Source organism: Panthera tigris, chromosome A1 (genome assembly GCF_018350195.1).
Source record: "Panthera tigris isolate Pti1 chromosome A1, P.tigris_Pti1_mat1.1, whole genome shotgun sequence".
NCBI classification, from domain to species: Eukaryota; Metazoa; Chordata; class Mammalia; order Carnivora; family Felidae; genus Panthera; species Panthera tigris.
Window position 1 is genome coordinate 143044402 of NC_056660.1, and position 72089 is coordinate 143116490.

Sequence of the window (72089 nt, forward strand, 5' to 3'; positions counted from 1 at the left end):
ATGGTGACAGGATCTTTCCATCATTCCCTTTTTCTGGTCCAATGCAGTGAGAATAGTCCAACCACTTTATTAGGATGTCTTTATTTTTATGACTTTTCCACCAAATGCATTGCTTTCTTTAGTTGGCTGGGGTTTTGGGGACATAGACTTGGCTATTATGACCACAAATGCTCTTGACAACAGGCAACAGAGGATGTGGGAGCCAGAGGCTTTGGAAGTTCTATAACTTACAGTTCCTGCTGGGATTTTGATTTGATGAACCTGTTTCATCCTAATAAGTTGCTGAGGCTTCTCTTTCCTCTGAATCTTTACTTGTGTCTTTGTTCCAAAACAGGCCAAAGAATGTGCTCTAGAAACTGGCCATTTCCCTGTTTTGAAGGTGAAAGATTGCTCGGTGTCCCCCTGAAAAAGAGACCTCTTCTCTTAGATGTTTCTGTGGTTCCAAGCCCATGGAGAGCTGTGCCTTTGACTTGGCAAAGAAAGTCATCGTTTGAAAAGCTATTTCTAACCCAGCACAGCTGTTCACAGCTTAGGTTCAGCAAATGCCATCATTTTTGCATACTCAGTCCCAATACCTCCAGAGAAATTATGACAACCTATGTATGTGACTTTGATGAGTGAACAAAGAGTGACCATACGTCCAGGGTCTCACAGAAGTCACCCATTGGACGCTGGATTATGTTCCCTCTTCTCTTAGCTGGCCTAATGGAGGCTCTGAAATGCAAAAATCCAAAGAGTCTGCAACCTTCTAGTTTCCTGCCCTGGTTTTTCACTAGTGAAATGAAGGGATTAGGTGATAATAGTGATAATAATAATAATAATGGTAACAAAAACTGCCATAGTAGCAACTCCCATTGATTTGGTCCTTATTGTACAGCAGGTAATATGCTAGTACTTTCAAAAGCTGTTATGTCCAGGGGTGCCTGGCTGGCTCAGTTGGTTAAGCTTCTGACTCTGCCTCAGGTCAGGGTCTCACGATTCATGAGTTTGAACCCTGATTCTGCTGTCAGCACAGAGCCCACTTCCGATCCTCTATCCCCCTGTCTCTGCCCCTCCACCCCCTCAAAAATAAGTAAACATTAAAAAAAAAAAAAAACCTGTTATGTCCAATTGCAGATGAGGCGAAAGAGATCATGTAGTTTGCAAAGAACTCGATAGCTAAGAAATAACCTGAAATGTAAACCTAGGTCCACCTAGGTGGAAGGTTCATCTTATTCTGTGGTGCATGGATTAAAATTCTGACATAGAGAAAGGTGGACATCTGTAACTGCCTCGGCTCCTCCTAGCTTACGGGTTCTTGCTAAGGTTCTGTAACATCTCGTCCTTAATTCTGATAAAACAGCCACCTCCCCAGCCTGTTCCTGCCCGCGGAATGACAGAACTTTCTCCTTTAGCCCTTCCTCTGTGCCTCTGGGAATATCCAAGCTGTAGCCCACATACCGGCTGCTGCTTGCCCCTCCTGTCTTTCTCCTCTCTGCTGGGCGCTTGATCAGCCAAGTGATGCAGACAATAACATCCCGTGACCAGCCAAAGCTCCTGTGACCTCTGATAGACTTTGGGCCATCTACCCTCATTTCTCCAGTTGGTTCTGGGGCCCTTGGTGTCTCTGTGACACCCGCCTACCCACCCAGGCTTCTCTATAGCAGAGGGGGAAGGACTCCACCTTCTGTGCCCTGCTTTTTTGTGCATTTCATTTTGCCTATTTCTGGTGGGGTGGGGAGATGCAGACTACTAGCAGCCTTGCCTGGGCCACGCTGGGGCTCTGGTTCCCTTTCTCTATACTGTCCTCCCATCCAGGGCATAGAAGTACCTGGGCTGCATCAGAGTGGTTCCCTTGGGTGACTGTTATGCTCAGCTCATTGAGCCAGGGCTCCTTCACCAGTTACAGGAAAGTCCCAGTCCTTCCCCATAATTGGTGTGTGTGTCTGTATGTGAAGCCATAGGCTTGTGGGTCCCTGAAAATCAGTAAATGTAGTTAGAGGGTGGAAGGTGGTATTTCCTAACAAACACTGGGTGTTCAGGTCTCGGGACAGCAAGTCAGGGAGGTGTGTGTTCAGGCTAGATAAGATTTTGAGCTATCTGTCATGATTTCATCCATTTCTCTTCCTTTTCTTTCTTTGCATTCAAGCAGATAATAGCTGACTCTGCAATGCTACCTCACAGGAGGTTTGTGGCAGGACACAAGGCAAAGACCTGCCTTCCAGGGGTTGAAGACAAAGCCTAATCCCTTAGTAGATGAGGATTCAATTAAAAAGAACACACACACACACACACACACACACACACACACACAGAGACAGAGACAGAGACAGAGAGAGACTGTCCTAGAGAAACTGGGAAGGAAAGAAGTGATTTCTCCAAACTGGGAAGATACTCTGTTCAGCGAGGAGGAGGTGAAGGTGGAAGTGACAGGATTATGGTGCAAAGGCGACCAGGCAAAGATGCTTCAGAGTGAGGTGCAGGAGTGGGGAGGGAAAGTGGTTGAGCCTGAGGGTGCCCTGCAGGCTGGGCCAGGACAAGGCTAGGTTGGAGATCAGTTGTGTAGACAGGGAAGTGAGGACCAGGTGGGCCCCACCCCACAGGCCTTGGCTCTGCCTGAGCTCCAGAAATACTGGCATAAATAACCACAGGGAGGGGACCCCAGGGAGGATTGAGGTTATGCATTCTTTTTTTTTTTTTTTTTTCTGTTAGGAGAAATGAGACCTTGGCATTAGAAAATAAGTTATTCTAGAAAAATAAGGCAGTTATTCCTAAACTTTGAGCTTCTGGACTGGGATCCATGCCAACTCCCCCATCAGTGCCCCTTTGGGTTCCCTCTGGAGGGAAGAGGCTGGCTGGTGCTCTGGCCAGGCATTTGGCAAGACTCAGACCTTTTGTCCTGAACCCCAGAATGGGTAGCCTTGACCACGACTGCCTTCGTATTGTGCTTTCTTTTCCATTCCAGTAGTCATTCAGTGAAATGGTTTTAAATGGAAAGCATTCAGTAAACCATGCTGAGTGTTTCCAGGACCTGAAACTTCAGAGGGAGGTCACAAAATCATCTGCAGAGAAGTTGAGTACTTGTAAGGTCAAAAAACAAGAGTCCTTAAAGAAAAGTTCTAATCATGCAGAGCAGAGCACTGTATTTTCTGCCTTGTAATTGTGATGAATGGTATGCCTTTGTTTTTAAACAACACCTAATCTTTAAAATGACTCTGCTGAGAAGCCTAGCATTTTTTCCCCCAGAATATGTCCACTGTGTATATTAAATTGACTAAACATTCAGAAGAAAGAACACAAATCAGACCCTGGAGAGTCTATTGCTTAGTGAAAGCAGGAGGGAGAGGGAGATGTTACCAATACTGCAAATACACTAAAATTCTGATGAAAATACCAGATCCAGTCCCATGAAGTCTCTCAGGAACACTCAAACTGTTGAAAATAAAATGGAAAAAAGCGATTACCCGCTGGCATCAGCATCTAATTGTTTAATGAACATTACATGGCCTGGATCCTATTACTAATGTTTCTCTTCTTCGACATATGTCCACTGATGAGGGAAAGTTTTTTGGTTGCAAAGTGGCCTTCAGAATTTGGACACTCTAACAGATGACAAACAGGCAACATCTTTTTCTTCTTGCTCACAAGTAAATTTCTGGCACTTTTTGACAGGTCATAAACACACATGAAATGCTAAACTTAGTGAGTTGCTAGATGCTTTTCTTAAAGTTGAAAAACATTTTTAAAATAAATTTTCCTTATGTCTCCTTTTTTCCACTGCTCAACTCTGACATTCAAGTGTACTTCTCGAACCGATGCGTAATAACATTTGAAGACCAAATTCAGAAAACCCTCATGAATCCAGACTCCACTCTTAGAGAATTTCTAAGGTTTTAGGCTAGGGGACTACAAGGAAGCTTATCTTAGCATTCTTAAGGACAAACAGATGAATACTGTAAATAAGATAGTTAAGAATAACGTTTACTTCAGTGAGAGAAATGTTCATATGTGTTAGATAGCCCAGGCAATTCGTTACTTTGAAGTTCTCTGTGTTTTGGTCTTTTGGTTGAAGCACTGACAGTTGTTAGACCCTTCTGGAAAGGGTCTTATCCACTGGTTTCCCTGACATCACTCTTCCTTGGGATTCCAAATGGCTGTTAGGACACATCTTCTCAAATCCTTTTTGTTGACTCTTCTTCCTTACTACCTACTTAAATGGTGGAGTTACTTAGGATTCCATCCGTGGACCTCTTCTTTTCTCATGCTTCACAGCTCACTGGGTAATCTCAACCCCAAAAGCTTACCTTAATTCTAGGGAGAAAAGGCTTACATTTGGGTCTTCAGCCCTGACCTCTTCCTTAGGCTCCCTCATGTGCCTCCTGTCTCAGCAGGTGACCTCACAATCTACTGCTAGCTTCATCCTTAAACCTGCACTTGTCCTTCATTCGGTAATCCCTCACCCATCATGATCCTAAATATCACTTTCGTCATTCATTCTGTTCTTCCCGCATTTGCCAACTTATCCCTGCCCTTATCATTTCCTGTCTGGTTTTCTGGAACAATCTATTAACTGGTCCTTCTGTTTCCAGGATGTTCCCCTCACTGAGACCACTGGGACCTTTCTAGAGTACAAATCTGAACGCATCATCCCTCTGTTAAAACCCCGTGTGCAGGCCTCTCACTGCCTCAGGATGAAGTTCAAACTCTGAAGGCTGACAAGGGCCTTCATGATGGAGACTCGATTCACCTAGCGTAATTCACCTAGCGTAATATCCCCTACCCATGCACACAGATGGAATGTACTATACCGGCATTTCCTGTTCCCTGTGCGTAGAACACCCTTTCCCCTCACCCCTACTGTCTCCTCAATCTATTAAGCTTTTTTTGGGCCAAGACATCACTTCTGCTAGGAAGGTTTTCCTGCCTTCCTAAGACTGCATAAAGTACCTCTCCTGTGTGTTCCTTGGTGGTTCCCATATCATAGCGATTAATACACTGAATTGCAGTAGCAGATTTAGTCATCAGTTCTTTCCACTGAATTATAAATGCCTTCAGGAGAGATGTGTCTTGTTCATTATATCGCCAACCATCAGTTCATTCTAGACATTCAATAAATATTTGAAGGGTAAATGAACGTAGTTCTAACTTAAAGTTTTCTGGTTCTAAATTCTGAACAGGGAGAATCTTGAGTCAGTTTCTGGTCCAATGAGCTGAGTTAGGGGTATGAGGGTAGGAATAGAATGTCTTAGAAAAGAATGCAGGGGTGGAAGCAATGGGTAGCATGCTTACTAGAATTATACAATGTCCTTCATTGAAAGAGTAAAACTGCATTTTATTTTTTAAAAACCCAAACACTGTGTATTTTTCACTAATTCATATGGCCTCTTCCCGTTAACCTATTATTAAGAAGTGAAATTGTACTTTCGTTATAACACATAAAATAATAATATTATCACTTCTTAATATTAGTCACTCATCCATCCACCCATTCACAAATACTACTAACTGCCTACTAAGGGCCAGGCTCTGTGCTAAGTACAGGGTAGACAGTGGAAGATAAAACAAATCCTTGTTTTCATGGTACTTACTTTAAAAAACAGACACAAATGTGAATTTCAATTCTGAAATTTACGGTAATAGAAAAGAATAGGGTGATTTGAGAAGGAATTATCGGGGTGATGAGATTCAAGTATGGAGGTCAAAGAAGGCTTCTCAGGAAAAAAACAAACAAACAAACAAAAAAAACAAGACAAAACATTTAATCTAAGACCTGGCTTCTTGGGGAAGAAAGTTGGGGTGGCCAGCTGTGGCAGAGTAGACAAGAGTGGAATTGGATCTCCAAGGAATTATTTTGACAGTCTCAGCCAAAGGCTAGGGTGGTGGCAACTGTGATGGAAAGAGGTATATGGATTCAGGACATTTTTGGAGGTATAACTAATTGCACTTCTGATAAGTTGGATGTAGGGGTGAATCAGAGGAAGGTGCCAAGAGTAACAGTTGGTGTACAGGTTAAGCACATTGACTCTTAAGACAGATCGTCTAAGTTTAAATCCCAATTCCACCATTAGTAAACTGTGTGACCTTGGGCAAATTACTTCACCTTTCTGTGGCTTGGTTTCCTCATCTATAAAGTGGATGATAATAATAGTAGCTACCTAACACATTTGTTAAAAGGATTGAACAGGTTATCAAATATAAACATTTCAGACAATGCCTGGTATATTAGTAGGTTTTCTCAGTAACTAAAAAGAGGTAAATTTCCAGGTCTCTGACTTCAGCAATGGAAGGTGACATTTATTGAGGTGGGGAAAACTAGCACAGAGTTCAGCTTTAGGTAAAATTCTGAGATTGCTGCAGACCCTTTGGTCATCTCTGGATAGAAATCTGATCTCAGAAGAGGTGCCTGGGCTGGAGATGTCAATCTTTGAGACTTCAAAATATAGGCAGTATATAAAGACTGGGGAATGGAAAAGACAAACAAGGGAAAGCATGTAAAGTGGGTGTGTAGTGTAATGAGTGGAATGTAAAAACAGGGCCAAAGACTGAGCCAGGAGACTTCTCAAAGCCGAGTCGAAAAGAAACCAACAAATGATTTATGTTCAGCATTGGTATACACCTGTGTTACAGTAGCAGAAATAGAAACATCTAGCATAATTTGAACATAATGAATACTGAAACAAAGGATCTCCCTTCCTTTTTTATTTTAAGGGAGCGTGAAGATTTAATTCTCTGTTTAGTCTTGTTCAGTTGATTTTGTGCCTTCTTCTCTTACTCATTGGAGCCTCCTCATGCAAAGACTTAAAGTATGGGGATAAGATAATTTTGGAGATTTTGGTGGTTTTGGCCACTGGATCTTCAGTTGTGAGGACAGAAAGTGGGGCATAGTTGAACTTGAACCAGATGATTAAATGTCTTATAAGCTATGTTAAGAAGCTTAGGCTTGATAACAACAAGGAGCCACTAAAAGGTATTAAGCAAGAATGATGCATGATCATTTTGCATTTTAGAAAGAACACTCTTGAACAATATGGAGAATGGTTTGGAGCAAACCCAGAAGCTGAGAGACCAATGGTGTATCTGTGGCTGTGACCCAGGACAGAAAAGGCCAGGGGGGAGCAGAATCACTCAGACTGGAGTGATAACCGTAGTGAGGAACAGAGGGGAGTAGGAGACTGACTAGATAGAGCGGGTGAGAGAGAAAATGATGCCCAGGCTTCTGGGTTGTTTTCAGACAGGTCTGTGCCTTTAAAGCATTACATTTTTCCTAATACGTACTTGTGCTTCACACAGCATTCTCATTGCTTTCTACAGTGATAACCCTTTAATTTTCAAATATGTCCTCATCCTGCCCCCTGATGAATGCACACAGTCATTAAGCAGCTCAAATGGGAAATAAAGATGCAGATTTACTTCATTTGGGCTCAGTTTTCTGGGCCCCAGGCCTAGGTAGAGGAAACAAATTCTATTACCTAAACCACAGAAGCTGAAATCCTCCAAAGAAAATACCCCCATGACTGACTTGGTCTCCTTATCACCTGGCTTAACTAAGGGTAAAGTATTAATATGCTAGACCTTATTTACAAAGGAAAATAATTTAGCTCATCATTGTGAGAAAGAGCCCATGTTTCAAATAGCAATATTTTCAAAATAAATAAGGAGTCCCTTAACAAACTCTGTAGACCCCATTTGGATCTCTTTTAATGGGGAAGATTTCTTAATGACCTAGCTCAACACTGCCAGCTGCATGCTGACTTGATTTGCAACTATACATAAATATACATACATAAATAAGTGGCTGCCTCCTTGATGGGAGCTCAAGGACCCAGGGGAAGGCATTTTTACCTCTAGGTATCTTTCCCAGCCCTGTCGTGCTGCTTACAGTTATCCGATTTTTCATTTGTTTCTTTTCACCCCAGTTCCTTTCCTCCTGGTCTGTCTTGAACTTACCCCTAACAACCACTCCATCCAAACTGCTCCTCAAGATCACCAATGACCCCCATTTTACTAAATTCAGTGGTCAGGTCTCAGTCCCCATCTTACAGGACCCATCTGCAACATTCACTGCAGTCAATTACTCCCTCTTCATTGACACATTTGGCCTCAAGGATGCCACGTTCTTTTGATTTTCCTCTTTGCTGCTCCTTTGCTATTTCTCTTTATCCTCTTTATGGCTCTTTTTTTTTTTTTCCACAAAAAGCAAAAGAAAGAAACAGAATGGTAGTTTTTATTTTCTAGCATTTGTTGCTAGGTTAATTTATTACAAAGACAACAGTATTCTGTTGAAATTGGTTAGAATTAAACACACGGTGCCAATTCAAGATCATCATATTCATAGGTAGGGGTGGAATATGAACTTTATACCAAGCCCCACAACCAGCCATGCTTTCATTCAAGTGAGTTTTAAAATTAATTGGTCCCTTCCTTGAGGAGGGTCTGGATCAGAAGAATCAGGAACTGGTAGAGCTTCACTCTGTCTATAGTGACCCACCACTAAAACCATACCTGAAAGACCGTAAACTTCTGAATGCTGGTTCATTAAAGTTCCCATGTAAAACTGAACATCTCGTGTGGTGCTCCACTTGGTACTCCAAGCATCTCCACTTGGATGTTTAACAGACATCACAAACTCAACATGTCAAAAATGGAACTCCTAAACTCCCCTCAAAAGCTATTCTACCCAGAGCCTTCCCCACTCCATTGATGGCAACCCAGTCCATCCAGTGCTCATAGCCAAAATCTTAAAGTTGCCCTTGACTTTTCTCTTTCTCTTACAACCCACATCTAATCAGCCAATAAATCTTGTTGGTAGTACCCACAGATTACATCCAGAATCCAATCTCTTCTTACTACTTCCGCCGTTACCATCCTAATCCATCTGAGCCACCACCACTTCTTGGCTAGGTTACTATAACATACTCCCAACTTGTCTTCCTACCTATACACTTGTCCATCCTGAGTATCATAGCTGAGGCAATCCTTCTGAAAAATAATGAGTGACATCACTTCTTTACTCAGAACCATGAAATGGCTCAGAGTAGAAGCCAAATGCTTACAAATGTCTACAAGCTCCCATCCTTCAGCTCACTGACCTCATCTCTTACTTTTTGCCTTGCTCACTCTGCTCCAGAGACCCTGGCCTCTTTGCTGTTTCTCAGACATGCCAGACAAGCCCTACCTTAGGACTGCTGCTCCACCTGTACCCTAGGCCTAAAATTCTCTTTGTCAGATATGTGAAAGGCCAACCCAACACTTCTTTCAAGTCTTTATTTAGATGTCCTTTTCACAATGAAGTCTACCCTGACATATTTAATACTGTCATGTGCCCCCAACCCCAGAACTCCCAGCCCCTTGTTCTGCTTTACTTTTTCTTTTTCCATAGCAGTTATCATTTTGCAGTATATTATGTAACCTCCTTATTCATTAGGTTCATTATTTATTGTCTCCCCAGCTAGAATGTAACACAAGGGCAGTGTTTTGTTTGCTGATATATCATCAGTACCAAGAACAGTGGCTGAAACGTAGGAGGGATGAAGTAAATACTTGATGAATGAATGAATATATCTTTGACACCTTTCCTTTCCAGCTCACACCTTCAACATATACTTTGCACCAGTGTTCTGATCTTGTCCTCAGGTTGGGGAATGAATACACTGAACATTGCCTGCTTAGGGTTTGTCCTCGCTACCATATTTTGGTTCTCTTCCTCCTCATCTCCATGGGATCCTCACTCTGACCCTTGTAACTGAAAAAGAGAGAGAGAGAGAGAGAGAGAGAGAGAGAGAGAGAGAAGTAGTGACTCCATTAAAAAAAAAGTTGGAGGTTCCTAAATTAGGCCAATATCACAATAAATCTGATTTTGTTTATTGACATCTAGAGTAAATACAAATGATTGCTAGACCTTTACAGCAAGAGAAGGATAGGGCTAGTAGGAAATCCAAGCAAAGGGCTATGATGGGAGCTGTATGTAACTAGGGCTTAACATAAGGACACTAGAAGAGAGAAGGAGAGGGGAATGGCTGGTAGGAATAGACTACTTCATGGGTAGCCACTATGAGACACACATCTTATTTTTGCTTAAGCTGGACTCCTGTGCTAACTTGCCAAAGGTTCTGTGGTGCCTCCATCATGCTGATGGCAACTAGGATAGCCTAGGGAAAACTGTGCCAAGAATTCTCAGAAATATCCACTGAGTAAGAAATGCTCGTGTAGGAATGTGAAGGACCTTTCCTTCTAGAGCTTTTCTGGAGATTCTGGGACTTCCACAATGCTCTCCAGTACTTATAACACTCTAACAAACATTAGGATCAACAGAGGAAGGCTGAGCTTTTGTTTAAGTACTAAGCTTTTGTGCATAATTAATCCTCAAAAACTCTTTCTTACACAGTACTGAGTTGCTTAACCTTGGTCAAAAAGAAATCAACACATCAATGTTTTCATTCTTTGGGTAAATACCCAGTAGTGGAATTACTGGATCATACAGTAATTCTGGTTTTAATTTTTTGAGGAACCTACATAGCATTTTCCAGAGTGGCTGCATCAATTTGCATTTCCAAAGAAAACAAAAACACTAATTTGAAAAGATATATACCCCCCCTCCACTGTTTATTGCAGCATTATTTACAGTAGCTGAATTATGGCTATTGGAAGCAACCCAAGTGTCCATCCATAAATGGATGGATAAATAAGATTTATATATGTATATAACAAAATATTACTCAGCCATTAAAAAAAAATGAGATCTTGCCATTTACAACATGGATAGACCTAGAGGGTATAATGCTAAGTGAAATAAGTCAGCCAGAGTAAGACAAATACCATATGATTTCATTCATGTGGAATTTAAGAAACAAAACAAATGAACAAACGAAGAAAAAGAGAGACAAACCAAAAAACAGACTCATAAATCCAGAGAACAGCTGGTGATGGCCAGAGGGGAGGTGGGTGGGGGATGGGTGAAATAGATAAAGGGGATTAAGAATACACTTACACTTACCATGATGAGCATGAGTAACATGAACACTGAATCATGTATAGAATAGGGAGGAAAGGGAAGGGAAGGAAAGGGAAGAGAAGGGAAAGGAAGGGAAGAAGAAGGAAGAAGGGAGGGAGGAAGGAAGGGAGGGAGAAATCAACACAGAGAGTACCAAATCATAGTTTGGGGCACATAGTAGGCATTCAGCAACCAGTGGTTCCTGCTTCCTACCTTTCCTGGTCTCTAGTACCACCCCCCAAACTCCTTTGAGATGACTGTTTTCCATGTTTGTCTTCTTCATGGCATATCTGCATTTCTTCATATTTGGCCCCAAATGTCATATTGGCTTGCATTACTCCAGCCTGAATCACTTGATTTCCTGTCCATGTTCCTAACCTTTCCAGCTCCTCTTGTATCATTTCTCTGTCATTCCTGCTGTTTACAATACCTCTCGATTTAAAGCCATCTGCAAATCTCATTAACAAACCACTGATTCCCTCTCCCCCACAGTCACAGGACATGTTGAATAAAACAAGACCTATCACCAATCTTCTTCCTTCCATTTGAGGCACCACCACTCAGGGTCGTTCTAACTCATAAACATTTTGAAATATGATTACATTATTATTACACATTATTCCCAGTCTAGGAAAATTGAATGTGAAAATCAAGATTAATCGTATTTTAAATTTATTTACTATTCACTTTATAAAAAGTTAATTATGAATTCCTTTAGTCACCTTTCCTAGCATACTGAAAATACTCCTTTGCTTACAAAAAAAAAACAAAAAAAACAAACAAAAAAAAACTTTACAAGCCTACTTACATGAATATAGGAATTTAGTGTCCTTCAGCCATTTCAGTCTATAAGAAATTGTTTCTTGGTAGAGTTTTAAGAATAAAATTTAAATTCTTCCATTTTAATAGCAAGCTTCTGAGGAAGCCACCAGTTTTCTCACTGCTGATTCATTGGATCTTGGCTTCAGCTTTTCTCACTCCTTTTCCTGCTATGCTCAAAATGTTTTCAAATCCTATCTATTCTTCCTTCCTCAAAAACTTTTTGAGCTCTTTCTATGTTCCAAGCACTGTGCTAAGATACAATAAAGAAAAGAATCTCCATCCTCCAGGATCTCTTAATCCAGGAAAGAACATGAAGGGAAATAATAATGTTGAGCACCTGCCATATTCTGGATGTGCAATGTGTTATCCCATTCAGACCACATGGAAACCCCATCTTACAGCTAAGAAAACAGGGTTTCAGAGAAGTGAAATCATTTGCCTTTTATGTAGAGGATGACTAGACAACATAGAGAAGAAATACAAATGGACTATAGACATATAGGAAAATAGTCAACCTTACAAGTTATGAAAGAAATAAATATTAAATAAATAGGGGCACCTGGGTGGCTCAGTCATCCGACTATCTAACTCTTGATCTCAGTTCAGGTCTTGATCTCAGGGTCATGAGTTAGAGCCTGCGTTGGGCTCCACATTGGATGTGGATCCTACTTAGAAAAAAAAGAAAGAAAGGGGTGTCTGGATGGCTCAGTTGGTTCAGCCTCCGACTTTGGCTCAGATCATATCACGGTTTGTGAGTATGAGCCCCGCATTGGGCTCTGTGCTGGCAGCTCTGAGCCTGGAGCCTGCTTCGGATTCTGGGTCTCCCTCTCTCTGGCCCTCCCCCACTTCCACTCTCTCTGTCTCTGTCTCTGCCTCTCAAAACTAAATAAACATTAAAAAAAAATTAAATAAATAAATGTGCTATATTTTACCTATAAAGTGGTGAAGTGAGAGAGAATACTTGAAGCTGGTGAGGTTGTAGTAATAAAGGCTCTCCTACATAGGGCTACAGAGAAGATAAAGTAGTGCAATCTTCCTGAGAAAACAGTTTAAGAATATGTAACAAGAACAGTTAAAAAGAGGAATTTATCTTAATGTCCATCACAAGGAATGAAATAAACAATACTACATCCATACAGTGAAATTGTGCATAGCCTTGGGGCACCTGGGTGGCTCCGTCGGTTGAGCATCTAACTCTTGGTTTCTGCTCATGTCATGATCTCACGGTTCATGAGTTTGAGCCCCACATTGGGCTGCATTTTCAGTGCAGAGCTTACTTGGGATTCTCTGTCTCTCTGCCCTTCCCCCGCTGTCTGTCTCTCTCAAAAATAAAATTAAAACTAAAAAAAAAAGAAATCGTTCATAGCCTTTAAAAGTCATGTAGAACATGTAATGGCCTATAATATTTTGTAAATATTAAATGAGAAAGTGTATTAGAGAATAGTGTGTACTGTGGGATTACTGTATACACAGGATTGTGTATGTGTGTGTACAGAAAAAGACTAAAAAAACCAGATACCAATATGTTAACAGAGGTTACTCATAAGAGGGTTTTTTTGGTAGCTTTTAAATTTTAATAATTAAAAAAAAAAACAAACCCACACACATAAAACTGTTCCTACATTCAGATCCTGTTACTGCCCCGTTTGTAGTAAACAGCAAGGTAGACTAAGAATCAGGTAGCTTGCTCAAAATCACCAGTTGGTATATTGTGTTAAGCTGGGCTTTCTTACTCTAAAATCCACTTTCTCCATTCCATCCATCTTCCTCCCCAGAGCCCCAATGACATCATATCTAGAGTTCCTTTCTCTTGGGTTTTTTCCTCCTAATTTCTACATTTACTATATCCCTTCACGCCTTTCCTAAACCTGTTGACTAAACCTGTTGACCTATTTTAGCAGTAGTGACCCTGTGATTCGGATGTTATGTGTAACACAAACTAAATCACATTCACTAAGTGAAAAAGGCAATTTTCCCCCCTCCTGGAGAAAACTGGGACATATATCAGTATAGGCACAAGCTAAGAGTCTGCAGATAAGTCAGTTTGCTTCATGCATTTAACATAAAACTGAAATCTGTTTGGTCTTACCTGCGATATTCGGAGAGTGTCATACTTTCTTCTGTACCAAAAGATTTCCTGAATTCTTAAAAGGACCACCTCCCCCAAAGTAGGATCCGAGGAACCAATCCTTTATTGTATTTCGTATTGTTTTCACTTCCTCAAAAAGTAGGATAAATATAATAGCTTCTGCTCCCTTGGCAAAGAACAACTTTTGGAGCCTCAAGTTGGCTGCGTTAGAAATTAGAAATGTCTTTGATGATGCACAGCTGTCTTCATGTCTTCATCACAGATGTCCAACGCATTCCAGGAGGCTGAGTCATATACCTGAAGAAACGGGCCATGGTTTCTCATTCTTTCTCTTGAAGCTCTTGTCAGTTCAAGAAGGGACTAGTTTATCTTTGCTCTACAATAAGGAACTTAATTACAAGATGTTTTTGAGTAAGACAAACCCTCACATTCCTCCACAACCATTTCCTTCTCAGTGTCATACGGGCTCGTCTCAAACATATTTTGCCACCCTGAGTGATCATACTGGAACCCCGTTATCTCAATGTTTCTCCTATGGAGATTCACTTAGGACAAGCTCCCATTTTGGCGAAGCTTAAAAGTTTTCCTCCTGACAGCTGCTATTAGTGGCAAAGGAAAAACAGAGCTTGGTTTATGTCGTAGCTACATCCACTGAAGGACATGGTACTAAACAGTCATCCACAAGGTTTTGAACACCCAAAACAATCCCAGACCCAAGTCAAGCCTCTGAGCTGAGCAATTAAGAAATAAAATTTTTGAAGACCTTTGTTGTGTGGTTCTCAGCTTTGTAACTCCAAATAGTTCTCTTTCCTCAAAAGATTTCCATTATTCCACAGTAGCACCTCTTCTTTCCTGCTCTCTTGCAGAAAGCAGGTGATCATTAGTAATCACTTCAATTTACCCAGGAACCTTTCACCTAGAACGTACACTTCATAAGCAGTTAGGATTTGTGTTCTTTGGGGATAGAAGTACCAATAATGATGTAGCCAGATTCTCATGTGAGAGAAATACTTATATATCTGATATATCTGACAGCTTTACTTAGAGCATTGATGCATTTTACTGTATGTAAGTTATACTCAAATTAATTCTAGGAGTGCCTCAGTGGCTTAATCGGTTGAGTGTCTGACTCTTGATTTTGGCTCAGGTCATGATCCCAGGGTCTTGGGATTGAGCCTGTGTTGGGCTCTGTGCTGAGCATGGAGCTTGCTTGGGATTCGCTCTCTCTTAATACCTCTTTCTCTGCCCCTCTCCCCTGCTCAGGTCCCTTTCTAAAAAAAAAAATTAAAAAAAAAATTAATTCTACTAACAAAGGCATTCACCCCTTCAGGGAAACTGCCCTTACTTGACCAAAGCTGTAACAGGATTCTATATACCCATATATCCTATCCCATTTATAAAAGGTGGGAGGGGGCGCCTAGGTGGCTGTCGGTTCAGCGTCCGACTTCAGCTCAGGTCATGATCTCGCGGTTTGTGAGTTCGAGCCCCACATCAGGCTCTGGCTGACAGCTCAGAGCCTGGAGACTGCTTCGGATTCTGTGTCTCCTCCTCTCTCTGCCCCTCCCATGCTCATGCTCTGTCTTTCTCTCAATAATAAATAATAAACATTAAAAAAATTTTTCTTAAGGGGGGTGGCAGCCAAAAAAAATGACCCCGCCACACACTGACCCCAATCCCCCACTAAAATGCATTTTTCTCTGTGTATGTCATCCATTCAATTACATGCAACATCACTGGGCTGTGTAGGTGGGCAAAAGGGAAAATTTTGAAGAAACTTATAGGGCCACAGGGATGAGCTGTAGCCCTGCAAAACTGTTTGAGCCCTCTCAGTCATTTGCATACCAGTGGCTGAGGGAGCAGGCCTCCAAGCTGCCTGAGCTCAGGGTAAAAAGAGCACAAGTGACCTCAATGTATCATAGAAAGAATGAACATTTAAAATCCTACCTAGCTCATTTCCAGCACTGAATAACCATTTTTAAACACTCAAAAATTCTTCCCAATGGAAATAATTACCTCAAGGAATTGTTAACATTAAATCAGAAATTAATAGACATTCAGGCAATTTGAGATTTTATTGTGAAAATAGCTATTTTGACATTATATCCAGTTTCTCACTTATCAGAATAAATTCTTTACAACATTGATCATCATTACCACTTCTGGGTATTTATACACAGTCTCTGAGTAAAATATATTCACACTAGGCATGACTAGAATATTTAAATTATGACCAACATTGCTTATTTTAAGATGTTTACTTTACAATAAAACTATAGTAATTTGTATAGTATGACAGATATTTAAAATATTTACCAAAGAGAGGCTTGGTGAGACAAAACCAATATGTATACACATAGATTTCTTATTTATCTTCTTTGCTGTCAATCTTCTAGAAAGCTACAGTTACACTGCAAACACCTCAAATTTCCATTTCAAAATGATTAGAAAAATGGAAACGTGTTATCTCCTATTGTACAAACTAAAACATTGAATCAGAAGAGGAATAAAGCTCATCTTTATGCAATTAACATAAAAGCTTGAGTACAGCCTTCCTTCTCCAAGAAAAGAGACACGAGCAGTGCAAGAGAAGTAGCCAACAGTCTAAACAGAGAGGGGCCGGCACACCCTTCTCGACAGTGCGTGACTCACTGACGACTGACGCAAACCCTGGCAAGCCATTTTTCTTGATTTCCAACAACCTGAGCACGTAAACTAAATGATTAAAAGGCATTTCTCTGAATGTGCATGAGGAAAACTGAAGAATCAGAACAGAGATCGAACTGCTTTTCACATGGCTAGATGTTCACCGTTACACAACTCAAAACCAAAGTCCAGCTTTCTATCAAATACATAATCACAGTGTGGAGTTCCAAATATGCAACTGTACACACTGCGGAGAAGAAACAAAGAGCATCCTTACGCCCTATTCGAGATCTGGTTTTATACTTTGAAAGGAGATCAAACATACTTAGTCCTCTGATATTTAGAAGTCTAGTGATGTTTAAATTTTTTAGGCTATAGAAACTGCTGAGGGAACGCCTAGGTGGCTCAGTCGGTGAAGTGTCTGACTTCGGCTCAGGTCACGATCTCACGGTTTGTGAGTTTGAGCCCCACGTTGGGGTCTGTACTGACAGCTCAGAGCCTGAAGCCTGCTTAGGATTCTTTGTCTCCCTCTCTCCTCCTTCCCTGCTTGCGCTCTCTCTCTCAAAAATAAAAACATTAAAATTTTTTTTTTTAAAAAGGAAACTGCTGAGAATTTTATGAAAACTGAAAACCGTCATCCTAGAAAATGCACACAAATATGCAATCCTTGTTTAGAACATGTCTTCAGTACTAGACTAGAACTTGAAAATATTAAATTTCTTTTGCTTGGTCACTGACACAACTGTAAACTTTCTACAACACCGTGTATATGTGCATGTGTGTATGTGTGTGCATATGTATTTATAAAATCAGCAGCTTGAATGTGGCTTTACCACTATAAATCCCATCACCTTTTTGTCACTTTTAAAGCACAGCCAAACATGGTTTGGAAAATTGTTCTGGAATTCCAAGCTGGTTCCCTCTGTCTCACAGACACCTGGAATCACCAGGTCACACCCTTGTGCAGATGTTCCAAGCCAAACGGGACTCTAGGGAAAAGGGATGACTGACTGACCAGGGGCCTCACAGGTGCCTAAATAACCCAACTGTTTAAACACATGGCCACCCCTCTCTCAACTTCAGGGTCCAAGGGAGTCCTGACCTGTCTTTCCATTTTATCACCACTCACTAGAGCAGCACCTAACAACAGGAAACCTTTGCAATGAGCACAAACAAGCAAAAACACTCCAGGGCAGCATTTCCCTAAGTATACTTTTCAGCATATAAATCCCACAAGACCTACTTTAAACACACACACACCCCAAAAACCACATGCAATAAATCAGGAAAATAGTGTATAAAATGCAGACCTTTGTTGGAGATTGAAACTACACAATAGCATTTCAAAGGTTCAGAAAGGCTCTAGGAACTTAATGTTGTCTAACAAAGCATTTCCCAACCTTTTTTGACAACAGAACCCTCTACTGACATAATAATGATAGAATCTGCCAAAACCCACCTACTTCTCCAAGAAACTAAAAGATGTTTTTTAAAGATCTTACAGTATAATTTCAAATTAACAATAATCAGGATGCAAAAACACTTACTTTTCTGTGAATTTTTTAAAGAAACTACTTTGTTTTGCTAAGAATGCTCTTCTATCATAACAAGTCCCCTTCCTATACAAGTCCAGCTCAAAGTTACCCTTTCTTAGAATACCTCCTCACCTCAATCACAGTGGTTTTAAGTCTAGGGCTGGGAAGCTGCGCCCTGAGCAAACAGTACATCCTGAGTTTTGGACCAAAATATTTTGCAAACCCTTAAAAAAAACCAAAACTTCATCTTTACTTTCAGAGTAAAGCAGCATTCTGAACCTCCAATGACACTTCAATTAAACTTTTGAGGATAAAAGGATTACAAACCTTTAGTTCATGTAATTAACAATGAATTTCTTCATAATCTATTTAAGAAATGTGAAAACACTGAAAAGCACATGTATATTCCACAGGGCTGAACAAGAAAAAAAGGCAAAAGATAATTCTTAATGCCAACAATATACACAAAAGACCACAATCATAACCCAAATTATACTCAGTGGCTCTGCTCAGGATTTCAATTATATAAATAACCAAACCAAGACAAAGTCAATTACTAAATCCCTATGAGCTTAGGACAAAAAACACAGACTGCACTTTCTTCATTAAAGCCTGGTCCTAATGTCGTCTCATCACACTGTGTAATTAGAGATAACACAGCAAAGCAAAGGACTACCACATGAAGACACAGAAGGACTGTTTTCAACGTATTTATCCTTGAAAGTAAACCCAGGTACCATAGGAAGAAAATGATACTATTACAAATATAAAAACCAGAGCATATTTTATAGGGAAAAGGAGTTCTTAGTTTTAGGTTATTGTTTTTTCTTTTCTGGTAAGGCAAAACAGATCTTTAGATAACCATTCATTACAAACCTGAGTTGTTTTTTTCTTTAAAATTAAGAAGGAAGTAAATTATATTTAATTTATATTATGTATTTGTCAGAAACTGAATAGTAAATACTGTGTTTGGATCATTAAATTTAAATTGTAGTTTAGATGATACATTGACTTACTTTTAAAACTCTTTTATTTTGAAATTATAGACTCACAAGAAGTTGCAAAAATACTACAGACTCTGTGTATCCATCACTCAGCTTCTTACCTTTATTTATATTTTGGCTTTTAAAGGGTTAACACTTTTGACAACATGAAAAACTGTCAAAAAACCTAATAGGCCTGATGAACACATATTCTTGGAAGAGGCTCTATGAAAACATACTGCTGACTTCAAATACAACTTTTATCACATGAAGGTACCTTAAAAATTGGTTTTCTGAGATTCTGTCACTGTTACCAATCTCTGCCTCTTTTGATGTCCAATGGTTTCCCACTTTTGCAGCTTCTGAAAACTTTAACTTAGCTGTTATTGAAATAAGCTCCCTTATTCCTTCATGTTAATATATCTGGCAACATTAAATGAGTAGCAATTACGAATAGAAATCAACATGCTTGGATTTATTGTAAGAATCTTGAACTCTATAGTATCCCCAAAATAATGCAAAATACCTAAGCTGGAATTTGTCAATGCCAACCTTTGTAAGGGAAAAAACCACTGTGAAGGAATGACCATCCTCAATGCTCTCTACAGGGTATTTACTGTTAAAAGAAGTGGTGGGTCTTATGGATGACTGGTGACAATGTGTTGATGAGGGATCTTTATCTTATGGGAATTATCTGATCAATTTTCTAATCCTATACTAGCACCAAACATAAACACAAACATAGTCCCTTTTATCATATTCCACCATCACATCCAAAAGAAAATAGCTCACAGTATTTTGTTTAAGACTGTGGGCCATCTATCTCAGCAAACTCAAACTTTATCCAAAGCACATCCTGGCCAGGCTGATCGCAAGTTCTCTTCCCAATCTGGAAAGCTGTTCCTTTCTAAGAGCTTCCTATATGCGTGGCTGCTCCCTGGAGCAGGTCATACTCAGTTATAACTTCCGAGCATCTTGTTGGCCAATCCCCAAAATGCTCAACTAAGTAGCCCCATATATAAATTCTCACTTATCTAAATCACATTTTGCATCTTAGGAAAGGTAGTCTGGAAACATCAGAGCCTACCTACTGCAAGGCTAAAGGCAAGTCAAAGCAGGAATGACCAAAAAGAAATAAATCATATTTACAGTTGTCTTTTCTACTAAAATATGACAAATCCTTGTCATTCTAAAATGATGTCTTTTCATTAAACTTTCAACACATGAACTATTACAGTATGATTACTGGCTGAATTCTGTGTCAAAAGAACATGATCTCACATTCTTATAAAAATTTGAACACATTTCTTACCATGGGCATTAGTAGTTTTACTGACAGAAAACTGTTACATAACCCAGTATTACTTTGGACTGTGACCATGGAGAAATTTGGGAGCTAAATTTACCACTTGATTTTAGAATCTGTTAGGGTTGGTATAGCTCTCTCTCCCCCATTTTTTATTTTTCCAAAAACTAATTTTAATTGTCCTGTTTTATGTATTTGACAATTTTAAGCCACTTCAAATGCTTCTTAGAAGGTTTAATATAAATCATGATTGAAAATGATCAACTCTAACTACAGCATAAACAGATGTCTGGTTAATGTGTTAACCACCCTTCTCCAATATACATGGACCCCAGGGGACAATAAAGTCCTATGGTCATGATTTTCAACATAGAATATTCATACAGGTTTTGGATGCTGGAGTCTAATGGAAAATTAACTCAAAACACACAAACCTGTTGTATAAATAATGTGAAACTCATTAGTTACTTTCCCTAAATGCATCCAAACAGATGAACAAGATTTTGAAGACTACCTTGTTTCTCATTTAATTAAAACTTTCAAGAAAAAATATTTACAGCGACTTAAAGAGTCCTGTATAATACCTAATACATGAACAAACTGGGAGGATGCGGGTCAAATACAGCTGAGCTCCATTCAGCTCAAATTAGGGGAGTCTCTTGACTACAAAACTGTTTGCTTAACACGGGAGTTTCTGCAGGATGTGATAAGATTTGCTGAGCACCATAGTAATCTTTTAAGACACTAATCAAAAACATGATCCCATAATTAAAAAACCTCAGAAGTGGTTTTAGGACAACAGGAGCACCTCAGCCACTAAAGTATGCAAGATTCTATTCTAAGCAAAACCACCTGCACAACAAATCCTTCAACAGTTCAGTAACCAATAAGTAGAAAATGTTCTTTAAAAACTATTGTTATCTCCGCATATTCCACTGGATCATTCAACTGTCTGAACCAAGCCTGGTGAACTTGGACCAGGCACACAGTAGGTACTTCTATTACTCTGGCTGAGGAAGGTCTAACAACTGGGCAAATTCCAGTAAGACTTTACAGCCTGGCGTAATAACGATGACCAACATACTCAGTTCTCCTGAAATCAATCCAAGAAAGAGATTACTAAAGTTAAAAATGTACTACAAATACACAGGTCTAAAGCTGCCACATTTGCCCAATAAACTAAAAGCGTCCTTGCCAACCTTATATTGAACACATCAGCAAATACCAGAAGTGCATATAGTCAGATGAATATTATATGTAACCACCTTTGATATTTATATATATACATATATATGGTACTAATCCTCCCAAAAGACTACACTTCTGAGAGCATAATTAAAAAGCACATTCCTCTTTGTTTTTTAAATAGACTTTTCTATTGAAGTGAATAGAATATTAGAATATTACATTTTTCCTAATGTCTAAAGTCATCAAATTTCTAAACAGAAGAAAAAAGCCTCAAAGAGCCACATATTAGATATTCAAACTGTTCTAAGAAAATGAAATTAATAAAATAACTTGAATAAATAAGAGTGCACATTCAGAACAGAATTCTAGCTTTTGGTCAGCAACATATGAAATAAAGGCAAAAATCTGCCAAGATTAAGGCAGGTTTTTGGTTTTTTTTAATATACAGTACAATATGTTTTCTTTGTTCCCCAAGTTCATTTAGCATTCACTTTGATGTTATCTAAAGTGCACTGCCAGGTCAAAATACAAGCTTCCTAATTAAGAAAAAATAGATGTCATAGAAAGTTTCTTTTTAGAGTCTCCCTTATACCTACTAATGGCATTTTCTTTTTGCCTTCACACTTAGTGTAAGAGATTACTGCAATAATCATGACTGGACACAAAGCATGATGACTGTCAGGGTGATAGCCGTTGTAAGGAATTATTTTCGTCTTCTGCTGGAGTCAATTTGAGTGTTGGCAGTTTCCGAGGAGGAAGTTGAGGGCTTTGGCGAAGATTGTCATCCATCTGTGGGAAGTACAAAAAGTACATGTGACTGATGGCTGTGGCACCACTTTCGTGGACTGTGACCTCCTCATCGAAACTATAGCCTAGAAGAGCACAGAACCATATGGCTCCAGGACTGCTCAAAAAACCTTTTTCTTACAGATAATCTCGCAGGAACTCTATAAATGTCATACCTCAAATACCAGCTAACTCAGTATATGTGTACAAGCAATATTGCTCATCCTTGATGCCTTTGCAAAATTATAGCAATTCCACAAAATGAATATTCTACTGAACTCAACCACATCACAACTGGATTTAAGAGGTCTCCTAGTATAGTAAGTGGAAAAGCATTACTTCTGATACACTAAGCTCCACAGTTTACTAATTATGTTGATGTACAATACCTCATTTGATCTTCCCAACACAACTGTGAAGAAACCATGGAAGACGATCATTCCCTATTTTACGTAGCAGCAAAACGAAGCTAAGAAAGGTTAAGAAATTTGCCTTAGTTTGCAAAGCCAATATCAAAAGTTGAAATTAAAACCCAGGTCTTCTTTAAAATTTTTTCTTTAACCTTCATTTATTTTTGAGACAGAGAGAGACAGAGCATGAATGGGGGAGGGTCAGAGAGAGGGAGACACAGAATCTGAAACAGGCTCCAAGCTCCGAGCTGTCAGCACAGAGCCCGATGCAGGGCTCGAACTCACGGACTCCGAGATCACGACTTGAGCCGAAGTCAGACGCTTGACCAACTGAGCCAGCCACCCAGGCGTCCCAAAACCCAGGTCTTCTTATTCCAATACTATTATTCTTTCAACTGCACCCCACAGCCTCAGTGAAAGTGACCTGTACTCCCTTCAAAAAGACAAATTCTTTTAGGCTGCAAGTATTTAGACCATGGGAAGCTAGGAAAAGAGACAGATGGAAGGAGAAACTATTTAGACCTAATCCAGAGGTATTCCAAACACCAGATCAGTTCTAAGCCTGCTCTAGAAAAAAAAATTACTATGGAGCATATTGAGAAAATGTCCAAGAGTTTCAGACTTGCCCTCAGGAGGACATTAGCATCCCTGGAAACACTAGGAGAGGAATCATTTAGAACTGAGTCAGGCTGGTGGGAATGTAAACTGGTGTAGCCACTCCAGAAACAGTATGGAGGTTTCTCAAAAAATTAAAAATAGAACTACCCTATGACCCAGCAATTGCCCTACTAGGTATTTATCCAAAGGATACAGGTGTGCTGTTTCGAAGGGAAACATGCACCCCCATGTTTATAGCAGCACTGTCGACAAGCCAAATTATGGAAAGGTCCCATATATCCATCGACTGATGAATGGATAAAGATGTGGTATATATATAATGGAATACTACTTAGCAATCAAAAAGAATGAAATCTTGCCATTTGCCACAATGTGGATGGAACTACAGTGCATTATGCTAAGTGAAATAAGTCAGAGAAAGACAAATATGATTTCATTCATATGTGGAATTTAAGAGACAAAGCAGATGAACATAAGGGAAGAGAAGCAAAAATAATTATACGTTATGTATATATAAATAAGAAACACATATATATATATGTATATATATATGTATATACGTTTATGTGTGTATATATATATTCCATGTATATATATACATATATATATTCCATGTGTATATATATATTCCATATATATATATATATATATATATATATACACACACACACACACACACACATACATACGTATATGGAAAGAATGGAGTCATACCTTACAAAGCTACCTTTCAACCAGAACACCCCACAAACAGAGTGCAGGGTTCACAGCCTGGTGCTGAGCTCTCTATCAGCTCAACTTCAGAAAAGACTTGAAAGCAATTGCCGCCAAAGATCCCACACCAACAGCAAACAGCATCTGACTACCCACTTGATAAACAGGCTTTTCCAGAGTTTTGATTATGTGCAGACCAAAACTCTCCCTTATCTCCTCCAGATGCTCTTATAAAGCACAGAGGAAATGTCTCAGCAGAGATACAAGCAGCTTACAGGAAAGGAAAGAGTATAAAAGATTAACTTTTAACTTTCCAATGGAAAAAAACATTCCCAGTGGACTGCTTGAATCAATTGGGTTGTCTTTTTTTTTTTTTTTTTTTGTAAGAACTAAGTCCCCCAGACATTACTTTTTTTTTTTCTTAAGCTCTAGATTTTCTGCGCAAATGGCGAACAGTAGTAGCCAATAGGATTTGTTGCTCTTATGTCCTGCAGCCAACAGTGAACCACACTGAAGAGCAGATATGAAACAGGGGTGGGAAGGAGAGTGCCTGATTTAGAGTTAGGAAACGTTCACATGCTGATAATGACCCAACATGGAAGTGTACAAAGCGGTGACAGGGCCTCTTGGGTTCACCTCCTGCATATGTAGGTATTTCGTGGTTCCCTTTACATGTCTGTCATGAATTTGCCAAATACAGAAAATGAAAACTGTATTGGATAGCCTTCATCCAGCAGCTAAGTGTCGAAAACAATCTGAATAATCTTTCCATTATCCACACCTAACACTCAATATCTTTCCTCTCGTGGGATTTACTGGGCTGGGCTAAGAAGACAAACTTGGCATTCAACGAGCCCACCTAAACTTTAATACTGGTCTTTTACAGTTTTACTGCTCAGTCCTACTCACTTCTCAACTTCTAACAACACATGAAATACTCTACAAAGAAACAGAAAGGTCATTCCAGAGAGTGACAGAGGTTTCTTGCTACTAGTACTACTAGCACTGGATACATAGTTTCATTCATTTGCAGCTTACTAACTGCAAAGCCCATGATGGAATCCAATTTGTAGGGTTCGAATCCCCTTTGCCTCTCACCACCTGAATGATCTCGGGCAGGTAACATACACTGCTCTCCAGGCTTCACTATCCTTATCTGTAAGATACGACTGACGGAGTAGCTGCACACACAGCGGCTGTGAGGATTCAATGAGGTAACTCGAAAGCTCGTAGGACACAATGCCTGTTATTCAGACCTCAAAAACTGCTAGCCAGTGTTATTAGGCCACGTTGCTCATTAGTTAGTGAAAGAATGAAGTATCATTCACTGGCATAAGAAAAAAGGAAGTTGATCAGACACTTGGGGAAAAAATGAATCACCTCTCTTGTATTTTTCCAATTAGAATCGCCCTTGAAATTCCCACTACTGGCGTGCGTGCTCTCTCTCTCTCTCTCCTACCCGCTTCCTTAGTATCTCTCTCTCAGCAAATGAACGCGACCAAAGTGGCAAAATACCCACACTGATGAAAAACTGTGGGCAACAATTAGAAAAGAGAAGGATAGAAGAAGCAAAGCAAAACAGTTTATGTAGAAGAAAGAAAAAGACATCATAGTGTGATTAACAAGAAAGAACCAGCACTGGTGCTTACAATCTCAAGAAATGTTAACCTTGGGAGACAGAAACAGACAAGCAAGAAGTGTGTTTGTTTTGTCTTTTTTTTTTTTTTTTTTTTAAGCTAGGCTTTTGGTCTCCCAACTTGAAAAATACTAATTATGTGGTAAAAATAAGCCCAATACCACTATCAAAGTAATCGAACCACTACTGGCTTCAAAACACTATATTATATACAACTATAGTAAATGTATATTTGAGCAGATTTATGAAAAAATAAACTCTTTAAAAAATAAGAGGGTAAAATAATGCATATTAACTATACAATTAAAGTTACAATATTAATTTCAGAAAGAAAAATACTAAACTACTATAAAATAATGATTGAAGTAAACTTGACCTTTTCAATCAAGTTGGATTCCTTATTTACAAGTTGTGTGAGTTTCTGCAGATTTGCGTCTACTGTTTCTTGACCAGCAGGAGAGGTGCCTAAGAAGCCAGGACAGAAATCAGAAAGACAGAAAATTTTGAAAGTCTTTAAAGCTGTTCAGACTGAAAGAATTTTGAGTCTATCCACCCTCCCAAGTACACTGCCCTCCAAAAATAAATAAAATCAAGCAAAGAGAAAAACCATTATGGGTTCAAAGGCAAAGAGGGATAGTAATGCTCCAAAACCAAACCTAAACAAAAGGACTAAATTTGTCCATGAAGTAGACAGCCAAGTGTTATGCAACTAGCCAAAGTGATTAGTAAAAGAGCACAATGGTCCTCATTTCCTTCTCCAATTTGAGGTGTACCTTTTCCCCACCCATATCAAATAGGCCTTTAGTCACAGCTATCTGGATAGCTGTCTAAGGCAGGGACTCCCAAACAGCTATCAAACAGGCATCCAAAGTATTTGGAAGAACTTAAAAAATACAGATTTCTGGGCTCTACCCTGAAGGGATTCTAATGCGGTATCTCTGGCTTAGGACTCAAGACTGTATATGTCCTCCAGCCAGGTTTGCTAATCACTGCTCCAAAGTAACAAGGTTGAAAGTGATTTAGTTTCATGACTCACCCCTCTCTCTCTAAAAAACATATAAACCACCATGAAAAATAAACTGTCCCTAAGCCAGCTATCCTTGTAACTGCTGTTTCTCAAAAGGACAATTTCTGCCAACTCTCCCAATACAAATTTAGTATCCCAATCACTTACACACATGGCCCACACACCCAAGGAATCATATCCTAAGTCACAGGTGCCCTCTATTTACAATACCTCCAGTCTGATGCAATCAGTTTTCAAGTAGTGGTATCATGGGAGTGTACCTCACCCAAATCAATCTGCTGCTGATTTCTGTTCACGCAGGACAATGCTAGAAGCAACATTTAAAATAATTGCCCATTTGCATTAGGATAGATGCTATCTTTCAGCAGGGACTCAATAAATACCTGTAGTTAACTTTTAGAAGAAAATGATCCACTTCAAAGGGGCAATATTTAAAGAAGAACAAGAGGCAAGAAATGTATAAAATCTAGAAGAATAGGCAAAAGGAAAATATCTATTTCTCTATTTAAAATAGAACTAACACATGGGAATAAAGTTGGAAAAATAAAATTTTTTCAAATGCTGTAAGTCAGCACTTAAAGACGATACACAAACTTCTTTAATAAGTCATGAATTTTGCTTATCCATCCTTAGGAGAATATGCAGATAATCTACACAAACGCAAATTAGCTGAAGAGAAGCCAGCTTACCTCCAAGACTAAGCTTAAAATAACTATTTAGGATGTCATCACAAAAGCGGCACAGGTTGGAGAGCTGTTTCAAATGTTCTTGTAATTGAACTTTAGGAAAGCGTATTTTATAAAGAGGTGCAAGAAAACCAAACACATAGGCATCCAAGGTAGATGGCCTAAAAATAAATTCAGGATTTTTAAAAAACACATAGGAAAATATTAACTTGGGATCATGTTAAAAATATTTTTTCTCTAATACATTTACCAATTCTGAAGTATACAATATAGTCTTTTAGAAGGTTTACTACACATGTAAGCTTATTAAAATGATGTAATGAGGGTTTTTAAAAAAAAATTTAATACTCTAACCATTTATTTTATTTAGAAGAAAATTAACTCATAAATTAAAAATTCATCTTTACTTACAGGTGTTATATGAAGATATGAGACAGGGTGGGGATAGTCTTAGATATTTTAAATTCATATATATAGCATGTCTAGTCAATGTTTGATTACCATGGACAGAGAAATTACTATAGTAATTCATTAAATTTTTTTTTTTTTTTTTTGAGCAAAACCTCATGGGTGGGAGGGGTGGCAAGAGGACTTGCTTTAAATAACTACTCATGGACTATATGCATACAAAACACGAAAACGATTTTTAAGGGAATGCACTCACGTATCTCCAAAGAAAAACTGAGATGTTCCCAATCTGTTTGACAGAAGATTTAGGCACTCCTTGGCATCTCTGTATATCTAGTAAGGATGAAATTACAACTCAAAGGTAGAACAGATGCTCTAGAAGTCCTTCTAAGCAGGCATCCAGGATGTTCATCTCTGCTGCCTCTCTTGTCCCTCCCCTGGAGGGACCTTGCTCTGAAAGTAATCCCAACCATACCTGAGCTTCCACTTCTCGGAGGTGGTAAAGGGGAGGCTCTCCTTTAGTCAGGAGAATTCTATTCAGTGCTCCCTTAGACATCCTTCCAGGCAGGATCAAACTCAAGGGAAAAGGAATTCGTGAAGCAAACCATGGCTTTGTCACAGCAAAGTAATTGTCACTCTCAACCCAGAATGTGTGAAGCTACAAAACAAAACAAACGAAAAACACAAGCATGTTCTTTTATGAAAAGAAAGGTCATTTAAACAGTGTGAAAGTTTTGGGTAAATATCCTTGTACAAAGTGGCTTCATAAAACTTTCCCAATTAGAATGACTCAAGGATGAAACAAGATTTTAAACATGTGGATTTGTTGATTGCTATATCCCAGGCACCCAGAACAAGGCCTGGCACATATGTGCTCAATAAATATTTGTTGAAGGAGTGAATGATAGTTAGCTAAATTCTATACATGGAGGAACAAACTCTGTCTTCCACAAATAATTTTTATTTCCAAAATGACAGTATCTTTCATGTTGTTTCATGTCTTAGCTGAATGTCTAACAGAACCCAGTTTCACAGTAACATGAAAGAATCAAAATTAATTCATAAATGAAATTTCCTCCTTTAAGCCTTTTTCACTATGTTCCTTCTAAATAGATTAAAGCATACTTTTAGTAGGTCACTACAATGATGTAATATTCACCAATGCTCACCACTGCAGGAAGAAGCTTCTCTTCAAGGAGAGCAATGTAAGCCAGTGTATCTGCCCCCTGTTTTGCTGAGAGTTCATAATCAGCATTATATTTCTATTAAAAAATATAAAACCAAAAAACTTCAGAAGTCAAGGGTATCCCACAACAGTGAAGTTAAATAAATTAAGATTCCTATTCTTCCTTAAAAATGGCAAATATGATATTAAAAGGCATAATGATAAATACAAAGTCAATGACAAATGCCGTTTAATGCAAATACAGTTCTTAGCACAACATTCCGCACACAGTAAGGTCAATAAATATCAGCTACGGTTTTTTATTAATTGATATTCTGTGATTGTTTACAACCTAGTTTAGCCCATGGCATGTTGTACCAACAATAAATAGAAGTTATTACCTTTAACAATAAGGAAGAAGTTCTAATTGGTTGCATTTTTCCCCATGAAAAAAGAAAGAAAACCTTCCAAGTTAGAACAATTCTAAATTTTGTTGACATAGGATTTATTTTTTCAAGAAAAGTATTGGCAAAACCAATTACAACTTTTGTATTTATAAAAGTCTTTACATGTTTAAACATTTTGTATGCATTATATAAATCTTTAGATGCTCACACATTTTATACCTTACTTCATGGGACATTTAACTGCAACTCTCCAGTGAAGCGCTTTTTAAAAATAAATAGGGGGGCACCTGGGTGGCTCAGTTGGTTGAGCGTCCGACTTCGGCTCAGGTCATGATCTCACAGTTCGTGGGTTCGAGTCCCACATCGGGCTCTGTGCTGACAGCTCAGAGCCCGGAGCCTGCTTCCGATTCTGTGTCTCCCTCTCTCTCTGCCCCTCCCCCACTCACACTCTGTCTCTCTCTCCTTCAAAAATAAATAAACATTAAAAAAAAATAAAAATAAAATAGGTGCTAGTTGAGGGGAACTCAGATGCCATATGCAGCAGAAAGTGTGTGGCAGCTTTCACTCCAGTGATAATCATATCAATAAGTGTAATCATAAAGATGGCTTCATTTAACCTGCCTATTTCTAAACTTCAAGAAAATCCAAAAAAGTACATGAAAACATAAATTGAGTGTTCCTCACTACAGGACTTTCAAATCACAGTAAAACTCATGATTCAGAGCGGTAATTCTCAAGTCTCTTTTTATATCAAACTCCAATTGTCTACTGAGTTGGTAAAAAAGAATTAAAAAAAATTCCCCAAACCTTACAATGTATTTTTTTTAAGTAACATGTAGGGAACAATCTACTTCTTCAAAAGGAACCACCCACCTGTTTTCTTAAAAAGTTTAGTATTTTCGCAGGCTGAGAAACAATGTTGTCTTCAGTTGTCAAAATTGGTACATCTCCTACAATCAAAAACAGTTTACATACAAGGAAACATTTCTATTTGCTCTGAAGACATTGCAGTCCCCTAAAAACCATACCAATTGCACATTCGGAGGGGGCAAAATGAGTAAGCTCATCTTAGTTTTTTGCAATTTCACAAAGCAGTTGTAGAGAACAGTGCCGTATTTCCATTGATCTGACTTGTACTTTACAGTATTACTCACAATGCCCAAACCGTAAGCAACACACAGCCAAAGTTATGGTAAGAAGAAACTAAAACCCCAAGGTACTCCATGGCTATATGCTTCATAGCTTTAAATTCAGATATGGGGGTGCCTGGGTGGCTTGGTCGGTTAAGCATCGGACTTCGGCTCAGGTCATTATCTCATGGTCCATGAGTTCGAGCCCCGCATGGGGCTCTGTGCTGACAGCTCAGAGCCTGGAACCTGTTTCAGATTCTGTGTCTCCCTCTCTCTGACCCTCCCCCATTCATGCTCTGTCTCTCTCTGTCTCAAAAATAAACAAACGTTAAAAAAAAAAATTAAAAAAAAAATAAATTCAGATATGGAGGTTGGGGGGCGGGGGGGGGGAGAGTCTCTTAAGAGAGGAGAAAATTATGTTTACACTGTACCTCTTGAACCTCTCCAGGTGTTATCTATGACATTGACTTTCAAGGGTGCACCAGAAAATTTGGCGTAAGCCTGAAACAAAGTTGGTAAGAGAACATTTAGACTGAGTACCTAGTGCAAATCTGCAAGCAGCTTTAATTCACAGCCCGGTCGCCCTAAGGCAGAAACTCCTGACACTGGGGCTGAATCCCTCTCCGGAGGTCTAGCCGAGGATGCGCGCGCCAGCTACCCAGCTTTCGGGGACTTTGTTCCCCCAAAGGTCCGGGGGATGCAGAGCGGGGCGCGTGCGCGCCCTGCTTTGGTCTTAAGCTCCACCGCCCAGAAAGCTTTGCAAGGCTGAGTGGGCTCGCAGGCAAGCGGAGAAGCCTTGACTCTCCCGCCAAGGCCTCGGCGGGGTCACAAGCCAGGCTTTTGACTCCACGGGAGGGAACCCAATGTGGTGCAGCGAGAAGCGCCCCGGCCGGTCTCAGCCCTGCAGCGCCGCAAGGAACCGCGGCGAGCAGCGGAGACCAGGCCCAGCCAGCCTCGCGCTCTGGCCCCGCCCATCTTTCCTGCGCCCTGGTCCGCGAGGCGGCCTCACCATCACCACCAGGGACTCGCTGTGCACGGATGGGAGCCCCCAGCCACCTCCCCAGCAACTGAGCTCCAAGGGGGCCGCCATCTTGCCGGGGCCGACCTTTGTTACCCCGGAAGTACTTAGACGCTCAATTTCCGGCACGGTGAAACACGGGGCGGGGCGAGAGGAGGGAAGGGTACCTTTAGACTGAAGAAATGCGTCAAGAGGTGGAGGGGTTAAAAGCTCTCTTAGCCTCAGCTTGGCCTGATGGCTAGGAGTCTTGGCCCTTGAGTTAGACCCCCCCGCCCTCCCCGAGAGTCTTAAAATATTTATAGGTGCCTAAAGTGCTCCGAGCCCTTTGAGAATTACTACCTTGGGCTTCAATTAAGCCATCTGTAAAATAGACATGATTGTTGTGTTTAAAATTATGACACAGGGAGAAATAATTTGACATACAATAGGCACTCAATAGTTCAACTCTTTTCTCCGTATATTTGGCTTTTGTCTCTTTCCACTCTGAATTATGTCACCCTCAAGTTCACTTGGTCTGCTCTCCTTAAAAGTAATCCTATTCCTGAAATTTGTGAAGTGAATTCTGCCTTTTTTCAATCTGGAATATCTCCTTTTCCCTGCCATTGCTCCTTCAAAAGTGACCTTAGACGTCACCTTCTCCGGGATGATTTTACAAAGTTAGGAAATTCTGGATTCCTGCAAACCCTTGTACATACTTAAATTGTAGCTTCTATTCCATACAGATTTTTTGCCTTTCACTATCCTTGAAAACTCCTTGAAGATACAACAGGACTGGCTTCATAGATGTGAGACCTGTGCAGTCACCCAAGGCCCCATGCTTAGAAGGGCCCACAATTGCCTTACTGTTCTGCTACCATTGTCTTCAAATTCTTAACTTTTGAACAAGAGCCTTCCATTTTTATTTTCTATTGGGTCCTAGTGATTGTAAAGCCAATTGAGTCTGTGGGCATGAACTAAATGTTTGTTTATTGTTTTGTTTTTTTTTTTTTAACATCAAACTGACAGTTTCTCAGAGAAACTGTCAAAGAGGAAAAATGGGCCTTCAGAATGCCATGATCCTAACATGCTTACAGAGTGTGGGAGTTACGCCTTGGGTGCTGGATCTTCTAGAAGGCACAACAGTCTTTCTGGGGTACCCTCTCAGTCACTTCTCTGAATTCTTTGCCTTCCTCTGTTTCACTAAGTTAGTTGGGTCCCCTTAAGTAACTGAAAGCTCAAAAGAAACCTCTGCAAATTTTCATAAAATTATAATTCGACATATAATTGCTAGGTACTCCTTAGGGTTACATGGTTTATATAGCTTATATGGCTATCTAAATTTTTCCTCTTTCAAATGCAAGAGTTCTCAGAAATGAGAAGGGTAAAGTATGTCAATGGTGAGAATCCATTAAAAATACTTTATAAATGGGAAATGCTTAACATATGTACCATTGAAACGAAGTATCAAAACATTTATTGAGTAGTTACTGTATGCAAGACACAGTAACGCTCTAGGAGAATACAGAGATAAATAAGACATGAACTCTATCCTCAGGAATTTATAGTGCACAAAGGAAAGATACAACTAAGGGTAACAAGTCATATTATCATGAGTAAAGGCAGAGATATAAATGAAAATACTATAGAAGCACAAACCAGAAAGGATGCATTCTCTGTGTGATCAGTGGAGGCTGTCTCTTCAGCCTTCAGAGTAAAGAAAGTAATTCAACTTTCAGACTCAAGAAATAAGACCTCCCTGTTTTGAGGTTAAAATCTTAATCCATAAAGCTCGGAGTCCATATACTGCAACCGAGCATTTAAACTGTGAATGCCCTGAGTCTTGTTTGCAAGGTGGAGGGGGGTGGGCAGTGGATGCACATTTTTTTGTGGACACATAATATAATTACTCAGTTCAGCCTTCTCCCTTATTTCTGATGTTACATATGACAATTTCATTTGCATTAAAGAGAAATTAAATATCTCCTCTTAGCATTGCATTCAGACAGAATAGCATGCTAATGCATCTGATGAGAAAATCCTTACACACAGGTTTATCTGTGTCTATTTAATAGCAATCTTTTATTGTTGCAATTCCTCCTGAGAGTCTGTATTTGCTAGGTTGAATTTTAAAACCCTAGCGCAGCTGATTGCACAACCAGGCTGAATGTTGTTCCAGAGAACCACACAGAAAGCTGAAACCTTCAGGAATTATGCCTGGTATGGATAGTTGGCCCCTGTGCCTTTTTTGGCTGCTAAAGCGTGTTGTTCAGAGTTCATCAAAATCATAATTTCAGATTCCTACCAGGAAGCATATTATCTGCAAAGCATTCACATATGTGTGGGATAACTTGAATCACAGCTTTATAATGAGTATTCCAGACAATGTTTTCCCTTAAAAAGAAATATTATTTTTGAAAAGAAGGACATTAAAAAGGGCCTCATCTAGTGACAGTCATGTGAACTCAGGGGACCTGACCTTGGCATCCATTTGTATCCTTCATGTGTTTCCTAACTTGAAAGCCATGGTGTAAGTTCTATTAGGATCTTTTTGTTTGGGTGATTAAGAATCTGTGAAATGCCCCTGTCAACAAAGATGAAAGTTTTGTGATAAGTGATCAGAAAATATGGTCCTTTGTGGAAAAGGTAAACCAAACAGCCTTGACTATCTCTTTCCCCTCTGAACATCTATAATTTAGTTCCGTGTTCGGGTACAAAATCCTTGGGGAGGAAAAGCAAACACTGAGTAGAAGTCAGGAGTGTTGGTTTCTTACTTTGCCTCTAATTAACGATAAGACCTTAAGCCAATCATTTTACCTTTATTACTCAACTCATTCACTTATAAAGTAAGTGAGATACTGAAATACTATCATGCTATGTGTGATAAACATTTAATAATAGTTAACATTCTTGGAACACTTTCTACATGACAGAAACTGTTCTTTGTATCTGACATAACTCATTTGATCTTCATAATGACTCCATAAGGTAGGTAATGTTATGTTCTCCTGTTTCCAAGGAGAGAAATTAAGGCACAAAGATGTTCATGAACCTTCCCAAGTTCACCTAGCCAGTAAGTGACAGAAGTAGGATTTGAACCCAGGTAGTCTGGGCTCATACTCTTAACCACTGTGTCATACTGCTGGTAGCCTTCTAAGTAGTCCATTAAAAATCCTAGCTTCAGTCAAAATAAACCTATCAATGCCATGATAGTACTATCATTACCTGTTTTAATAATATTTTTTGGTATTAATCCATTAAATAATTTCCTTAAGCAATTTCTGTATGCCCAGCACATTGCTGGGCTATCAGGGAATAATAACTTATGTTCACGCTTTCATAGGGATAGTTGATAAAACAAGGCCTACATGTTTGAGGTAAGTAGAGGTGATTAGGAGTACCGTTTTGTCCAGCAGACCACAAGTCCAATGTGATTTTAGACAAGAGACTTTAACATACTGCACTGCATGGCAAAGGCCTAGTGGAAGAAGTGGGACTTCAGCTGACCTGGCAGGAAGGATGGCTACACTGGATTTAGATTGGCACAGGGAAGAGATTCCACATGAGCTATGCTACCTTAGTCAAGGCATAGTGCTGGGAATGATTGTGGCAAAGAATCTTAAGTAAATGGATGCTGAATTTGATAACAAGACTGATCGGGATGTTGACTGACTAACTTAAGAACCAGAATTGGTGATGTTGGAAGGCATGGATATATGTAGTTTTGAGAAAGTAAAAAAGAAGAGTAAAAGTCTGAATACAATATTAACAGACACATGTAGTCATGGAGAGAAGGTGGGATGCTATCATCTCATGGACACCGTAGGAGGAAGGGCTTTATGAACCTATCAATTGTACTAATTGAAGGAAAATGTTGTGGCAAATGAAGTGAGGAAATGAGGCTGAGTATTAATAGAAGAAAATCAACTGGCACCCTTGTGCTGAGCATTTTTCATTGAATAGGTTGTTAGAAATCAAATTGGAAGGGACTGTTGAAGAAAATGGTATTAGGAACAGGGGCAAGGAAAAGATCATAAGGCGTGTGACAGATGAAGGAAAGAATGGGACAGGAGCAGATGACTCAAGATAAATGTTTTGGAGGAGATGACAAGGTGAATCTACATACATATGAAGACAAAATTGGCTACTAGTGAGCAAAAGCCTAAAGATGCCAGATAGAAAGATGCCTTGTATCCTATTCTTAGAGTTCTCAGAATTACCCTAAGAGTTGAGAGCCTGAGATCAGGAGTATGAGCAGTGCAGCTGGCACTGAAAATGAGAGAGGCTTTCTTTCTGACACCAAAGGAAGTTTCAAGGACAGCATGGGATCCTGAGTCAGCCCAAGCCAGTTACCTTCAAATTTCTGTCTTACATTAGAAAAAAATCAAAAGAGCATGAAAGAGAGATTGGGGCTTCAGAAAGAAGGACAACAATTTAGAGAATGTACTGGTGAGTTAATAAAAAGTGAATGGAAGCGTTGCTGGCAGTGGCAAAGGTCAAATTTAAATTAGTATGAAGGAGATAAATCAAGTGAGAGTCATGGACAGGCTAATAATTAGGCATCCTTTCAGTTATTATTTAAATATTCACCATTTTTCAAAAACTGTAATGTTGGTAGCTAGAGAACATAGCAGGATCAATTTAAATTTTAATCTTTCCATCTGTTAAAAGTCCTACATGGAAACCTAGGCTTTAAGTACCACTTAGAGTTTGCTCCAGAGGATTGCACAGAGAAGAGGGAAAGGATCCTAGGAATTGTGTGAAGACGGAACTTATGGATTCAGTGGGGCTCAGCCATCTTTATGTCTTGCTAAGTTAGCACAGTTGTGTGGCTTCCTCCAGCGGTACTTTGTGGCCCAGAAGTTTAAATAGGGGGCCAGCTTCATTTATTCATTTAGTATCAAGGCTATCAGGCAGTGGTATGTATTGTAAGGGATTAATTTTGTTTCTCCAGCATAGTGAACCTGATGTCTGTGTTTTGTATGAAAAAGAATTAGATAAAACAAAAATAGTAGTGTTATCTGACATAGCAATCAAACAGGAAAATTATATTTTAAAAGTGAAGATGGTGAAGAGTCTTAAAAGGAAATAAGGTGTTTATGCCTCCTCAAAGTGGTAAAGAACTATATACCAGTAGACTGTGACAAGTTATATGTGTATATTGTAATGCCTAGAGCAACCACTAAGAAAAGTATACAAAGAGATATACTCAAAAACACTGAATAAATCTAAATAGAATTCTAAGAAATGTTAAGACAAAAAGCTACACACATGTTCGTTAGCAGCTTCACTCATGATTGCAAAAAACTAGAAACAGCTCAAATGTCCTTCAGTAGGTAAATAGTTAAACAAAGTAGCTCATCCTTACTCAACAGTAAAGAGGAAGGAACTACTGATACACACACAACAACTTAGATGAATCCAGAAACAATTATTCTGAGCGAAGAAAAAAAAAAAACTTCACAATGTTTCACAGTGTATGATTTCAACAGATTAGTGGCTATCAGAGGTTGGGGATGGGGGTGATGGGCTGGGTGAGTCCACAAAGGGATAGCTCAAGAGCCTTGTAGTAATGAAGTGATTTTGTATCTCAGTTGTGGTGGTTACTCAAATCTGCACATGATAAAACTACATAGAACTATATACACATAGGCACATGCAAATGAGTGTGTAAAACTAGTGAAATCTGAAAAGGCTCCACGGGTTGTACCAATGTTAATTTCCTGGTTTTCTGTTGTATTACATGCAAGATGTTGTCATTGGGGAAAACAGTATGAAGGGTGTACAGAAGCTCCCTTTACATCTGTTTTGCAACTTCCTATGAATCTATACTTATTTGAAAATAAAAAGATTTTTTTAAAAGAATTATGGGCCTCTGGGTGGCTCAGTGGGTTAAGCATCCGTCTTCGGCTCAGGTCATGATCTCACAGTTCGTGGGTTCAAGCCCCACATTGGGCTCTGTGCTGACAGCTCAGAGCCTGGAGCCTGCTTCAGATTCTGTGTCTCCCTGCCTCTGTCCATTCCCCACTTGCACTCTGTCTCTCTCTCTCTCTCTGTCTCTCTCTCTCTCTCTCTTTCAAAAATAAATAAACATTAAAAAATTTTTAAAAAGAATTATGATGTAATAGTGTGTGATGCAAAAAAAAAAAAAAAAAATTCGTATATAAAATGTCCAGAATCCTCAACCAGATGGCAACTAAAAATGTAGGCTATCTGCCTTCATGGACCTTTGTACTTAGGACATCCTTTCATCAACAGAGCCATGCCATTTATATGTTTTCCCAGAAGAGGTGTTGAGCTACGTTCAGCCAACCCCACAGCTCTCCATAATCAATAATGATGAATAAGGATGGACAACTGGGATTAAGGAACTCTGCAGGACACAATCTTAGCACCAGATAAACTTCCCTGTACCACTGGGGTTCAGTCAACCTTGGAACTTCTGTATGACCTACAAATAATCCAGCTACTTCTATTTTGGCTAAACATATAGTTTTGAGTTTTCTTTAAGAAAAGAAAAGTGATGCATAAAGTTGCATAGATTCAGTTCACTGATATAAAGGAATTATATATTAAATACAATATATAATATATGTATAAAGGAATTTATATACATACATACATAAACTTATATATGTGCATATAAATATACATACATTATATGTTATATATGATTATATCAATATAATTGTTATAACAATAAAATTATATTTAATATAGTGTATATTCACTATAATTATTGTATTGATAACTTAAATATTAATTATTATATCAGATATAATAATTATATTACTTAGAATCATATACATGTAATTTTATATGTACATAAATTCCTTTATGTTTCTTCCATTGAATTAGCTCATTTTACAAGGGGGAAAATCATTAAATTCACATGCCTCATTTTTTATGGTAGTTATTAAAAAGCTATAAAGTACCATCTTTGTCAATATTTAAAAATGAGTATATAAAATAATCCTAGTTATATCCAGAACTTAAGTCATTCATGATATTGTTAAGTTTTTAGAGAGCTGCATTAACTTTCCCAGATTAATAGGCTACCATTAACAGTGAAAGACAAAAAAAAAATCCTACCTTGTGAAATCTTGAGATGTGGATAAGTAGTCATTCATTTGAGGGATTCTTTGCTTTATACATTAAGTTGTTTTAAATAGCAAAACCCAGCAGCATTTTTAAATAGCTCATAAATACAAATTCTGTCTATACACAATCATATCAGTTGTGTAAAATGACACATATCTGGTCTGATACCCTACTTCATGGAACCTCCTCTTGAAATAACCATTACTTACATAAATGTTTTAAATGTTTTCTTAGCACACTAAAAGGAACTAGTGTATATTCTGAGTAACAGAAGTGATTTAGGATGAGGAAAGGACAGAATCCAACACATTTGAAATGATGTCACAGGACAGTTTTATGTGTGTTTACTGTTTACAGCTCTTGAAATCCTTTTGTTCTCCATATTCATCAAAGGTCTGAGGCAACAACATTAAAACCAAGCCAAAAAGTATACTGAGTAGGTATATAAGAGAATGGAATGTATGTTGACTATTTGACAATATGTCTCTGTGTAAATACTTGTGAATTATTATTAACTTGTATTATTGTATCTACTCACACCCTATGGTTGCCTGCACATCAGGCTGCACTGACTTGCGACTTCAAATGCAGGGGCTAAGTCTTATATCCTCCACAGCCAACAAGCATATCATAGATGTTCATAGTTGATGGCGTTCCCCTAAAGGGAAGGGAAGGACACCAAACATGTTCAACTATTTTTTTTAATGTTTATTTGTTTTTGAGAGAGAGACAGAGCATGAGCAGGGGAGGGGCAGAGAGAGAGGGAAACACAGAATCTGAAGCAGGCTCCAGGCTCTGAGCTGTCAGCACAGAGCTCAATGCGGGGCTCGAACCCTCAAGCCATGAGATCATGACCTGAGCTGAAGTCAGGCGCTTAACTGACTGAGCCACCCAGGTGCCACATGTTCAACTATTAAAAGAGTGAATCTTGGGGTGCCTGGGTGGCTCAGGCAGTAAAGGTCTGACTTAGACGCAGGTCATGATCTCGTGGTTCATGGGTTCAAGCCCCACATCCGGCTCTGCGCTGACAGCTCAGAACCTGAGGCCTGCTTTGGATTCTATCTCTCCTTCTCTCTGTCTCTCTCTCTGCCCCTTCCCCACTTGCTCGTTCTCTCTCTCTCTCTCTCTCTCTCTCTCTTGTTTTCTCTCTCTCTCAAAAATAAGTAAACTTTAAAAAGAAGAAAGAAAACTTAAGCCTAGTTAACAAATCAAACAAACAAAAAAGAGCAAATCTTTTAAAAGAGCAAAAATTGCTTCCTCAATTTCCAAAGTCTCAGACTCACCCATTCCATCCCATCACAGTGTCTGCCCCTTCTTACAGTGGTTTCCTCTGAGGGCTGTGTTCTATCTTTCCATTGCATCTTTTCTCCACTTCTGGAACCTTTTTCCTTTTGCTGTCTCCTGTCTCTACAAGGCATATCCATCCATTAGCTTCCCGATACTTTATGCTTTCTATTACTGCCACCACAGTCTTCCACTCTGCACATCTGAATTCATCATGTGAATGAGACAATAAGACTATTCTGTGAATAAATACAATTAATGTGCTTTTCCTCCTCTTTGTTGGAGTAGATAATTAAGTGACCTTGAACTCTCATGCAAATCATGTTAGTCATGCAAGACTAACTAAATGCTGGAAACCAACAGGATAAAGGAAAGTGAGCAAAGCAAGTCCAGAGGATATTCTCTTGGGTGTATTTTCCAGTGTGGAACAGTGACTCAGTATGAATATTCAGGGCAGTGCTTCCAAGAACATGTATGTGTGTGCAGTGGGGGAAGTGTTACAAGGCAGGAATTGTGGTAGAAGCTTCCTCAGGCAAAAGAAATATTCTCAAGCGGGTCTCTACTTTGAAGAAAAAAATCTCTCTGATCTTTTTATGTGTAGAGGTATTCATTATGTATGTGGGCCTGTTTTTAAAATACTGTATTTTTAAATTCATTCTTCTTTAAAATAATTTGTACTTGGAGATATGGCCAACAGTTTATAAAAATTAAAAGAGACCAGTTGACTCTCAATTAAACTGCTCATCCGATCCATAAGTATCCTCCCTCTATTTGGATTTCAAAAGCCAAATGGTGTCTTCAAATTGGCAAATATAGTTGCAATTCCGTTGAACATATTTTTCCATGAAAAATGTTATGAGTACAAAAACAACATGTTAGAGGTGACTGTCAATACATATTTTCCTTGCAAGTACTCTATATTTGTTTCTGTATTTTAGGAAAACCTTAAGAGAAGGTTGAGTAACAGAATTAGCAGTAGCATTCTTGAATCTTTCCTCACAATAACCCTAGGGATAGTATTATACTCATTTTATAGATATATCCCTTTCAATCCAACAAACATCTATTGAGTTTACTAAATGCCAGCACAGGTAATGCCAAGGTAAATAAGATGTAGTTCTTGTTACTGAGTGGCTTACATTGGAGAAGATAAGCATATAACATGCATTCTGTGCAGCTTGTGCTCATTGGGATAAATTCAAGGTATTATGGGACTATAGGGAAAGGATAATTCACCCATCTGCAGAGAGCTTGGAGATGAAGTGGGATCAGACAAGTACTCTTGGAGGCAGTTGGCCAGGAAGGAGTTCCCAGCAGAGACAGTAGCTCCAATGGAGTATAACCTACTGAATGAAAGAAGATATTTTCAAATGACACATCTGATACAGGGTTAGTAGCCAAAATATATAAATAACTTATACAAGTCAACACCCAAAAAACAAATAATCCAATTAAAAATGGGCAGAAGACATGAACAGACATTTCTCCAAAGAAGACAGCCAACAGACACATGAAAAGATGCTCAATATCACTCATCATCAGGGAAATGCAAATCAAAACTACAATGAGTTGTCACCTGTTATGACCTGTCAAAGCTAAAATAAAAAACACAAGAAAAAAGTATTGGTGAGAAATAGGAACCCTCATGTACTGTTGCTAGGAATGTAAACTGGTGCAGTCACTGTGGAAAACAGTATGGAGGTTCCTCACAAAACTAACAATCGAACTACCCTATGATCCAGTAATCACACTACTGAGTACTTACCCAAAGAATAAGAAAACACTAACCCAAAGAGATATATGCACCCCTAAGTGTATTGCAGCATTATTTACAATAACCAAATTGTTGAAACAATCTAAGTGTATATTGATAGATAAATGGATAAAGGAGATTATATATATCATATATATATGATATATACAGATATTATGTCTATAAAGCATTACAATGGAATATTCTTCAGCCATAAAAAAAAAGAATTAAATCTTGCCATTTGTAGCAACATGGGTGGAGCAGAGTATTATGCTAAGTGAAATAAGGCAGTCAGAGAAAGACAAATACCATATGAGCTCACTCATATGTGGAATTTAAGAAACAAGACAAATGAACAAAGGAAGAAAAAAAGAGACAAACCAAAAAACAGACTTTTAACCATAGAGAACAAACAAAGAAGATGTAAGGGGGGTGGGAGGGTGAAATAGGTAAAGCGGATTAAGAATATACTTCTCCTGGGGTGCCTGGGTGGCTCAGTTGGTTAAGCATCCACTCGGCTCGGGTCATGATCTTACAGGTGGTGGGTTTGAGCCCCATGTCAGGCTCTGTGCTGACAGCTCAGAGCCTGGAGCCTGCTTCGGATTCTGTGACTCCCTCTCTCTCTGCCCCTCCCCTGCTCATGCTCTGTCTCTATTTCTCTCAAAAATAAATAAACACAAAAAATTTTAAAAAAGAGAGTACACCTCTCTTGTTAAGCACTGAATTATATATGGAATTGTTGGATCACTATATTGTACATCTGAAATGAATATAACACTGTATATTAACTATACTGGAATTAAAATTTTTTAAAAAGACATGGAGTAGAGAAATACTGTGTTGTTGTCTGAGAACTATGTATAATTCAACTTTTCAGGAGGGTGAAGTGAGCAGTAGATAATGATGAGAAGTAAGACTACAGACATAATCAGAAGCCTATGTAGCCACACCAGCCACACTAAGGAATTTGGACTTGGAGGCACCTGGGGTAAATATCTTGTCCTGAAAAGTGATTCCATGAAGATTTTTACCCTGTTCTATTTGTCCCCCAAGCCTGTGCTTTTTACATTATTACATATTTACTCCACAAACAATCTTAAAGTTCAGTATTTGCCAAAGATATAAATAAATCGTCTTGTAAGTCGGAAAAAATAATATTAACTTGGAAAATACTTGAATAGCATTACTTGGAAAATGTGTGTTATAATCCTGCTTTCAATATTTTTTGAACTTTGAATCTATTCATTAGACATCTTACCCTCTGCTATTTTAATTTATTTTTTACACCCTGCTTTTTTATACCATACCATGCACTGTGTTGTCGTTAGTATTAAAATAGCAAACTGACCAGCATCTAATATTGGGCTTATACTTGGTGGGTGCTCCAAAACAGTCACTCTACTTTTTGAGAATCCAGCCACCGCCTTCAGTAGCTACCTGACATGGATCTGAGACCAGACCTTCACATCAAGGGCATTTCTACCAAGGCACATCTGCTGGGCCTGATGGGAGTAGAGGTCTCTCCCAGGCTTGACTTAGGGGACTGACATCCCCTTGCTGGAGGTCAAGGAAAACCCAGTTACTAAGAATGACTCTGTTGCCCCTAAACCATTAGCATTTCCCAAAGAGGAACAGAAACACAAAGACCATGCCCTCTGTCATATTTAACAGTCATACTGCCTCAGGAGGGCTGGGAAGAACCCTCTGGATGACCTCACGCTCCATCCTAACATGAATGGTCTTCATCCTTTCCCACCAAACCATTTAAATAGAGAGGGTGCAGACAAAGTCAACTGTAATCAATTGGTGCAGAGCAGAGAGCAGAGAGAGAACATTTTATATTCAAGAATAAATTGTCCAAGCAGGAAATGTCATTGGGGTGAGTCCTGTAATGAGACAGGAGAGAAACATCAAACAGTTGAGGAAACTCCAGGAAAGAAAAAGGAAAGCTCGAGAACTAGATGAAAGAGCATTAAGATTCTACGTCTTCAGAAAAAGACTTCTGAACAAAATTGCATCAATGGTGCTGGAAAGCCGACCTAGGACATACCCCCACCACAGGAGGTGGGTCAAGGAACTATTATTGCAATGAAAGCTCATGTGACAAACTTTGCTTCCTCTTTCTCTTCAAAATTTTTGATTAAATGCCCTGATTCTCATCATAAGAACAAAGAATGTAAGTGTTTTCCAGTAAGAACAAGGTCGTCGGTTTAAACTTCCATATGATAGTCTGTTACAGATGAAGGCACATTCAATATTGTGTTTAACTCAGGGGTTGGAGAGTGGAGGGTGGTTATTAGCAGGAGAGGGAGATGGATGGGGTGTCAGTAATTTGCAGTAACGAACTTAGCTGACGGTGGGAATGAATGTTTTATAACCCTGTATATACCTGAAGGATTTTATATACATTTAAAAAGTGGATTGGAGATTTAGGCAATAGTTAGAGAAAGGAGAGAGGGGGCAAGAAAGAGATCAGAAGGGCAGGCATGAGACAAAGAGCAGAAATAAGAGAGAGATAGAAAAAAGACGAGAAGGGATGGTTTTGAACCTACAAGAGTTTTTTGACTCAGTGCTGTTTGCTAGTGGTTTGCCTTATCAACCATTGCCCTGATTGAGTAAGCTCTCTGTCTCTCACCACACGAAGCTCAAGCAGAGGCTGAAGCCCGTGGCATTGTGATCTTTACAACCCAGACAAAAAAAGCAGTTCTTCCGAAGGAAAGAAGAGAAAAGAAAAAGAGGGGGAAAAGGACAGCAAATGCAGTTATTTCAAGAAGAAAAGAAAAAACAATCAACACATATATATATGAATGAACCTAAAGCCACTCTAAACTTCTCCCCTTTGGGGACAGAAGCAGATACCCCAGCCAAGTTCAAAATGAAATCCCATATCCCTCCAGACCCTTTTCTTGCCTTACTGTGTAATTTATATGCAAGTTGTCTGCATAGTTAATCTTTTGTAGCATCTGGTATTTATCATCAGAAACAGATTTGGGGGAGATTCTGGAGAAGCTCTTTGTATATTGTGGGTTTTTAACATTTCTCTACAAGTCTATTTCTTTAAAAGTTAGAAGTGCAGCTGAGTACAGGGAAATATGTAATACAAAGGAGGGGGGCACATTACCAGGGAGGTGAAGATAAAACAGAACTAAATTTTTTTAGTGTTTATTTATTTTTGAGTGGGGGAGGGACAGAGAGAATCTGAAGCGGGCTCTGCACTGACAGCACAGAGCCCGACGTGGGGCTCAAACTCACAAACTGCGAGATCATGACCTGAGTGGAAATTCAGATGCTTAACTGACTGAGCCACCCAGACGCCCAAAAGGGAACTAAATTTTACAGCTAAAGGGACTTTGAAAGTCTTCCAGTTTGGCTCCCTGATTTTTTACAAGCTACAATGGCTGAGCTAATACTAGAAGCTAGGTTTTCTGAAATGTCATTCGGGTTTGCCTCAAGGTTTTATTTTCTCCCCAAATGGAGAAAATGGAAAGGTTTTATTAGATTATTCATTTAGAGTGATGACTAAAATGTGTAAAATGATATTGTTCAACTTCTGTAAGTGGGATCAGCATTGCATTCGACCGGCCTGAGAGAGTCAGGACTCTATGCCTTCTGGGAAGGTGCTTTCCAGTATTGGTGACGGAGAATATCTCTCAGTGTTCGTTCTCAAGATGCAGGTCTGAGATCTTGCCCGACCCATCACACAGGCTAGATCTTTGCAGGACATCAGTTGGACCCATCTTCCTTCTCACGTACTACAGTCGTCCCTTCTCTGTGGCCTGTAGATTTTATTTAGAATTTCAGAAAAATCTAGAAATAAACAAATAGATGAAAGTTCAGAGAAGCGTTTGCCCATTGGAGCAAAGATTCAACTTTTAGCACTCTTCAACTGTGGTGAATGAAAAAATAAAAAATAAATACCAATTTAAAATTAGAATAATAATTAGAGAGCAGAAAAAGACAGTAATTAGACAGAGTTCATGTGGGAAAGTCACAGTCCATATATTTTGGAACAAGGTAGGCTTTCCATGTTCTGTTTCTTAGCTCCTTTTGTGTATATTTATTTTAGAAAATCCAGAAAGTATTGTAAATGTCTTCACTTTCACTGTAATATTCTCCAGCTTTCCCTTTATTGGCAAACATAAATGGATCATGGTTTTCTCAAAGTTTAGGGGCTTGTACTTCCATGTGTAAAAAAAAAATCAGTGTAGTTAAAGGTTAATTTAATGAGTAAATTTGCAGTTATCTGAATTAACTATCGTTTATAATTTAATTTACCAGGCATGACAATTTTGATTAAATTAAGTCACTCCTAATATATTTTAATAGACCTGAACCACGAAGTACCTTACACTCTGTATGGAGACAGCTTGGCCTAGAGAGACGAACAGTATATGTGAATTCTAGAGAGTTGGGGTTGACCACACGTTGACCTGAGTTCTTCACTTTACTTCTCTGAGTTCTAGAATCCTAATTTGTGTAGAAGGGCACCAATCGCCCTTCTGCCTGGCTGGTGGGCTGTTGTAAGAATCCAGAGAGATAGTGTAGTTAGAGATGTTTATAACCTAGAACATCGTGCATACCATATATGTTCTGTTTGTGGCATTGTTATTAAAATAAAAGGTTTTGTATGCATTATCATTTTCCTGAAAAGCAATAGTTTTCAGAAAAGGAATTGGGGAAACTTTTTTTCCTTGTAGCTATAAAATATCAAGAGGTTTCATTTCCCCACGTGAGTCAATTCTACTCTGCTCTAGTTCTTTCTGGAGTGACACCTCTTCCCTCCAGATTCTCTTGCCACTCACAGATTGGACACCACTCTCCTCACTGGACCTCAACATCGCCCTGCTGGCAGATGCCACAGGAGTGCATTTCTTCTCCCATGGCGCTTGCATTCCAGAATACGAGAGCCAAAGACATCGGGGTACCAGAAGGATCAGATAGGGGGGTGAGTAGTTGATGCCCAGTGAATAGGATAATGCCCATGAGGTGTTTATCCTCTTCCATAACTTCATAGCCCAATGCGACTAGATACTAACAGGGAGAAATTAAGCTTATTTTTTCTTAGGAATTTCACAGGCATATGAAAGAACATGGTTAAAAAGGACTAAGTTAATTTAACGCTAGTCATTTTTTTCAAACTTTCTGGTATTTAGTGTCAGTTCCTACTTGTCCCAGCTATGCCTGCCTGTAGGTGTGCGGGCCTTAAAAGGACAGTCTTCATGTTGCTCTGAGTGAACAAAAGCAAAGTTGAGTGCAGGGACATCCTGTGCCTCCTAAAATTAGTCTGTACCATCAAGCCAGGTGAGTAGTGTTCAAGGTCAGTCACCCCACCCCCGAGAATCAGGCATCCTTCTTCCATGCCCCATCTGCAGGACTCGCCTGTTACCCAGATCCTTGTTCTTGATCAGGTTCTACCTCAACACTGGAATCCTGCCAACTGACACAGCTCTTGGGCTCCATTTGCTTCAGGGACCCAACTTGTCTGTGCATCAAACAGAAGCCCAAGAGTAGATGGGAGACCCAGAGTGAGCTAGTAACAGGATCTCATCCAGAATGCAGGTCTTCCGGTACCAGCCCTGGGCGCATTCACATATCACATATTTTTATGAAAGACACATATCATTTTGGGTCTTACTGTCACTTTTCTTCTGGTGATGTGGATGGTATGTTGCGTTTCGTCTGAGATTATCAGTATCAGTTATTCTTCTCAAATGGTAAATACTTAGTTTTATTTTGAGAGTGAAGAAAGCCATAGATGTCCCTGCAAGAAAAGAAGGTATAAGACCCTGATCTGTGTATTTTGGGTATGATCTTATTACAAACTGAACCCATGTCCAGAATAAATGTGGACCATTCTCAGCAGAGCTTAGGAGCATTAAAACATTTATTATCACATCACAGCAACGCTAATAAAAATCAGATTGGTATGATTTTCAGAGAAGAAACTAAAGATACACTCAAGCTGTGTTCATAGTAATAGAGTCTTTGTGAAAGATAATTAGCTTGTTTATGTACTGTATTAACAACAAAAAATTTTTTACAGACCAGTGAGCATCTCCTAACTAAAATCAGTGATTTATATTAAGACATAAAAATGGTTCTACCAGTGAAAAAACTAAAGCACATGTCTCCGTCTGCGGTAGAGTTGCCAGGTAAAATACAAGATGCCCAGTTAAATGTGAATTTAATATGAATAACAAATAGTTTTTATACTAGTAAAAACTTTAAATTTAACTCAGCTTCCCATATTTTTGATAAATATGGACACTATAATTTAAGGGGCAAATTTTGTTTCCAGCTAGTGGTCCTGTATAAAACCAAAAGATATGATGGCACACTCATTTGGAAAATATTTAAATACAATTTCAAATCTTACTGAGGCAGGGTTTCTTGGCATTGTCACTACTGACCATTTAGGCTGGATAATTCTTTGTGAGGGGCTACTCTGCGCATTGTAGGGTGTTTAACAGCATCTGTGGCCTCTACCCACTAGGTGCCAATAGCATTCCCTAGTTGTGACAGCCAGAAATGTGTCCAGACATTGCTAAATATCCCCTGGGACACAACATAATCTCTGGCTGAGGACCACTGTTCTGAGGGAAGAAGCTTATTTATAAGTAAATATGGTGCATGTATTTTTTTGGTAGAAAACTAGTCTGTCCTTGTCTGGAAGGAAGAAGGGAAACCCCATATTTTATACAGTTTTCATTTTAAAGCATCTTGAGAGAGACACCAATGGAGAACTGATGGAAAGTGGTTGAGAAGCTGAAGAGCTGGTAGACAGGATTGTTTTGCAATCCGAGGCTCTGTGAGAGAAGCTTCTGCTTCCTCTTTGAGATAAAAAAGGCAGTAGAAAGGACTTAAGTGAAGGCTCGTGTTCCCAACATAGCCTCCATCCAGGCTCTGAAAGAACAGTTAGTACAGAGTCTGCTGATTTTTGGAAAAGGAGTGTTGTATTTGGATAGCAATAATTGAAATTCCAACCTAGACCACCTAGCTGAATAATCATGTGTGTGTCCAAAAGACCCAAATTGCCAGGAGATGTGTTGAGAACCAGAGTGGGGAAAACTGTTTACTGTTTGATCTCCAGAAAACAATTTGACAGGAAATTTTACTATGGTGTTGTTGCTTCTGTTTTCCCCAAGAAAACATATGAATTTAGTTTATTGTCTAAACCAAGAAAGTAATGTGGTTACACATATTATGGAGGCATTTTTTAAAGAATTAACCTTTCAATCCTTTGTGGCTCTAATTACTGTTCTTTGGTCGTACATAGAGAGTCACTAATCATTCATTCCTCCAAAGAATTTACAGCATAATCCTATTTTCCACTCAAGTTCTACATGATTGCCAGATTGGAGTGAAAAATCAAATCAACTTCCAATGAAGAGAGACTCAAAAGAACAGTGGTTCAAACGAAATTCCAAAGAGAATACATGAGCTTCTTATTCTGCCTTTATTAATTTGAAATCTACAATTTTGTATTTTGTGAGGGTAGTGCAAAAAATATTCTTTTAATTGAGTCATTCTAACAAAATTTAGGGGACAAATATCCCCACTAATATTCTTTTTTAAAGTTAGGTCAAGGCAATTCTGCTCTAAGGGTGAAGCACTTAAGTTCTGGTCTGAAGTTCTTTGTTTAGACACACAATATACACAATGCAGCAGAGACCCATCGCCCTTGAGATAAAGTCTTGAATCCGTACTGCACTCTGCAGGGTCCTGACGTATCTGGCTGGAGTTGATCACACTTTCTCTAGCTCCTAGCATATAGGCTAAGCTGCTCCAACATAGAGACCCCAAAGTGAATTTGCTCAAAAAAGATCAAAGTTGGTTATTCTCTCACAAAACAGTTTAGAATGATGCAGGTGTTCAAAGGCCCGGGATTCATGTGGAGCTCGACTCATGAGGTGATCTAGTGACCAGGTACTCTATCTTGTTGCTCCTCACCTATATGGTCAAAGCTCACTCACCAGACCCTCTTTGTGCTCCAGTCTGAAGAAATATGGGCAGAATGGCAGGCGAAAAAGCTTTCTTTTAAAGATGTGTTGCAGGTGGGTTTCCTAGGAAACAGATTCTGAGGCGGGGATCAGCATGCAGGAGGTTTGTTAGGGAGTGCTCCTGAGATCAACAGCTGTAGGGGGAGAGGAAGGAAGCAGAACTGTGCAGGGGAGAAGCTATGCTGCAGGACAGGCATGACAAGGCCTCAAGTGACCCTCTCGAGAGCCCTGAAGCTAACATGGCCCTTCAGAAGGGGGATGGAGAGTTGGGCCTTTATATCCCTTGACCAGTGATAAGCTGTGAGCGGCTCTAGGTCGGGGACGTTGCCTGGGATGAGATGGCTCTTTTTAGCTCAGGCGATTTTCAAAGAGGGCTGTTGGCCAACAGCTATCTGGATGGCTACATGGCAGCACAGCACAGCAGCCAGGACGTGATGTGACCTGGAAGTTGCACGAACCTCTTCTACTTACATCCATTATCTGGAATGTCTCGAATGACCTAGAATGACCACCACAGTTGCAAAAGAGACTGAGAAATATAGACTTTAGCTAAAAGGCATGTGCCTATCTATGAACTAAAAGGAAGAAGGGGAGAATGGGTATTGGGGAACGATCACAAGAGGGAAGATAATCATTGCTTGAGTTTGTTCCACTTATTGACTTTTTTAGATCAAAAGCTATTTCATTGAGGAAGCCACCTGCAAAGCACCGAGGCAGAAAGAAAGCTAAAATTGGGGCAAGAACAACAGAGGTTCCTTATATCCAGTGATGTCCCTTGACTAGTGATGACTACACCAAACTTAGCTAGATTTTGGAATGAGCCAGGGACTGATTCCCCAGAACTCTGCAGGAAGAGGTTCCTAGGGGCACAATTCCAATCTCCTTCCCCAAAGCACAAGCTACAAGGAGAACTAAATAAAGCAGTATCTCCATGAAGGGCCTTACTTTGGGCTCTATCTATATCCATCTATGGGATGAGGGGCTTTTCTAAGACCTGCTGCATGTCAGAACAAGTCACTTAGTATAGAGGGTAAAGTGTACTAAAATATGATTCTGATTCTGCAGAGAATACAGTAACTGTACTGACCCAAATCAAACACACATCAGATAGCACTGAAATACTTTATCACTTTCTGTTAAAGGTACTTGGATTTCAGCATAATAATTGTGTGTAGAAAGGAAGGAGACTGAGGGAAGCTTAAGTGCCTGCTGTCCCTCTTTCTGAGCAAAGCAGCCAGACTGGTTCCTGCTACTGACTAGACCAGGAATTAGAAGCTAAAATCAAAGCCACTACTATAGGCTGAGCGCATAAGGAGATCATTAGCCTCAAAGGAAGCCTGGTAATTAACCCTTACCAGTAACAGAACTGTATTGCATAGTACGGCAATAACCAACCAACCTCCTCTTGTGCATTTGGAATAAGAGAAAGGAGGAGCCAGTCAGTATGCAGGAACAGGAAAAATAATAGTGAAACTATAGAGACCAAAACAAAGAGAGTATGAAGGACCATAACAGTCTGACTTCCAGAATGCCTGACGGACTCCTAGAAGATTCCTCTCTCCTCTCCCCTCTGCCCTGGTCCCCATCCTCTCCCACACACCCAGAGGTGGATTACCGTGTGCTTCTTAGCTATACACAGGCACGTCCACAGGGATCCTCCTGATGGGCCAAGTTTCTGCTGTCCTGAAAAAGTGTTTCATTTCTTGACTCCTGAGGAGTCATGCCAGGATTCTGTATACTGATATTTTAAGAATAAAATGAAATTACCATGAAGAGAACTACTTTGAGGCCCATCTATGTCCACTTCTGGGATTTAGCCATAGTCAAGTATATGCAGGTGATAGTGATGGCCTGCCCTAAGCGTATTTGTACCAGGCAGGGAAGGAGAAGGATTAAGAAAGCTGTCTCTGGATTTCCACAGACCTGGGTTTAAACTTCAGCTTTGCCACCTATTAGCTATATGGCCTTAGAAAGTCCTGTATCCCCTTTAAGCCTTCAGCTTCTCATTTTTAAAATAAGCACATAAGGATAGTGTCTGCTTCCTCCTTGATTGTGAGAATTAAATGAGGTAAAATTAGCTCTTGGCACAGGGCCTAGAATGTAGTAAGCACCCCCAAAATGACAGCTGTAATAGCAGCTACCCCATAAGTAAGACCCCGTGGAAGACATTTACCTTAAGGTAAGAAGAAAGTCAACTTGACCCAGTAAAACAAACAAACAAACAAACAAACCTCAAAAGGAGAGAATCTGAGTACAGTTTGCTGGTTCCCAGCTCTCACCTCTGTGTCCCGGCCCAACTTCCCAGCAAATCATCATCAAATTCCACGTGGAGGTGGGATTATAAGGAAAGTGTGACAAGAGCTGTTTCATTAAAAGCTGGTTGAGGCTTTGAGGTACAAGGCAGTGTTGCTTTGGCACCACCACCACTTCCTGCAGTGTGTATGCCTCTGTTCCACCTGACTGGGGAAGCTGCAATCCCTCAAATTTCACTTCACAATGCTGCACAGCTTTGGAATCTCACAGGATCCAAAGCGTCAGCGGAGATACCTGGAAAATGTGACACGCGTTTGCAGCAGACGTGACTGTGGTCATGATGTGATGACAGTACCTAGCAGACATCAACATGGTTGGTATAACAATGACCTCCCGCAGACACGACTGCAGTACTCAGCAGACGTGACAATGGTTCCTAGCGGTCGTGGTGATATCTCCGGTGCTCTGTGGCTAAAGCAGGATCCTCAGAAGCCACTACAGCCTGAGGCTGGTTGAGACCAAGTGGTGCCGGGGCCCAAGGTTGTGGTATTTATTGGCCAGTGTTTGGAGGAAGAGAGGAAGAACATGGCTGACACCAGGGAGTGGCTGCTAGTATTTAGTTATGAACATGTGCAGCTCTAGTCCAAGGTATAGAAATTTGGGTATGAGGAAAGTGGTGAAGAGATTCTGAAGTGAGCTGGAGGGAAGAAAATAGGCAAGGAGGTATGGCATACACTTCTCTTATCTGGGATCCCTATAAGCATCAAATGAAGAACTTCCCCTATGGCACCATATTTCAGTGAGGGATTGGAGTGAGCACTGCACCAGGACCATAGAGACCTAGATTTTCATCCTACCCTGACACTGACTCTCTCTGGGGAAGTGCCTTGACCTCTTGGAAGCTCAGCTTCTCATCTGCAGAAAGGAGGGAAGAGAGTTGCACTTGATAACCAAGACCCTTTCTATAATGGTTTTACTTCATCACTACCCGGATTCAGATAAAGCCAAGGTCTCTTTAGCACTCTTTTCCAGTTGAAATGTGTAACTCCCAAGGACTTGGAACTGTTACCATTTTGGTAAGGAATCTTTTCATGGAAATATTACATCCTTTAAAGTAATTAACATTCAGTACTCAACCTTAGAACATTATCCAAATTTAGATGAGAAAAGATGAAGGAAGGGAAAAGGTGTTACCCTATCATACTTTTTCTTTTGGGCATGCAAATAAAGATTCATTTAGGGGATGGGGAAAGTTTTCGTTTCTTTAGTACTGAGTTGGTGGCAGCGAGAGCTAAGTAGGAGTTGACTATCTCAGGTATAGATTTTCCTGAAGTGATTCAGGTATCCAGGCTGCGTCCTTGCAGCCAAGGCAAATGATGCCCTTCTGGGGCTTGCATGCTTGATTACAAGTAAGAGACCTTCTGTAGAGGTCTACAAGTCCCTAGGGAGATAGGAGGGCACATTATAAAGGGCTAAAGCTGGTGCACCTGGGAGGCTCACTTGGCTAAGTGACCAGTTCTTGATTTTGGCTCAGGACATGACCTCGTGGTTCATGGGATTGAGCCCTGTGTCGACTCTGCGCTGACAGCACAGAGCCTGCTTGGGATTCTTTCTCCCTCTCTCTCTGCCTCTCTCTCTCTCTCTCTCAAATAAACAAATCAGCATTTAAAAAATAAATAAAGGGCTAAAGCTGGCCTACCCTGGGGGATAGGGGTAGACAACTGGTACCTCTATGAGATGTAATAGGAGGGGTGAATTCATATTCTGGAGCTCATCCCCATGCCTTCTGGTACATCTCCCCCTCTGATAAAGAACCTCTGATAATCATGTGTTTCACTGGAACAACACCATCCTCATCATTAGTAAAATGATTGCTCATTGTCGACATTCACGGAAAAGGTCCCTAGAGAGGCCAGGTGTCACAGGGAAGACTGGAAGACTGGCTCCCGAGGGGAACGTTCCTTTCCATGGTGAACGAACCAGAGACCAGGGTCTGGGACTCAGCCTTAGACAAACAGATACTCTTCTCTTGTCAGTGTGTGAAGGACGCGGAAGAATAATAAGCAGACTACCAGTATTGTCATTAAAAGGCAAGGTCTCTTTTATGAGGTTGATATTCGCCTCAGCCTGGTAAGAACATTCTTAGACAAACTGCAAGGAAGCCAATTTAACAGAAAGCTGTCTGGCAAGCAGCAAGGGTGCTGCCGGATGGGGTCAGCCTGTAATTACCTGATGCATCCATTTCCACCATGTGGCCTGCCTGCCTCTTGGACCTCTTGGTTGTGTTTGGAGCCAGGACAACCCTTCTGTGGACACTACTCACATGTCCACTGCCAATGTTTGCCTCACTGACTCTTCCTGTGCCACCCATTTCCAAACTTCGATGTCTGACCACTTCCCTTTCTGACTGAGTCTTTCCTTTAATGTGTTACAATCTTTCATCAGGACAGGTCACGCTCTAAGATATGGCTGCATACTGAGTTTACCCACTACATGTGCTCAGCTGACCAAAGGCGATTTCCTTTCATAGCCTAATTCTTGAGGTCACCTCCTTGTTGCCCTCCTCCCATACAACACCTACACTGCAGTCTTAAAATATCATTTTGTTTTATTTCATTTCACTTTTATTTTCTGTGTGCTTTTAAATGTCTCCACTGATTTTTTTGAGTGGGATTGCTCTGAGAAAGGAGGTTATTTTTAGCATAGATTGAATCAAGGAAGATGAAATCTCATAACAAATTCAACTGTCATAATCAACTTCATTATATCAAAGGAGGCCAGGTTCTTTCCCTCTTACAATTTCTTTTTTTAATTAATCAATCAATTAATTATTTATTTAGAGTACGTGCAAGTGGGGGAGAGGGGCAGAGGGAGAGAGAGAGAATCTTTTTTGTTTTTGTTTTTTAGTTTATTTATTTTGAGAGAGAAAGAGCACACGCACAGGGGAGTGCCAGAGAGAGTCCCAAACAGGCTCCACACTCAGTGCAGAGCCCAACGCAGGACTCGATCTCACAACCCTAGGATCATGACCTGAGCCAAAATCAAGAGTCAGACACTCAGGGTGCCTGGGTGGCTCAATCAGTTGGGTGTCCGGCTTCAGCTCAGTTCATGATCTCACCGTTCATGAGTTGGATCCCCACATCGGGCTCTGTGCTGACAACTCGGAGCCTGGAGCCTGCTTGTGATTCTGTGTCTCCTTCTCTCTCTGCCCCTCCCCCACTTGTGCTCTTTCTCTCTCTGTCTCTAAAAAATAAATAAATGTAAAAAAAATTTTTTTAATTAAAAAAAAAAGAGTCAGACACTCAACTGACTGAGCCAACCAGGTGCCCCTCTCTGGTACAATTTCTATTTGAGAGATAAAACTGTGTTCATAAATGGTAAGATGAATATACATATATTATCACATTTAGAATTACTACTAGCTCTAAAAGTTGGTCAGTAAAATATGGCAATGTGAGGTAATAAGTTTCATTTCTCTTTTTCTTAAGATTTTGGTTGTTTTGTTTGTGTTTTGTAACCACTAGCGGCTACTAAAAACCCCAAGCCTAGACAAACTGCTTGTGACTTCAACCTTAGATGAACAGATTCAAATAGGATAAGATTAATCCATACCTCACTCCCAGTAATGAATGCTAAAGAGCAGGCAAAATAGTTGCTCCTTTCCAGATTTCGATCTTCTATTTGCTTTAATCATTTATTTTTATTTATTGATCCCCTCTATTACATATTTATTTATTCCTACCTGTTTTGTTCCACAAAGCATTTAAGACAGATGAGAAGAACACAGGATGGAAGTTAGGATAGGGGAAAATAAAAATCAATGTTAGATAAAGTTAGAGGGAGGAGGTAAAGATACATAGGATAGTAGTAGTTCCTGCATAATTATTAAAGTAGAGGTCAGTATTTGGGCTGGGCTTCCTGGTGGCAAAAGGAAAAGTGAAAATTTAATAGATACAAAATTACCTGTTACTTATAAAGAAAATCTCCCCAAATAAATAAAGCCTTTTTTGGCATTTGAATGTGAAATTTCTTTTTTTGAATTTTTTTTTAATGTTTATTTATTTTTGAGAGACAGAGCACGAGTCGGGGAGGGGCAGAGGCAGGAGACACAGAATCCAAAGCAGGCTGCAGGCTGAGCTGTCAGCGCAGGGCCCATTGCGGGGCTCGAACTCATGAACCATGAGATCATGATGTGAGCCGAAGTCAGAAGCTCAAAGGAATGAGCCACCCAGGTGCCCCTTAAGGTGAAATTTCCTATTTACATCTTTATATAAAAAACCCAGGGATATGGATGACACCATCCCACAATATAGTTTGGCAACATGCAAACCAAAAATATTCTGTGTTTTTTGAAGTATTTTTTTCCCTTATTCATTTTCTTCCTTTTACTAGAGCAATGCTTCCTCTGTCTATTCTTCCAGAGCATAAATATTTTAATAATAAGCATCTAAGCTTATCCATTTTTTTTTACCTGCTCCTGAGAGGTATGATCATGGACATTGTAAGACTGTATCAAATTGCTTCCCTCCCAACTTTATAGTACTTTAGTTCTTTTTTTTATGTTTATTTTTTGAGACAGAGCAAGAGACAGAGTGCAAGCAGGGGAAGGGCAGACAGAGAGTGACACAGAATCCAAAGCAGGCTCTAGGCTCCGAGCCGCCAGCACAGAGCCTGACGCAGGGCTCAACTCACGAACCTGTGAGATCGTGACCTGAGCGGAAGTCGAATGCTTAACCGACTGAGCCACTCAGGCACCCCTACAGTACTTTAGTTCTATCTCGCTTTTTAATTCTACAAATTACCCATTATTGTTGTTGTTTTATATGACCAATGTTTAAACTTATTTATTTAAGAATGTTTTTGCTTACCATTTCTTCTTGCATTTCACACTTTCCATTTGTATTCATCTTCTCTGCATCTGAAGTATATCCTTGAGAATTTCATTTTGTAATGCCTTATACTCAGTTTTATTTGCCTTAAAATGTCTTTATTTTGCCCTTATTCTTTTTTTAAGAAGTTCACTTTTTTATTTTGAGAGACAGAATCCCAAGCAGGCTCTACATTTTCAGTGTGGAGTCCAGCATGGGGCTGGAACCCATGTACTGAGCCCCAATCGAGAGTTGGACGCTAACCTGACTGAGCCACCCAGGCATCTCTGCCCTCATTCTCAGAAGGAGTTTTCACTAATTGTAGTTTGGGGTTGATAGTTATCCCTTCTCAGCACATTAAAGATAATATTCCGTATCTTCTTGCTTTGGCAAAGGCTGTTGAAAACAGTGTTGTAATCTAATTTTTATTCACTTGAGATTTGTCTTTAATCTTTGGCTGCTTTAAAGATCCTCTCTTTGACCTTGGTGTTCTGAACTTTTGCTGCAATGTGCCTAGGAGTGATTTTCTGCTTATTTATCCTGTTTGGGATTTGTTGGGACTCTGTGGTTTGGTGTCTTTCAACAATTCTGAAAAATTCTCAGCCATTATCTCTTTAAATATTGTCACTTTTTCATTTTTTCTAATGTCTGCATCTAGAACTTTAATTAGACATATGTACTTTCTCACTCTATCCTCCTTTACTTTCAATTTCTCATATTTCTTTTTAATCTTGTTTCTCTGCACTACATTCTTTGTAATTTCTTTCGCTTTATCTTCCATTTTGCTAATTACCTCTTAATTTTGTCCAAGCTGATGTTTAATTCATACATTGTTTTTAATTTCAGTTATATTTTTCATTTCTAGAAGATTTCTTGCAAATATACAGTAAAACCTTGGTCTGTGAGCATAATTTGTTCCAGAAACATGCTCGTAATCCAAAGCACTTGTATATCAAAGCAAATTTCAAGAACCATTACCTTAGTCGTGCTCATGTGACATTTGGGGTCACGTCCTACTCGTATTGCAAGAAATTGCTCGTTTGTCAAGTTAAAATTTATTAGAAATGTTTGCTCATCTTGTGGATCAGTCACAGAACAAGTTCCTCGCAATCCAACGTCTTACTGTACTTGGATTTTTACTTAATAGTTTTTGTTTGTTCGTTTCTTGTCCTTACTTTCAGGCTTCTCTTTTATTTCTTGAAGCATATTAAATGTGTTAATTGTATGGTCCAAAAGTCTGTGAAAGTGTGATTCTGTTGTTTCTCACTTATGGTCCTTGTTTCCTTGAGTGTTCTGTAATTTTCTTTTTATTGCAGGCTTATATTCTTTGGAACATTATCTGTAGGAATTTTTTGAGAATGAGGTTAAAGTTCTTGTCCCCCAGACAGGATTTCCTGTGACTTTAGTTGTCTGGAGGCACTACCTGTTCTCTGTCTGACAGTTTTTCACACCGTATAGTAGCATGAATTTGGGACTACAGTACAACAAGGAGCAACATCAGCTATGAAGCATTTTTGACAAAAGTTTTTCACCTGAATCTAGTCATGAGAAAAAATTGGTCAAATCCAGAATATAGGACATTTTACATGACTGTTGGCCCGAATTCTTTAAAAAAGTCATTGTCACGCATACAAAAAAGAAAAGGCAGGATACTCTTCTTAATTAAAAAAAAAACACTAAAGAAACAGATCAAATGCAATGAATTCACTTTAATAAGCTTCTGTTTTTCTTTTTTTAAGTCATAAAACATATTTGGGAAGCAATTAAGAATATTAGAATACAGAGCACATGTTAAATGATTTTATGGAATTATCATTACTTTTCTGAGGTGAGATCATGATATGGTGATTATGTAAGAGGATGTCTTTATTCTAGGAGATGCCTACTGAAGTAGTTAGGGGTAACATGTCCTGTACTTGTAACTTAATTTCAATTGGTTCAAACAAACACCCGACACACACACACACACACACACACACACACACACACACACACACGCACACACATAGACGTCTTGGTATAGGTATAGGTAGGGAAATCGGTGACTGTAGGAGAATTATTCATTTGTACTTTTCTCTTGACTTTTTTGTAGGTTTTTTAAATATTCAAACTTTTAAATTTTGTGGGAAAAGGCAAAAACAAACAAAAAAACTACATTAGGGATAGCTGTAGCTACAAATATTAGGGGGGAGATTTTCTCCCCTACACAAGGGCCAAGATCAAGACAGGCAAGTCTCCATGTTTTCCCCTTCTGAACAGAGGGTTCATTTCTAATGTCTTACACAGAAGGCATAACTTCTTGAGGTCTCAACTTGATATGGAGGAGGGGGTCTTCTTTTAGATTTTTCACCCTGGTAGAGCCTTAGACTTTTTTAATCCCTTCAACCTTTGAAGCTGCTAAAACAGAGGTTCAATATCCCGGGGTTTATCAGATACTCTCAGGGTAAAAGCTGATTTTGGTGCTTATCTACTGCCCAGGTTTCATGCTTTAACTTTATAATTGCCCACTATGGATTTCTTGATTGCTTGCTCAGTAATTCATCTAATTTGTAAAATATTTTTCACCCCAAAATTTCATGTTTTTAGTAGGAGGATCATTTAGGGCATCTTGTCCTATTATACTAGTAGAAGCAGAAGTCTTCATGCAACAACATCTTAAATGAAATTTATTATTTTTATTCCAATTCCTATAGAGATTTAAAAAGCAGTTAAAGCCACAAGCACATTTCAAAAAAATATTCCTTATCATACCATTGTTATAAAGCCCCTGGCCTTAATACATAAATCGAGTATATTTACCTTTCATCTACCCAGTTGAAAATATAGTTGTCTCAACACAAAAAGGTACTCCATCAAGCCAGTCTTTTCCCCTAAGTTATAAGCTCATTTATTCAATGTATTGTAAAGTCATAATTCTGTACCATATATATATATATGTATATGTATATGTATGTATGTATGTATGTATATATATATATATGTATATGTATATGTACATATATGTATATATGTAGAGGCTAGATTATGAAAAAACACCTTCTCAGTAAGTCATAAACACCTTTCATAACAACAATGGAAATAGCCCTGTTGACAAGAGCAATATATCCCTTTTTCATTCTGTATTTATTTGCTTATATGAGGAGCAAACTACTAAAGCCAATATCTCTCACATTTTCTTTTTATTGTAATGGATTTGGTATGCTCCGGACACAAGCCTTAACACAAGCCTCCATTTAAGAACCAGGGTGAACCTTTCCCCTACAAAGCTGAGTAGACTGTCATCAGTCCCTCAGTTGCGTGAACACCAACCTCAATTGATGAATAAGAATATGTATTAAATAAAAATAAAGAACAGGAAAGAAATATTATTTATTTTGCAAGAAACAAATCTCAGAATCATAACATTCCATGACGTCCCACAGTCACTGATTGTAGTAGAATAGTTACCCTCCAATGTTAGTTACAGGTTTTAGATGGAGGATATTTTTATTCTGGGACTTTCCTTGGGTCTGGGACCTTCTGAACCAGCCCCCAGACTCTATTTTTCTGATCTGTGTGTTGGTCAACATATCTAGGTGTCCCTGCATACAAATAGTTACTCAGGAGGGAGATTATTGTGTTTTTATATATAGCCTTCCTCTTGATTTTGGTGTTCAATTTTTTCCCTAAATTACCAAAGCAGCCAAAAGCATTAATTATGATTGTAGTCAGAGTAATTTCCTCTAAATCCTGCTGTCCTTTTCTTCTTTTTACAAGAGGGTTGGGTGCCCTTTCCCTGAGAGAATATGTTCTGCTTGTTTAAAGATTGTCAAGGCAACCTACTGCTTCTCCATTTCCTCTCACTTAGGTTCTGGATAATAATAGATTAACCAACTCAATTACAAATCAAAATACTTGAGCCTCATCAAAAAAAAAAAAAAAGGAGAAGAAGAAGAAGAAGATAAAAATGAAACAACTACTTGCCAGGCACTAGGTTAAATGTTTATATTTATTCTTTCACTTAAAAAGTGCTACAGGCATCTCCATTCACCTTAAAACAGGCACCATTAGCATTTCCATTTTCAGATGACACTCCAGTCTAAGAAACGGAGCCATTAAATGGCTGCCCAGGGGCACACAGTGATGGAGTCAGGAACAAAACCAGGCAGTATGACCACAGAGCCTGCTGCAGTCCTAACCAAGACACTACCCCTGCTTGTTTTCACTGACTCCTCTCAGAAATGTTTCAAATTCACATATTCAGGTTGTCAGCTTCAGGTCTCCGGATTTAGAGCCCAGCCTAGGAATGAGCAACTACTACTAATTGAAAGCCACAATATGTGAGGCACCATCCTCGAGCTCCCTCTCATACAACTCGCAAGGTTGGTGTCATTCACGTTTTCCAGTGATGACAAGGAGACACGACCTGTCCCATAACAGGAGCTTAAGAGAATTCCCAAGGCCATAGACCTAATAAGTGGCTGAGCCCATGTGTTTCCTCCATGCCACTTCCCCAGATTAGACCTAGCATTCCTTCACAGGTCAGGGCAAGGTCATAATATACTGTGCTGGTGACCACACCATTTTGGCAATGGTCTTTAAAAAGTGCAAAGAAAGAAACGGTAAATACTGGAAAACTGAGTTTTTTTGTTTCATGTAATATTTCTATATAAATAAGCTAAATTAATAATAAGAAATGCATTCTTATGGCCTCATTTTACTTAATTTTCCCAGGAAGCAGGGTTTGGGGTTTTGTTTTTGTTTTTTGATAGAGAGAGAGAAAGAGAGAGAGAGAGCGCCCAAGCCAGTAGGGGAGGGGAAGAGGGAGAGAGAAAATCTTAAGCAGACTCCTCACTCAGTGCAGAGCCCTACTTGGGGGTCTATCCCATAACCCTGGGATCATGACCTGAGTCAAAATGAAGAGTCAGACGCTCAACTGATTGAGCTACCCAGGTGTCCCAGGAAGCAGGGTTTTATGCATTGATCAGATATCCATTCTCCCTAAGGCAGCACAGCAGAGTAGAAGGGTGCTGGGCCTGGGGTCAGAGACCTGAGTGTGAGTGCAAGCTCTTGCATTTCCTTGGGAAGGTTGTTCAACCTCCTTGACCTTTAGTTTTCTAGTCTGTACAGTGGGAATTATAACCATCCTACCTATCTCACTTGTTGTGAAGATTGAGGTCGCGTAAATGAGATATTTAATGAGATATTAATGAGATATTTAAAGTTGATTACTATTATTGTGTGGGATACTAAGACTCTTCCACAGAAAAAAGAAAAAGATGAGGGGTGTATGTGTGTGTTCTTATGCGTATGCATGAACAAATATGCATATATGAATATGCACATAAGTACTGTGTATAAGTAAGTTGTCTTATGCAAATGAAGATGAAAAACTAGTCATAATGTCACAGGATAAGCCCTGATAGAGTATGCTAAGGCAAGCCTACAAGGCCTCTGATTTCAGCAGCTTAAACTATCAGTTATACAGACAATGTTGAAAGATTGCTGCTGGGACCAAGGTAAGAGGAACAGTAGTCCTCAAAGGACTGACACAAAGCTGCGTCTCCACTGGTGACTTCAGGGGGTTGCCATGGAACACCCTAGCTCTCCCAGAGGGCACTGGAATCGAGTTCTCACGTGGGGGATGGGGGGAGAAATGGGGCTAATGAAAGAGGAAAATATTACAAGGGGCATGGGACTCTCTGACAGGTTCTTTAAAAGGAATCAGCATTTAACACCCCCAGACACTATAAGCTTGTCTTTGAGGGACCCTTTGCTGCCTTCTCACATTTTCTTCCCAGGCCTCACTTCTCTTTTCTTTAAGAAAAAAAAAATTAACATTTATTCGTTTTTGAGAGACAGAGAGAGACAGTGCAAGCAGGGGCGGGGCAGAGAGAGAGGGAGACACAGAATCCAGAGCAGGCTCCAGGCTCTGAGCTGTCAGCACAGAGCCCGATGCAGGGCTGGAACTCATGAACCATGAGATCATGACCTGAGTTGAAGTCGGATGCTTAACCGACTGAGCCACCCAAGTGCCCCTCTCTTTTCTTGTTCCCCAATTCCCATGCTACTTTTGCTCACTTCTGGGTTTTCTGGCACAACTATTACTTTCCTGAATTTGTCAGGTCTATTTTCCTTTTCTGCTGGTCAATTTTTAAATGTAGCAGCCAAAAGAATCAACATCACTAGCAATTATATCCATACTCAGAATTACTTCTATAAAGGGACATGCTAGAGACCCACAAGAAAATCTCTTTCTGAGAATTATGTAAGTTGGAATTTCATTTTTCACTGACATGAATGATGGAACACATACTATATACCAATGAAAGTCAGCGGTCAAATGGAATAATAAAATATGTTTGCAGTTCACATTTCCCATGAAAGGAATCACATTTTCATTAGACAGATTTTTCAGGTCAGTGACCAACTCCCTCCCATTTCTCTTGAAAGTGCTATAAACTGGTCCATTTTAATACTGCTGGAAAAATACTGTACCTCACAAGAGGAAGGAGAGGAACAGTAGATCTAATATTTATTCGTTTGTGGTACTAGGAAGCAAGATGAAACTCATGCCCTGTGCCCCTCAACTCCTAGGTCTGAGTAGAGTAAGGAATGGAATATTAGCAACAAGAGCCACTAATATTTGCTTTTTCTTCCTTCCCACCCCTTCGTTTTTTCTCTGCTTAATATTAAGCCTGATTTAATGGATAGGATTTTGGGGAAATATGTGGTCTAAAACAGGGCTTGGTAACTTTTTCCGTTGAGGGCCAGAGAGTAAATATTTGAGGACTCTACAAGCCATATGCACTCTGTTGCAAGTGCTCAACTTTGCCATTGTGCTACAAAAGCAGCTGCAGAAGAGTGAAAATGGCTGTGTTCCAATAAAACTTTATTTATAGCTTAAGTTTTACATAATTTTCACATGTCATAAATAATACTCTTCTTATTTTTTTCCTATCCATTTAAAAATATAAAAACTCTTCTTAGCTTGCTGAGCCTACAAAAACAGATAATGGGCCACTGTGGACCAGTTTGCCAATTCCTGGTCTTGAACTTTTTTATATGTTAGACCCATTGAAATTGAAGTTATTTTGTCCTTCCCTCCCCCCACTTCCACTTTTTCCTACATTGTTTTTTTTTTCTCACACCTTTCCTCCTACTCTGATTTACCAGTACATCACTTTTCCTTTAGCTTCACTTATTTGTGAACCTCACAAGAGAATAAAGACTATTTGCCAAAGACTTCCCTGTAAGCACCTATCACTGTGGTGGCACTAACAAAGTGGAAGACACAGAATCTGTGGCTGACCATGTTGACATGGTCATTTAACCATTGTCCTCTTTTTCTTCCTTCCTGGTACGGTCTACTCCTACAATAGAGGCTGGACACTAGTCATCACTTTCCCACCTTTCCTTAGAGACAAGACATGGATATGTCTGTGATCTACTCCTAGACAATAACACCTGAGAAGTCTGTTTGGGTGCTCCTGGGAAAGGTTCCTTTTTTCCCCACTGGAATAAGAAAGAAAGAGAGAGCAACACCAAGAGTGAGAGTCAACAGCAGAAGCCTTATTTCCTGCTTCCTACTTTTGGACAATGTCATGTAAAGATAAGATGTTTGGAGCTGCAGCAGTTAACTTGTAACCATGAGAGAAGTCCAAAAGCTGATCTAGAGGCATAACATTGTTAATTCACTGAACTACCCCTGCAACTCTGTCTCTGGACTCCGTGTTATCAGAGAGAAAATAAACCCCTGGGATGGGAATTCTGTTACTGTCTTACACAGACAGGCTTCACTCTTGTGAAACTGTTATTAGAGGAGTGATGGGACACATAAAATGAAAACGATGACAAGAAAACACAAAATATCAAGGGGAGGAGTTAAGATGGCAGAGTAGTAAGGAGACCCTGGGCTTGTCTCATCTCTTGAATGCAGTTAGATCAACATCAAACCATTTTGAACACCTAGGAAATTAATCTGAGGATTAATAGAACAATCTGCATAATTTGAGGGAGAGAATATTGCAGCTTCTCTTAAAAAGCAGACCAAAACATACCTACTATGTACCTTCCTTCATATGGTATTTTTAATTTTTTTTAATTTTTATTTCATTCTATTATTGTCGTTATTGTTTTTTCTTCCTCCAAAGTGACAAGATGGAGGAATTCACCTCAAAAGAAAGAATAGGAAGAAATGATGACCAGGTATTTAATCATGCAGATATAAGTAAGATGTCTGAGAAGAATTTAAAACAATGATTATAAGGAGACTAGCTGGGCTTCGAAAAATCATGGAAGACACCAGAGAGTCCCTTCCTGCAGAGATAAAAGAACTAAAATCTAGTTTGGCCAAAATTAAAAATCCTATAACCGAGGGGCACCTGAGGAGCTCAGTCGGTTTGACATCCAACTCTTGATTTCAGCTCAGGTCATGATCTCAGGGTCGTGGGATTGAGCCCTGAGTTGGGCTATGCACTGATAGCCTGAAGCCTGCTTGGGATTCTCTCTCTCTCTCCCTCTCTCTCCCTCTCTCTCCTTCTCTCTCTGTCCCTCTCCCCCTTGCACTCACTTTCTCTCTCTCAAAATAAATACATAACGTTTTTTTAAAGTTTTTTAAAAAATGCTATAACTGAGGTGCAAACCCAAATGGAGGCCATAAAAACGAGGATGGATGAGACAGAGTAGTGAATTAGCAATACAGATGATAAAATTATGGGAAAAAATGAAACTGAAAAGAAGAGGGAAAGAGGTCAGGGATCATGAAGGCAGACATAGGAAACTCAGCAATTTATTAAAATGTAATAACATTTGTATCATAGGAGTCCTAGAAGATGAAAGAGATAAAAAGGGGCAGAAGGTGTATGTGAGCAAATTATAGGTGAAAACTTCCTTAATCTGGAGAAGGACACAGATATCAAAATCCAAGAAGCACAGAGAACTCCCATTAAATTCAACAAAAGCCACCATCACCAAGACATATCATAGTCAAAATCACAAAATACACAGACAAGGAAAGAATCCCAAAAGTAGCAAGGGGGAAAAAAGTCCTTGATCTACAAGGGAAGACAGATCAGGTTCACAGCAGGTCCACAAAAACTTGGCAGGACGAAAAAAGGAGTGGCAAGATATATTCAATGTGTTGAATGGTAAAAATATGCAGCCAAGAGTACTCTATCCAGCAAGGTGGTCATTCAGAATAGAAGGACAGATAAAGAGTTTCCCAGACAAACAAAAATGAAAGAAGTTTGTGACCACTAAAATAGCCCTACAAGAAATTTTAAGGGGGACTCTTTGAGTGGAGGAAAAAAAAGATCAAAAGCATCAAAGACTAGAAAGGACCAGAGAGCATCACTAGAAACACCAACTCTACAGGCAACACAATAGCACTAAATTCATATCTTTAAGTAATCACTCTGAATGTAAATGGACTAAATGCTCCAGTCAAAAGACATAAATTGAATGGATAAAAAACAAAACAAAACAAGATTCATCTGTATGCTGCCTACAAGAGACTCATTTTAATCTTTTTCAAAAATGTTTATTTATTTATTTTGAGAGAGAGCACACCAGGGACAGTGAGAGAGAGAGAGGGAGAGGGAAAGAGAGAATCCCAAGGAGGCTCCATGCTGTCATTGCAGAGCCTGACATGGGGCTCAATCTCACAAACCATGAGACCATGACCTGAGTTGAAATTCCGAGTTGGATGCTTAACCAATGGAGCCACCCACGTGCTCCAAGAGACTCATTTCAGACCCAGAGACAACTGAGATTGAAAGAGGATGGAGAACTATCTATCATGCTAATGGGCGTCAAAAGAAAGCTCGAGTAGCCAGCTTGTCATATGTCAAACAAACTAGATTTTAAATGAAAGACTGTAACAAGAAATGAAGAGGGCACTATATCATAATTAAGAGGTCTATCCATCAAAAAGATCTAACAACTGTAAATATTTATGCCTCCAACTTGGAAGTGTCCAAGTATATAAATTGATTAATCATAAACATAAACTCACTGATAATAATACAAAAATAGTAGGTGACTTTAACATCCCACTTACAACAATAACAAATCACCTAAGCAGAAGATCAACAAGGAAACAATGGCTTTGAATGACACACTGGACCAGATGGACTTAATATATCCGGAACCTTTCATCCTAAAGCAGCAGAATACACATTCTTTTTGAGTGCACATGGAACATTCTCCAGAATAGATCACATACTGGGTCACAAATCAGCCCTCAACAAGCACAAAAAGATCAAGATCATAGCATGCATATTTTTAGATCATAATGCTATGAAACTTGAACTCAACCCCAAGAAAAATTTTGTAAAGCTCTCAAATACATGGAGGTTGAAGAACATTGAACTAGAGAATGAATGGGCTAACCAGGAAATTAAAGAAGAAATTTTTTAAAATACATGGGAGCAAATACAAATGAAAACATGACAGTCAAAAACCTTTGGGATGCAGCAAAGGTAGTCCTAAGAGGGATGTGCATTGCAATTCAGGCCTATCTCAAGAAGCAAGAAAGGTCCCAAATACACAACCTAACGTTACACCTAAAGGAGCTAGAAAAGGAATAGCAAATAAAGCCTAAAGCCAGCAGAAGAAGGGAAATAATAAAGATTAGAGCAGAAATAGGGGCACCTGGGTGGCTCAGTCGGTTAAGCATCTGATTTCGGCTCAGGTCATGATCTCCCAGTTCGTGGGTTTGAGCCCCGCGGCGGGCTCTGTGCTGACAGCTCACACCCTGGAGCCTGCTTCCGATTCTGTGTCTCCTTCTCTCTCTGTTCCTCCCTTGCTCACGCTCTGTCTCTCTCTCTCAAAAATAAAGATTAAAAAATTTTTTTTTTAATTAGAACAGAAATAATGATATAGAAACCAAAAATAAAAAACAGTAGAACAGATCAGTGAAACTAAGAACTGGTTCTTTGTGAATAAACAAAATTGATAACCCCCTAGCTAGACTTACCAAAAAGAAAAGAGAAAGGATCCCAATAGATAAAATCAACAAATGAAAGAGGAGAGATCACCACCAACACCACAGAAATACAAATACTTACGAGAGAATACTGTGAAAAATTATATGCCAACAAACTGGACAATCTGGAAGAAATAGACAAATTCCTAGAAATTCACAAACTACCAAAACTGCAACAGGAAGAAATAGAAAATTTGAACAGACCAATAACCAGCAAAGAAACTGAATCAGTAATCAAAACTCTCCCAACAAACAAGAGTCCTGGGACAGATGGCTTCCCAGGGGAATTCTATCAGACATTTAAAGAAGAACTAATAACTATTCTTCTCAAACTGTTTCAAAAATAGAAATAATCATTCTATGAAGCTAGCATTACCTTGGTTCCAAAACCAGACAAAGATCCCACTAAAAAAGGAGAATTACAGGCCAATATCCCTGATGAATATGGGTGGAAAAATTCTCAACAAGATATTAGCAAATTAAATTCAACAGTACATTAAAAGAATTATTCACCACGATCAAGTGGGATTTATTCCTGGGCTGCAGGGCCGGTTTAATATTTGCAAATCAATCAGTGTGATACACCACATTAATAAAAGAAAGGGTAAGAACCATATGATCCTGTCAATAGATGCAGAAAAAGCATTTGACAAAATACAGCATCCATTCTTGATAAAAAAACCCTCAACAAATTAGGAGTAGATAGGACATACCTCAACGTTATAAAGACCACATGCAAAGGACCCACAGCTAGTATCCTCAATGGGGAAAAACTGAGACCCTTTCCCCTATGGTCAGGAACAAGACAAAGATGTCCACTCTTGCCATTACTATTTAACATGGAACTGGGAGTCTTACCTTCAGCAATCAGACAACAAAAAGAAATAAAAGGCATCCATACTGGCAAGGAAGAAGTTAAACTGTCACTATTTGCAGATGACATCTAGAAAATGTGGAAAACCCAAAAGACTCCATCAAAAATTGCTAGAACAATACATGAATTCAAGAAAGTCATGGGATATAAAATCGATGTACAGAAATCTGTTGCATTCCTATATACCAATAACGAAGTAGCAGAAAAAGAAATCAAAGAATCAATCCCATTTGCAATTGCACCAAAACAATAAGATAACCTAGGAATAAACCTAACTAAAGAGGTAAAAGATCTATACTCTAAAAACTATAGAACACTTGTGAAATAAATTGAAGAAGACCTAAAGAAATGGAAAAGAATTCCGTACTCATGGATTGGAAGAACAAGCATTGTTAAGATGTCTATACTATCTAAAGCAATCTACACATTTAATGCATCCCTATCAAAGTACCCCCAGAATTTCTCCCAGAGCTAGAACAAACAATCTTAAAATTTGTATGTAACAAATTTGTATGGACTCCAAATAGCCAAAGCAATCCTAAAAATGAAAAACAAAATTGGAGGCATCACAATTCTGGATTTTAAGCTATGTTACAAAGCTTAACATACAAAGCTTGAGGTCAAAGAAGTTACTGCCTGTGTTCTCCTCTAAAATTTTGATGTTTTCCTGTCTCACATTTAGGTCTTTCATGCACATTGAATTCATTTTTGTGTATGGTGTAAAAAAGTGGGCCAGGTTCATTCTTCTTCATGTCGCCGCCCAGTTTTCCCAGCACCATTTATTGAAGAGACTGTCTTTTTCCCATTAGATATTTTTTCCTGCTTTGTCGAAGATGAGTTGACCATATAGTTGTGGGTCCATTTCTGGATTCTCTATTCTGTTCCATTGATCTTTATGTCTGTTTTTGTGCCACCAGTACCATGCTGTCTTGATGACCTCGGCTGCAGCAACTTCTTACTAGACGTGTCACTGAAGGCAAGGGAAAGAAAAGCAAACATCAATTATTGGGACTTCATCAATATAAAAACTTCTGCACAGCAAAGGAAACAATCAACAAAATTAAAAGGTAGCCTATGGAATAGGAGAAGATAGTTGCAAATGACATATCAGATAAAGGGTTAGTATCCAAAATCTATAAAGAACTTAACAAACTTAACACCCAAAAAACAAATAACCCAGTTAAGAAATGGGCAGAAAATAGGAATAGACACTTTTCCAAAGAAGACATCCAGATGGCTAACAGACACATGAAAAAGATGCTCAATGTCACTTATCATCAGGGAAATAGAAATCACAACCATGATGGCTGGGTGGCCCAGTCGCTTAAGCATCCGACTTTGGCTCAGGTGAAGATCTCATGGTTAATAGTTCGAGCCCTGTAATGGCTCTGCAGTGTTGGTGTGGAGCCTGCTTCGAATTCTCTCTCTACCTCTCTCAGCCCCTTCCCCACTTGTGTGCACTCTTTCTCAAAATAAATAAATAAACTTAAAAAAATAAAATGCTAACATCCTTTAAAAAAAATAAACCACGATGAGATACAACCTCACACCTGTCCAAATGGCTAAAATTAACAACACAAATAGCAGGCGTTGGCCAGGATGCAGAGAGAGGGGAACCCTCTTGCACTGCTGGTGGGAATGCAAACTGATGCAGCCACTCTGGAGAACAGTATGGAGGTTTCTCAAAAAAAAAAAAAAAAAAATAGAACTACCATACAATCCAGCAATTGCATGATTAGGTATTTACCCAAAGGATACAAAAATAAATATTTGAAGGGGTACATGCACCCCAATGTTTATAGTAACATTATCAGTAATAGCCAAAATATGGACATAGCCCAAATGTCCATCGACTGATAAATGGATAAAGAAGACATAGTATATACATATACAATGGAATATTACTCAGCCATCAAAAAGAATGAAGTCTTGCCATTTGCAATGACATGGATGGAGCTAGACTATATTATGCTAAGCAAAATAAGTCAATCATAGAAAGACAAACACCATATAATTTCACTCATATGTTGAATTTAAGAAACAAAACAGATGAACATATGGAAAGAGGTGGGTAGAAAAGAGAGGGGAAACAAACCACAAGAGGCTGTTAATAATAGAGAACAAACTATGGGTTTATGGAGGGAGATGGATGGGAGACAGGTTAGGTGGGTGATGGGTACTAAAGACAGCCCTTATTGTGATGAGCACTGGGTGTTGTATGTAAGTGATGAATCACTGAATTCTACTCTTGAAACCGACATTGCGCTGTATGTTAACTAAAATTTAAATTAAAAGAAAATATCAAATATCAAATATCCTAGACCAATACATGATGCTAGTTATACTTTTCGTGCCCCTTGATTACGAAAAATGATGTATCAATGACTCCCTCCCTAGCAGGAGCTCTCTTCAAAATACATGAAAATACATTCATACTTCTCCCAATGGTTACTGCGCTATCTCCACCTTCCACTTCATAGGCAAGCTTTTTCAAAGTTACCTTACTTTTATTGTTACCCTTACTATCTCCACTGCCTATTCTGTGGTCCTCACTCATTGATGGCATTACTCTGCCTTCCTTTCACCCACACTACTCCATCAAGCTGCTTTCAACAGTATCACCGTTGACTTCTGGGTTGATAAACCCAAGCACGGTCTTTTAGTCCTTACCTTGCTTGACCTCTCAAAAGTGCTGATACTGTTTACCATTCCTCCCTGACACTACACTTTCCTTAGCTTCTTTTACATCTTTCTCTCTTTATTGTTGGTTTCTCCTTCTCTACTGGCTCTGAAGTGTAGTGTTCATCAATGTTCTTCCCTGATCTTACACTTTTCTTAGGTAGTCTTATCTATGCCTATGGCTTATATAGGTACCTATACTGCTACCTATAAATTTATGATGTCAACCCAATTCTCTCCTAGTTACATACTCATGAAACTAAATGCCTAATGGATAGCTCCATTTGAATGTCTTGAAGGTGCCTTCACCTCAATACAGCCAAGACAAATCATCACCTCCCCGTCATATCTTGGTGGATGGCACTACAGTCCACCAAGTTGCCAAGGTCAGAACCCCAGATATTGTCTTGATATGTCCCTTGATGCTCTTGCATATAACATGCGTTTCCTGTTTGTTGTGTTCTTCCCTTACTTTGTCACATGGAGATTCTCATCCTTCATGATTCAAATGAAAAGCCAGCCCTTCTAGGAAGTCTTTTCCAATTCTAACTACAAGTTACTTTCTCCTAAGTATTTCCTTGTTTCTTAGGACACGTGTCTACTATAGATCTTATCATATTATTTACATCATCTGGTTTCCTGAGTAAACTGTGAGCTGAAGATCAAGAACTATGTTTTATTCATCATTGTATGGCATTGTCTAACAGCATGCTGGGCACATTCTAGAAGACTGTCAATAAATATTTGTTAAGTATATTAAGTGATGGACACATAGTAAATACTTGTTGCTAAACT

At 39.3% G+C, this 72089-nt stretch overlaps 1 protein-coding gene across 5 annotated transcripts; it reads right to left on the reverse strand.

Annotated features, from left to right (window-relative positions):
- Positions 1 to 6985: 6985 nt before the first annotated feature.
- Positions 6986 to 31614, reverse strand: MTX3 (metaxin 3). 5 transcript variants are annotated; one of them, XR_006218682.1, is made up of 10 exons: positions 31532 to 31614; positions 30954 to 31023; positions 30266 to 30342; positions 28990 to 29082; positions 28296 to 28478; positions 28077 to 28153; positions 27416 to 27573; positions 26076 to 26164; positions 21297 to 22324; positions 6986 to 6996 (listed from the first exon to the last, which is right to left on the reverse strand). XR_006218682.1 is itself a non-coding variant. In XM_007079807.3 (9 exons), the coding sequence occupies exons 1-9, from the start codon at positions 31610 to 31612 to the stop codon at positions 22214 to 22216; spliced, it is 939 nt and encodes a 312-aa protein (XP_007079869.1). In that variant the 5' UTR covers positions 31613 to 31614; the 3' UTR covers positions 17055 to 22213. The 5 variants fall into 5 exon arrangements, 4 of the variants coding, with proteins under 4 accessions (XP_007079869.1, XP_007079870.1, XP_042845141.1 ...); XM_007079807.3 differs by lacking the exon at positions 6986 to 6996 and having other exon boundaries at positions 17055 to 22324; XM_042989211.1 differs by lacking the exons at positions 6986 to 6996; positions 21297 to 22324 and adding an exon at positions 26937 to 27033 and having other exon boundaries at positions 26090 to 26164.
- Between the last annotated feature and the right edge of the window lie 40475 nt (positions 31615 to 72089).

Coding starts and splice junctions, on each gene's coding strand:
- MTX3 (XM_007079807.3), bottom strand. CDS start 31,612: ATGGCGGCCCCCTTGGAGCTCAGTTGCTGGGGAGGTGGCTGGGGGCTC. Junction 31,024..31,531: donor GCGAGTCCCTGGTGGTGATG/GTGAGGCCGCCT, acceptor ACTTTGTTTCAG/GCTTACGCCAAATTTTCTGG. Junction 28,479..28,989: donor AGAAGCTTCTTCCTGCAGTG/GTGAGCATTGGT, acceptor TTTGTTTTGTAG/CTTCACACATTCTGGGTTGA.